The 72,089-nt window shown below is 33.2% G+C and overlaps 2 protein-coding genes across 3 annotated transcripts in view; one reads left to right on the top strand and one right to left on the bottom strand.

Moving 5' to 3' along the window:
- The first annotated feature begins 14,309 nt into the window (after positions 1–14,309).
- Positions 14,310–56,909, top strand: LOC145683464 (uncharacterized). Of its 2 annotated transcripts, XM_081754797.1 has the most exons (9): positions 14,317–14,461; positions 20,399–20,447; positions 35,986–36,027; positions 36,870–36,911; positions 40,684–40,731; positions 41,267–41,314; positions 46,105–46,155; positions 46,910–46,989; positions 56,792–56,909. In XM_081754797.1, the coding sequence occupies exons 1-8, from the start codon at positions 14,420–14,422 to the stop codon at positions 46,984–46,986; spliced, it is 399 nt and encodes a 132-aa protein (XP_081610923.1). In that variant the 5' UTR covers positions 14,317–14,419; the 3' UTR covers positions 46,987–46,989; positions 56,792–56,909. The 2 variants fall into 2 exon arrangements, with proteins under 2 accessions (XP_081610924.1, XP_081610923.1); XM_081754798.1 differs by lacking the exon at positions 35,986–36,027 and having other exon boundaries at positions 14,310–14,461.
- Positions 56,910–64,602: 7,693 nt separating this feature from the next.
- LOC145683074 (WAP four-disulfide core domain protein 8-like) overlaps positions 64,603–72,089 on the bottom strand; it is a 13,149-nt gene continuing 5,662 nt past the window's right edge. The window contains exons 3-4 of the mRNA XM_081754433.1: positions 68,845–69,042; positions 64,603–64,817 (exon numbers count right to left, since the gene is read on the bottom strand). Of these exons, the coding sequence (XP_081610559.1) occupies positions 64,603–64,817; positions 68,845–69,042 (413 nt within the window). The remainder of the gene's footprint in view (positions 64,818–68,844; positions 69,043–72,089) is intronic.

Raw genomic sequence — 72,089 nt, 5'->3', positions numbered from 1 at the left:
TTAGCGGAATCTATGATAATAGAAAAATTTTATTAATATACAAAATACAATTAAATATTTCAAGAACCTAAACAAATATATAAGTTAAACTACTACATTATATAACATACAAAGGATAAAATTAAATTATTATACACAATACTCTATTTACAAGATTTTTTGATAATCACGGCCGTGATTAAAATATATGAATAATTATTTTCAATTAAGTAGTAGTACTTATATTACCTTTCATTATATACAAATATTGACTATTTATAACTTTTCTTATACCATTGTTTCAAATTTTCTCTTCCAGCTTTTCAATTTAACATTTAATTCCTCTGGACCCGATAAATCTTAATCTCGCAGACGTGACTCCGCTTATACGAATCAGGATTATCGTTCTCGTGCGAAATTAGAACAATATTTTGTGTAAAGAACCTCCTGTCTATAAATGGTCCATTCCATTTATCACTGAGTGATTTAGCAACTTTGTCCTTCAAAGAAGATTTCACATACGATCGAATTAGTACTTCGTCGCCTTCCTGGAACGCTACTTCTCTTCTTCTTTGCAACATAAGTCGTTTTCTTCTAATCCAGCTTTTTCCATATTTTTATGGCATCCATCCATAAAGCTTTAGTTGACTTTCCGGCAATATCTGCTTCTGAGATTTCCCATCGATTTTCTATTGGGGTGTAAGTAGGACGTCCTAAAAATATTTCGATTGGGCACATCTTAAGACCGGAATGCTCGCTAATATTGAGCGTATACTGTAAGTCTGGTATTAGAGACGACCAAAGATGTTGCTTGTCTGCAAAATAAGCTCTAATTGAGGATTTTAGATTTTTAATAAAGCGCTCCGCAGTGTTCGCTTTAGGGTCTGGGCAATGTTTCGGCTATACAAACGAACACAAGTAAAGTAGGCACGGAGCCCACTTTAGCTTGTAGATTCGGTTTCGATGACCACCCCCTCTATTCGCGACTGCAATCTTTCCTCTAACAGTCTTTCCAACTGTCTTTACTTAAATTTTCAACAAGATTTCATGATTTTTTCTTCCTTCTTTTCCAACTTTTTTACTTTTTCTATATTTTAAAAAGAAGAAAATACTAAACAAAACCAATGAATCTTACACAACGTATAGTGACTCTTACAATGAAATATGAGTAACTCAATATATTTTATAATGTTTTTATCCTTCATTTGATTGAATTCTTTTTGTGTCGTGTCCATATTCGTCGGCCTCATTCCGCACGAAGTCGACACGGCACACCGTGAAAGAAGAAAAAAAGCAAAGTGCAAATCAATATGAACGCCTCTCGTATATGATCTCGTGAAAAATTCTGAATATCCTACAATCTCTTCCTCAAAGTTAATCGAAAGGACAAGAAAACAAACAAGCATTTGATATTATGTACAGGTACGTTATAGGGTATACGAGCTGTTATATAATAATGTATATATAAGTATTAACTCTACCTGATAACCACAATTATATTATTAGATGAAATTAAAGTATTTTATTTCATCCACCATTTCGATCTCCATTGAGCAATCATGCACACAATGAAGTTACAAAGAAAAATGTTAGTAATCATAGAGCTAAGGTCAAAAAAAGAAACAACAACCTGATTTATGAATGATATACATCGTCTTAGGTATAAATTATCATAGAACATTTTAGAAAGTTGTCCATGTTTCTTAAATGAGTATTTGGTAATAACTTTAGGAGATGGTATGATTTTTATTTGCAAATAGCAACAGTAGCTTAAGTGCGGGAGTCTGCACCTTTTAAACTCATTATCATCATTATTCTTAGTAGGGTTTTTGTAAACTCCTTATTTCCTATACCGGGTACATAAGCACTGTCTGTGTCTGATGAAGCCAATATGTTCACGTAGTTAGTGAAACTGTCACACATTTATTATTTCTAAAATAGCGTTGCTTTGCGCAGCGATTGCGTTTATAGTGTAAAGACTGAAGAAAATCTAAAATAAGAACCGAAATAGTAGCTACAAGGATTTCTCATCCAAAATAGGGTCAATACAAAGAAGACATAAAGATATCAGATGTTACGTTTCTCTTAAAAAGTAAATCCAAATTATCAAGATAATTGAATAGTGATTGTCTGTTTACATGAATTGAGAGATTTTGTTTATACGGCTCGAAGTGAAAGAAGTAAATATTAAAAGTAGTACCTTGATACTTAAATAACTTACAAGACATTAAAAAGAGAATCTCAAAAGTCACGTCGAAAGTAATTTAAAGGAGCAGTTTGACTGAGAAATGCATTTTTTTTACAATTTATTCCCATTTGTAGAGTTGAAAATTCTAAAAGGAATGGTGTTTGTTTGGTCGCGATACGTTCAGTCGTTAGCGAGTAACAGAGGAAGAAAGATTTTGTGATGACGTCATAGGTGGGCAAAGAGAGAGAGCAGGTTTACAATACATACTACACAGTGCCAAGTATTTCGTTCTTTTCCAGAACTGGTTGCAAAGACTTACAAATATCATCTGCATGTAGAAAATATCTGATGATGGGCTGTACAAACATTTTTATAATATTATAAAACGTATCCTATAAAGCATGAGTTCAGCGTTTCAAATAAAATCGAAACCAATATGTAAATAGATGGCGGACGAGATTGCTGCAACACCTAAGTACCTTTTCTTATATCATTCTTCCGATTCCCAAACATAAGTATGTTCATTTTCACGTTTTGTTGCAATTTTTAACGCTGACCCTATAATTTTGTGCTTCAAGGTATGTACAAGAGCGCAACATATGAGGCAAAAATGAAATAACATCTGTAAAGGTTGCCAGAATACGAAAAGCACTTCACCGGTTAAATTTCTTTTATTCTCATAGCTGTCCGTGGAACAACTGTCATCACCCGTTTCATCATCATTGTCACATGATACAGACAATTAAACGATGAATCAATGTCTTGAGGAACAGTCATCGTCACTGATTCCTTCTACAAGCCGGTATATTTCACTCCCTAATTCACATTGTATAGCTTATTTGTAAAGCAGTATATTCAGAGTCATGAGTGACATCGTCTCTATTACCCTCTAATGCCTCGTCTTGACTACAACCGTCAATTGCGTCTTGTACGATATTTGTACGTTCGTAACTGGACATAGATCGGTGCTTGTTCAATGGCTCGGATTTTAAACCTTTCAATAATATACTTGGAACAGCATTCTTCTCAGTTTGCGTGTAAATAATTCTCCTGTCATTAGCCAGAAGTGGATCTAGACGGTAAAACCTCAGAGGGGGGGGGAAGAGTCAGAACCCAGAATATGATATGTATATCATGTTTCCTAAAAACTTTCAAAAATATCTAAGTAATAGATTAAATCAATTTTTTCACTCAAAAACTGGCGGGCCTAGGCCCCCGGCCCCAGTCTAGATCCGCCACTGGCAGTAACTTTTCTTTCAGTAAACTTGAATTCTCGAAGGCAGGCTCTTCAAGATGTTTGGAACACGAGTGATTTTATTTGGTACATTTTTTCCCATTGATTTTCTTGATCCATAATTTATATCGATCTGGTGATTTTTCACGACTTAGAAACGTAAGAAAAGATACTTTACGTCCTCAACTTCAATTGCACAAGACTTACAACTGAAAACACAGCAGGTGTTAGGCATTTCTATTTCACTTCACAGACACAGCACGCGCTGTACTAACACGTGTTTTCTACTTCACACTAGTGTTCTTTTCAGAAAAAAATCCGGGGAGGGAGAAAGGGACACTTAGTATTGGGAGAGGCACATTATTTTTACACAGTAGTATTATATTTATTACATTATAGACGTATTATTTTGGTCTCCTCCGGGGGAATCTATCAGAGCTCCGGGAGACAGTGCCACCATAAAACATATCTGGAAGAAACGCTGTTTCGCACAACTAACGTAATTACTGCTCTATCTCTCTACTCTTTTTTTACTAATGCTATAGGAAAAACAACTTACAAAATCTTCCCTCAAGAATTCAACACAGAGCAACTAACAAATCCAAAACACAATCTATGAAATTCAATGCACTATTAAAGGTTTATCAGCTGCGTACAAGGGAGTGGTTGCTGACTCACATTGAGTCTCTCCCGTATCCACCAATGACGTCAGCATTTACGATTCATCAGAAACAAATGTCTGTAGAAGCTGAACAAGACGGCCTATCATGATATAAAAAAATATGGGTCTCTTATTTTTTGTTACTCTTTCTATTGCACCAAACTTGTTTTTAACTCGAACTGCTCTTTTAAGATCACGATTCACACAGTAAGTATCTTTAGCCCAATAATCCATCACACAAATTACAATCACAAGGATATTATGATATCAATCAATATGTGCAGACATATATCAAACTTCGACAACCTTATTGTTATTTCTCCCTTGTCGATTTCTTTCATTGAGTTTGGGGACCCCGGAGTTGCAGAGTTGACTTGTTTCAAATTCGTTTCCTTCGTTACAGATCCAGTATTTTCTCTTTCTGAAACTCTTACTTTGTTTTCTTTATAAAACATTACTCTTGTATATTGAAAACCCTGAGGAAGTATGTTTTATATAGTCTTAATATAACTACAAAATGCCTAACTTGCCGTAACTGTCCATATGGAATGATAAACAATATGTGAATAAGGAAATATCTTGGACTAACAGCAATATTGTTTTTTCTTATAACTCGTAGGAAATATATTTTGCTGTAATGCTTTTCCCCTGCTACTACAAAAGCCTGAAAATGTCTAATCTAATTTACATCTAGCGTTTCAATAAGCAGGTGACAGTTCGTAAGAGTGGAGGACACTAAAATATGCCTTTGCTCTAAATTATATGTACGAAGGAATTTTCCATTTTGAGATCAATTCCTATTGTTGGATAGTGCTGTTGAATGAGTTCCATATATTAATAACATTAATGTCAATTGTGCGCATAATGTATTATTTCACTACGTTTTGTATGTGGTAAGAAACAAGAAAGCAGGTTCATATATGAGTTAGAAAATGATTAAAAGCAACTGAATATATGAAATATATAACAATTGAAGGAAATAAGTTCTTCTTTAATTTCTCACGTTTACCCGAAGAAGTTGTAATGTCGTGATATCTCAAGAAACTATCAAGTTATAGATCCGTGTTTTAATATCATTGTGTCACCAAATTTTATTAGTTAGGTAATTTTTGTTGTAATTCCATTCCAGCTCTACTATTATTATTATGATTTGTGGTAATAGTAGTAGTATCGGCCATTCTAAACACCCGTTAGTTCATAGATTCCGTTTTACATAAGTTATTGTGAGGTAAAATAAAATGTAATTTCATTGAGAACTACATTTAAACGTTGTAAGATCTGTAAGCCCCATCTTTCAACGCAAGCTCAGTTGCGTCTGTCTGACAAAACCTGTTGTGTAGCAGAAAAGAAGGAAATATAATGGTAACGAAAGAAATCGAAATTAAGTTCAAGGAACGTATTTACAAATTTTATGGTCCTTATATACTGAAAAAGTGATTTTCGTTATCTGTTCGTTCGTCCCAACCCAACGTGTTTACTGGCCAAGAAGTCATACCGTTCAACGAATCTGCATTGAGTTTTAAACTTAAGGATCTCGTAAAGAGTTTCAGACCACCTGGCAATATGTCATAAGAATTTTTTTTCTAGCAAAATATTTTGTGATGACCTTTACAAACGATTTCCCTCATTGTAACTGAGGCAATTGTCTTCATATGTTATTAATTGCCACTTACAGTTGAACAAAAGTATTTCACATGAGACTATACCCATTATTAGTAGTTTAATCTTGGGGTTGATTGTTTTGTTTTCTCACAGTTTCCTCAAACAGTGCTCATACAATTTTGTTGATATTACGAATAGAAATTGTTTCTTAATAAACATAACAAAATCTCTCCCTACAACAACATCCATCTAACATCTTAATAACAGTAACCCTGGTATACGTTTTACGATTATGCAATTTAAACTAGGAAAGACGGATGGTTAAGGCAAGGAATGATGATGTAAGAATTGGTCAATTGAGAATGTAGAAGGAATCTAAATGTCCCCAGACAACCCACCTACATGATGTTGTACACCACAAATTTACTTCTTCGGAAGTGAAACTAGTGATCTCACGCATTACAGGAAGTGGCGCACCATTTAGCAACCGTGTTCTCTGAAATTCTAAAAAAGGCATAAGTCATCTCGTATTTTAGAAAAGCAAATGAAGTCATTTCATTTAAGGATGATTTTCTTTGCACAAAGTTTTCCAAAACATGTCCTATAATCTAGAATATTATTTGTCAAGAAAATGTTGGAACAATAAATGTTGTATTACATGATTTAGACTAAGGAAAAGTTACTGCTCTGACCCATACATTTTGTTTATTTTTCTTGAAATTGTGTACAAATTCTACTTAGTTTCAGTACGTTTCTCTAAACTTCATTGGTGGTATTTGAAAAGCTAGAATCCATTTATCCGTTATTGAAAACATTTTACTATTCAGAAGACAATGAAATTCTGAATTGTATTTGCTGAAGGCTTGCATCGCAGTACAAAAGGGAAAGGACAACGCTGATGCTGCTGTTATAAAATGTTTACAAACTGCTTCTCCAGGTGGCCTTAATCACGTCAGGTGGTTGACGCTCGCAAATCGAACCCTTCGTATGTTCATGAGCACAAGAAATCCATCCAAAAACCTATTGCAGCTTGTAACCTACATTGTTAGAGTGTATGCTTCAAGTTGGTTAGAGATAAAAACCCATTGCAACTGCATTGATGTATCACGTAATTTCTATTTTATTTTGGAGAAAGTTAGAAATTTACCCGATAGTGAGATGAAGGAAGCTGCAATAAGATCTCTAAAGTTAAATTGTTATTTGCCCACAGTGAAAATATTCTTTTTGCAGCTCTTGCAGATCCAGACATTGAAGTAAGAAAAGATGCAGTAAACATGATTGTTGTTGTAAGAACGACCAATCAAGCTGGAGTGAGAAAATTTTGCAAATCAAATATTATGATTCATCTCGAAGCAAAAGCTATACAAGATAATTGATTCGGATGCTTCCGTCACAACGCCACTTCCACTTGTAAACTCAATGTCAGAGGAAGAATTGCTAGCAAAGATTGAAATAGGACCACTGGAATTTACAGGAATTCAATGTCATTCACAAGAAGTTGAACGAGTCGTAAAAGGAGTTTGCAGGGTTTCCACAAAAGTTTTTGGTCATAAAGCCAGACATGGAATGATTGCTTCATTCGAGAAATCAAGAAGGAAATTTGGAAATTTGGATACTAAGCATGCGTTTCTGAAAGCAGATAATTAAGTAATACTTTTAAAAAAAATAATGCTTGTTTTAGAACAATAAACCTACTGAACAAAAAAAAGCACTTTTTATCATATGCCAATAATAGCTTCATTGTTAACTCAAAGTTGGGACCCTTAAATAAAAAGATAACAATCTATAATGTTGCATACGAAATTATCTTTACCTGTATCAACTTTTAGACCTATAGACAAAAGCTTCTGTTTACATTTCTTGAAGTTCGCCCCGCCCCAGTGCACAGCGTCTCCCTAGTGAAAAGAAGACGTCCGTACAATTCCTTTTACAAAAAAGCTTTCTTTCTTTCTTTCTTTTCAGATCAATGATTCTGCATGAATTTTCCTCATTCTTAAAAGACAAGTATCGGAATGATACCAACATTAGTACACTAATAAAAATTCTATCATCTTTAACTGTATTAAATGAACACAATACCCATTTTGTTTAAAAAAAATCATTATATTAGTTTTATTATTAAATGCATTAAATTTATTACTAGACTACTCAGTATAAATTTCAAAAATATCATTTTCTTCTTCTTTACGAACAGAAGTATATCTCATCGATATCCTCCAAAGGTTGAGTATCGATTTACTCTCACCATGGCTGTGTTTGTGCATTGTGAAATACTTCATCCTTAACTGAATCTATGAGTATTTTGCAAATACGTTCATTTAAAATTTTAGTCTTTCACCATCAATGTTCGGATCACTGTTGTTATTATTATAAAGATAAACATTTGGGAAACTGATGCTCATTCCATTAGTGACACTCTGTTCATCCCCACCTGTTTGAATTCCGTCAAGACCTATACATGTAAAACATTGTGATTGTACATACATGATTGCGAATAGTATCTGTACACAAGTCATAATATTCATGTAGTACAACACTACAAGCTTTACTGTTTTCACAGCATGTTCAATACATGTTAACATTTCTAAGCAATAAAGCCAATCACTTGAATTTGAGTACACAATTTTCCAAGGAGCATGAAGTGTTCAGTTCTTCTCTAAAATCACTAATTTTTCACCCATTAGTTTTCACGCCACCAGTTCGTTATTCCGCCCAAGGGAATTTATAAATGTATTTTCCACTTGACAATTCAAGTAGTCCGAAACAAACGGTGTCAAATGTACAAGTTTCTCTCATTCTGCCAAATTTAACTTCACTAAAAACAAAGTACTTTACCAATAAGAATCACTGGTTCAAATGTATCACTATCCAGTCCAATACAAGTTAATTTGGTTTTCATTGAATTAAGACCATATTCAACATCTCTAAATATTCTTTCTTAGTAGCCATACTTCATGTACAAACACTCCTGGGCATGTTACACCAATATCTGATCAACACAGAATAACAACACTATATATACAGATGTCTGTGCACGCATGAAGGGATGGAAGAGGAAGAAGAAGAAAAATCATGTTCCATCTTGTTTCTGCGTGTTCTATACACTTCCGACGAAGATACGAATTCAGTAAATTTAAGATCGTGCATGTTACGTCCAGATAAATTAATCTTCATTCCTTTATATGTTAAACATACATTTGCACTTTGCAAATACGATAATCATAAACCATTATTAAGAAAAATCTTGAATGATATACATTATAGTGCATACATGAATTATTTGTATACAAAGTTCCATACCTTTGGAATATGCACAAGTACTTTTTGCAGTTATATACAAAGAAAAATGTATATTCTGGAACTTTATTGAAATTCCAATTTGAAATGGAAAACATGAGAGATTGTATTAACCCTTTCCGGATTCCGGCTTTGTGGGCTATTTTTTAGACTTTCAGTCAACTAGCTACTGCATCGTCACTATTTATCCTAGGATCATGGGTCATACCGCATTCCCTTCAGAATAGAGCTGGCTTTCAAATGGTATTACTTATATGCTCATACCATATACCAGGAGCAGGAAAAATGATGTCAAAAGGAAAATTTTGGAGATACAATTTTTTTCTCGCACTTTGCCTCCCCTCTGGAGCGGCCCTGTGTGAACGTAGGCATCTAAAAAAACTCTAGTAAATAGTACTTCGTATACTGAATGAGTGTGCCAAATTTCAAATTTCTATATTGAATAGTAAGGGCGGGAAAAATTTTATCAAGAATTCCCACAATGCCTCAAGTTACCTCAAAACACTATGATCTCAGGGAAAAAAATTCCTGAGGCACCCCGAATTACCCTAGGGTCATGTTTCGCCCATCATTCTCTTCAGAATAGAACTAACTTTCAGACGGTACCATTCACATGTCTCCATCATGTATCTAAGGCGGGAAAATCCCGAAGAAAGGGATTTTTGTTCTAAATATGCCGTTTTTCAACTTTTAGCCCCTCTGGACCTCCAGTTTTAACGCAGAAATCTGAAAAAATCTGGTAAATACTACTATAGAGGCTGAATTTTTGTACACAATTTCAATCTTCTAGGTACAAAAGTAAGCCCGCCAAAAAATATATATACCGACAATGTACCATATTCAAGTATACAGACGGATGATTTTAAAAATTCCCTGAGACATCCCTAATTACGCTAGAGTCATGTTTTGCACATCATTCTCTTCAGAATAAAATTGCCTTTCAGACGGTATCACTCACGTGTCTCCATCATGTATATAAGGCGGAAAAATCCCGATCAAAGGGATTTTGGGAGTAAAAATATCCCTTTTTTCAACCTTTTGACCTCTGGTTCCCCCTTGTTTCAACTCACAAATCTGAAAAAAATCTGGTAAATATTACTCTTAGGACTGAATGATTGTGCAAAATTTCAATCTTCTATGTGCAATAAGCGCGCAAAAAATATTGAACATAGGCTTAATAAATGTGGGCCGCTGTGGCTCAGTGGTAGAGCGCTCACCTCTGGTGCTAGGGGTCCCGGGTTCTATCCCAGCCCCCGCCAAGTGAACTTTGTGGTGGACAAACACCTTGAGCTGTGGGTTTTCTCGGGGTTCTCCCGTTTCCTCCCACTTTCTTCATTCCACCATTTCATTCATTGCTCATCATCACCGTCTCCTTTAGCCTAACCGGCATAACCGTGGGAGGTAAAACTCAAAGATTTCATTTCATTTCATAGGCTTAATAAATGAAAAAATATATTTTAGACTTATGACGTCATCACCTCCTATGTCTGGACGCAGGAAGGTACGAAACCATACGTAATGTCTTCTACAATGCCTCTGGACTTGAAAAACCCGGACGAAAAAGCTCAAATAGGAGAAGTATATCGCAATGTACCATGAACCACCCGTATGGTACAAAATTGTACCATAGAATCCCCAAAGGGTTAAAAGTCACTTTATTATTAGAACTCTTACTTATACTATATATATATATATATATATATATATATATATATATATATATATATATATATATATATATATATATATATATATATAATATATATATATATATATATGTGTGTGTGTGTGTGTGTGTGTGTGTGTGTGTGTGTGATCATTCTGAACTATAAGAAATACTTGCATATCACAGTAATTTTCTTATGTTTTTACTAAACGCATCTACTTTCTTGAAGTGAAGAAATTGACATTTAAGGAACCATTTCGCATGTTCTATCCATGGATCATCGCTATCAATCCAATCTTTTAATCCGCCACCACAGTAGAAGCATGTAGTCTGGTCTGTTTTGTTCTTGTAAAAAATATACAGCATCAGTTAAATGTTTCAGACGTAGTTTAATTGAAAGATGCCAATGTCCGAATGTTCTTGAACATAATTCCTCTGTATAATACGTTTTATATTGGGGACCCAGACAACTATATGCATATTGGAACGGTACTCTTTCAGATGCAGAATTCGATCTCAGTTCCATTGTTAATCTTCCATAAATCTTATTTTCCTAATCGTTTGCTTAAACGAAATCTTGCTTACGATTCTATGTTGAATTATATCCCAAATCTATATGTATATACATATATAAAAAAACAAGTAGTTTCAGCTAAAAGGAGTTTGCCAATATTATATTGTAACACATAATTTTTATACTCATGTTAGCTGATCAACAGAGACTAATGTCACTATGCATACATATATCTGTGTACGTATGAATTGGGGAGAAAAAGGAAAATCATGTTTCATCTTGTTTATACATATTCCATACACTTACGGAAAAGATACCAATTCTATAAATTCAAGATCGTGCATGTTACGTCCAGATAAATTAATCTTCACGCTTTATATGTTAAACATACATTTGCACTTTGCAAATACGATAAAAATGCACAATTATCTGCTTCTAATTTTCAGTGCAGAGTCCTTGTGAAATCACTTTTTCCTTTCCCTAAAAAAACTAAATTTTTCTCGTCCCACAATTACATCAACCCAGAGAGAAACAATGAACACTGTCATTTTTCTAAAGCAGTTATTCCAGGTTATAGGAACATGTATCTATTTTATGTTAACTAAAAGGATTATTTTATCATTGTGTTGTTCATCTTCTACTCACAAATTCAATGGGTTTCAGGATGTATGGTGGCTCAGTGGTAGAACACTCAATTCCAATGCAGGGATGTCTTATTTTTGTTTCTTTTATTATTATTATTATTATTATTATTATTATTATTATTATTATTATTATTATTATTATTATTATTATTATTATTATTATTATTATTATTACTATAACTATTACTATGATTATATCTATTTTCATAAACCTACCTCTGGATGTTTCTAATTACGATAAAGTAAGTTGTCTCTTAAGAGAAAATACTTGGCGGATCTTATCATAGAACTATTTGTTGATTTCTTTACTTCGGCATAAAAAACATGGGCCCTGGTTTGATTCTCGGTAAGAGCTCATTATGATGATTCGGGTTCCATCTTAAAATGTAAATCCATTTCTCGAAAAGTAACAGTTAACTCCAGTACTATTCTGATTATCGCATACGTCTTTGGTACTTACTTACACAGGTCCTGGTTCGTTTCTCGGTGAGAGGGTACTGAATATTTTAAGTTATTGTGTTCATTCGATCACACCCCCACAAACACCCCCCCCCACACCCATATATATAATACTCAAAATTTTGGAAGTCTATCCCTCACATTGGTAATATCTCATCCATACCATTTCTACCTATTCAAACTATAATGTCTAACGTCATAAAGTGACTTTAAACAAACAATTGTCATATTAGCAATATCATTCGATGTTATCTCCCATATTACGACGTAACCCGGGCTATATCCCCTTAGTAACTCACACTATGCCAGTAATTTTTGAACATATGCAACAGAAAGTGACTTCATGGGGACGCAAGGCCAGCATAGATCTAGCAACTAACTATTTTAATCAAATTGCTTCCATGAAATACTATATCACTTGAGCAAATTTGGATGATTTAGTTCCTTAGGTATCAAATTTCACGTGGAACTCAAGGTCTACTTCATTGCCTATCGGGGACCTGAATATACGAATTATCATCCAAATAGCTTCCATGACACACTATATCCCCTTGCGACATCAACTTTTTCTATGGTTACGTGTTTCGAAAAATATCTCATCACGACTTCAGTACATGCATCATCATTTATTATAATATCCTAAGTTTCGATGACGTAGTTCTTCAAATAACAACTTTCAAGTGGAACACAAGGCCATTTGAGACTTGAGTATACGAATTCTGGTCTACTTCGTCAAAACATTATGAAATACTGAGAAGCTTCTATCATTAATTATCTCAGTTTCAATTCATAGACGACATTGGGTGGAGTCCAAACTAACGAATTATTCATTCAAGACCTGGGAAATGACGAATAAGTCTGATTCATTTTGTTTATACAGGCGGCTAAGGGGAACAGGACCAAGGCTAAATTTCAATGCTGCTGCTACTACTGCAGTTCGAACTATTCACATAGCAACGATCAATTTTCACTAGAAGGAGAGGAAAAGCCATGTTTAATCTCGTTTATACAGGCACCTAAGAGCATGACACTATTCAATACACGTCTATATTCCACATACGCCTAGTAACAGCACAATTTTCACATCAAAATTTTTCCACGCAGTGGCCAGCCACGCAAGACCATGCATGCGTACTAACATACTAGTTCAGGCCGGTTTTGGCCAGGGAACGTTCCCAGCCCAGGCCTAAGGGTCAAAGGTCATAATCTGCTATACACCCGGATACCAACTAATGTGAGCACTAGGACCAGAAAGTGTTATCATCATTGTAAACATTAGGATCGTAGAGTCCAGGATAAATTTTATATGCAATTTTAAAGATGTAATGGGAAATGCGCGTTTATTAGTCACACATTTCCTTAACATGGTATTTTAATAAAAAGAGAAAAACTCTAACTGAGGATGCTATTAAGTAAGTTACAAATACTTTGTTGCATAAGCCATATCTAATCGTCTCTTCAAGTTATAAATATTCGAGTAATACACAAATTAAGGTGTAGTTAGAATAACACATTTCTTTGTGATGAGTGAGTAAAATAGTGTATAACATATTCAAACATGTCTTTTGTTAATATTGATGCTACAAAGTTATATAGCGTGTACTAGTACAAAATAATACCCAGCCATTTTATTGTCTATGACTAATTATGGCATATAGGTCACTACTGAAATAACCATCTTTGTATGTAACTCAAAATAGTAGCACATTTAACCAATCAACCGGAAGAAACCATTTACTTGGAATTATATTATTGAATGATTCATTCTTCTACTCAACAGAAACAAATATATAATGGTTCGATTACTTTAATAATAGTACTAACTGTCAATAAAATTAACAGAAGAATAGCAGTATAAACTAACTAGTAATAGAGAGCATTTTCGCAATAATTTTGAATGGTTTTGTCTTCTTTGGAGCGAGGAAAATGGAATTTGTTAGTTTATTTCTCAACTAAGAACGAATTACTTTTAAGGAATGCTTATCCTTCGTCACACAATTTATCAAATATTCTCTTACATTCTGCGAGAAGACGACGTAATTTTTATTTCTCGGAAGAAAGAATTTCTTATCGTTCTCAATAAGCAATTAAGCATGCTTAGATTCTGATACCGCTATAGTGAGATTAAATTTTCATATAAGTTTCATTATTTCTTAGTATTGAGCTTTAAAGAAGATGGAGGCCGGTTTTATGGTTTTGTTCCTTATAGGCATTTTGGTAAGATTAGTAAACGTATCGTTTAATTTGTGCAATAATACAACACTGTAATATAGATGAAATTCAATATAGCTTCATAAGAACTAGGTATGAAGAGACATTATACTTAAACATGCTGAATCCTTAAGAAGCAATTGACATTTTACTGGTATTTTTATGTATGTAGTTCGAAACTTCTATCGAACTTGTGAAATGTGAAGCAATGCTTCTCTGTTTTCACGCCAGTTTGAGAATAATGAATTTCAAGGAAAAAAAGTTAAATGTAATCTTTGAGTTTTACGTCCCACGATTATGCCGGCTAGGCTAAATGAAACGGGGATAATGAGAAATAAGTGCTTTACCTAGAACGACAGGGATACGAACACAGAAACATCGAGGACAGTTAAAATCACGAAGGCTCCTCCTCCGGGAATCGAACACAGGAACCCGTACACCAAAGGCGCACGTGCTAGCCATTAGGCCAGCAGGGAGGACTAATCACTGAGCTACTGCGGTCCCCAATAAATTGCAAAGAAGATAATATTCTTTGAGGACGTATTACCAACGGAAAACCAATTTCTGTTCCCATACAATTTTGATCTGACAAGTAAACCTTACATTTGGGTGAATCGAGTTGCTGACTGAGACACATATGAGAAAGTAGTACTAAGTGTGGTCAGTATTTCAGTGAAGTTGTAGGTGCGAAGCTCCAGGTGTTTAGGAGATACAGTTACCAGAACATCACAGGGAAGTACAGAATAGTCTTCATACAGTTGGAGGTAAAAGCCCTGTAAGACCTCTTGTAACGACAAAAGGTGAATAACCGATATATGGGTACATATTAGGACTAGGGAGAAGTCATAATGTAAGGGTATACCTGACCGCGGCCATCTTGAAATCCGCCATTTTGAATTAAGGTTAAGTTTTTAAAATAGGAATAGGGTCATGTGATACATGATTTAAGGCTCAAATTTAATCAGAAGAACAATAGTGACGTTAATTTTTATTTACGCGCAATTGGTAAAAAGTTACAGGGAAATTAAATATTATTGCAGTATACGTATTAGTCTTTTACCCCACCTTGTAAATTTTGTGTTAATGATAATAATTAAATAAAAAGCAAAGTTATAAAATGTGTCAAGTGTAACTCGATTGCCTTTGTCAGGTGTGCTCACTGTGAGCAGAGCATTTGTACAAGTCATGCACTTTTTTCTGAACTACATACTGATTGTACTAATTGAGGACTTTTCTGGAAGTAAGACCCAATTTCAATTATGACTCAATTCCACTTTGGTCATTTTTCCTTAAATTAGCAACTTGTTTATGCGATAACAAATGCTGATTAATGATAAAGCAAAAATGGTTATAACGTTGGATTTATGGTAAAATTTGCTATTAATAAGATGTGAATGTTATGCGTTTTGTTTAAAACTTTTGTCTGATTCAAATTTGAACATGGAAGCCATCAAGGCAACTCTTACCATAGACTTAGTATTTATCCACCTGCTTTTTATTTAATTATTATCATTAACACAAAATTTACAAGGTGGGGTAAAGGACTAATACATATGCTGCAAGAATATTTAATTACCCTGTAACGATTTTACCAATTGCGCGTAAATCAAAATTAAGGTCACCAGTGTTCTTCTGATTAAATTTGCGCCTTAAATCATATATCACATGACATTATTCATATTTTAAAAACTTAAACTTAATTCAAAATGGCGGATTTCAAGATGGCCGCCGTCAGGTATACCCTTACAGTATGACTTCCCCCTAGTCCTAATATGAACACATTTTTTTGTTATTCACCTTTTGTCTTTACAAGTGGTCTTACAGGGCTTTTACCTCCAACTGTATGAAGACTATTCTGTACTTCCATGTGATGTTCTGGTAGCTGTATCTCCTAAAACCCTGAAGCTTCGCACTTACAACTTCTCTGAAATGCTACCCACATTTAGTACTAATTTCTCATATGTGTCTCACAAGTAAATCTTACGTTTGAGTGAATCGAGTTGCTGACTGAGACACATATGAGAAAGTAGTACTAAATGTGGTCAGTATTTCAGTGAAGTTGTAGGTGCGAAGCTCCAGGGTTTTAGGAGATACAGCTACCAGAACATCACATGGAAGTACAGAATAGTCTTCATACAGTTGGAGATAAAAGCCCTGTAGGACCTCTTATAACGACAAAAGGTGAATAACAAATATATGGGTGGATATTGGGACTAGGGGGAAGTCATATAGTAAGAGTATACCTGACGGCGGATATCTTGAAATCCGCCATTTTGAATTAAGGTTAAGTTTTTAAAATAGGAATAGGGTCATGTGATACGTGATTTAAGGCGCAAATTTAATCAGAAGAACAATGGCGACGTTAGTTTTGATTTACACGCAATTGGTAAAAAGTTACAGGGAATGTTGCAGCATATGTATTAGTCCTTTACCCCACCTTGTAAATTTTGTGTTAATGATAATAATTAAATAAAAGGCAGGTGGATAAATATTAGGTCTATGGTAAGAGTTGCCTTGATGGCGGCCATGTTCAAATCCGCCATTTTGAATCAGACAAAAGTTTTAAACAAAACGCATAAGAGTGACACTTTATTAATAGCAAATTTTACCATAAATCCAACGTTATAACCATTTTTGCTTTATCATTAACCAGCACAAAATTAAATGGGAATAGAGTAATGCAATAGATGACTTCGGGCTAGAAGTTAATCAGAAATACAATGGTGGCGTTACAATGTTAGTTGTTTGATGCTGTACTTGCACACCATTTCGTTGTTTTTCTTGTATCATGTTCACATCTATTTCTCGCTGCAACAATATTTAATTTCCCTGTAACTTTTTACCAATTGCGTGTAAATCAAAATTAACGTCACCATTGTTCTTCTGATTAGATTTTCGCCTTAAATCATATATCACGTGACTCTATTCTTATTTTAAAAACTTAACCTTAATTCAAAATGGCGGATTTCAAGATGGCCGCCGTCAGGTATACCCTTACTATATGACTTCTCCCTAGTCCTAATATGTATCCATATATTTGTTATTCACCTTTTGTTGTTGAAAGAGGTCTTACAGGACTTTTACCTCCAACTGTATGAAGACTATTCTCTACTTTCATTTGATGTTCTGGTAGCTGTATCTCCTAAACCCCTCGAGCTTCGCACCTACAACTTCACTGAAATACTGATCACATTTAGTACTACTTTCTCATATGTGTCTCAGTCAGCAACTCGATTCACCCAAACGTAAGGTTTACTTGTGAGTATTGCATGGTTAACTGCGAAATTAAGTTATCAAGATTGAGCATCGAGATCAATCCTTTCCAACCCTTTTTTGTGATAGCGTCATATTAGTGGGACTCCGGTGGCTCAGTGGTAGAGCATTCCCCTCTGGTTCGATCCCAGCCCCCGCGAAGTGAACTTTGTGGTGGACAAACACCGTGTTCGTTGATTTCTTCGGGATTCTTTCGTTTCCTCCCACTTTTTTCATTCCACCATTTCATTCATTATTCATCAACACAGTCTCCTTTAGCGTAACCGGCATAACCGTGGAACGTAAAACTCAAGGATTTCATTTCATTTTTTTCAACGCCATATTAGTATAAACAATTTCAGAAAACAGATATTCAGTGATGCTAAAATTAAAACATATATTTTATTATAACGAAGATGGTTTAGTTTAAAGAAATGTTCATGCTTATAAGAGATTTAACAAGTGTTATTTAGTAAGCATGTATTCTCACATATAGCCATTTTAATTATACGTAGTCCCATCAGCATCGAAACGTTGTATGTGACGTTTAACTTATTGAGATCAAACAAGCTTCTATTACGATCTTCTCGTTGTGGTTTCAGGGCTCGAAAAGTTAAGACGTGAACTGATAGTGTCAATATACATCATTAAATAAAGGGACAAAATCGTAACATCATTAATGTTACTGACACAAAATTGTAGAAATCAACATCTTTATCACGCAGTTATTATTCATAAAGGAAGGGCGAAATGGTAGTATCGTCTCAATTTCTTCATTTCTTTTTTATTCTGAATAAACTAAAATTCCGAAGATATCTTTCATGCTATACCGCAGCATTTAAGTTGGAAAACTCTGCTTCCGTTGGTGAATTTAATAAGTTCCAATACTAAAAAATGTATCTCTTGAAACGGTAATCAACATTAAATGAACAACAAATGGTTTTCAGTAATTTTTGCTTGTCATGGGCTTTATTTGTACTTATATTGTGTTCTACTCTATGTAAGTAGAGACAAACAGAAACCTGGCAGTATAGTTGATGAAATAACAATGTATTTGAATAAAACTTATAAAAAAGGTTAAAAGATGTTCTGTTATAAAAACGTCTTCGGAGAACTATGAATTCCAAAGAGTGGACATGTAGAGATGCCATTTCTTTAAAGAACCAGTATAGTTTTGTAGTAAGATACAAACGGAAAAAAGTATAGCAAAGTTTCGGGGAATTCAAAAGAATATAATAGGTTTGACGTCGAAACATCACAAAATAAATACCGGTAAGTACTAATGAGGAAGTAGGAAAACCCTTTGCTTTTCGGTACCGAACAAGATTAGGTAAATTTTAGAAACAAAAGAGGGTCAGCGTTAAATTATTTGAACCATATATGCAAATTTAAAATGATTTAAAATTGATAACCGGAAATATATTTTCATTGCAAGAGAACATAATTATAGATAAAAGAAACGTAAAGATGTACATATATATATATATATATATATATATATATATATATATATATATATATATATATGTGTGTGTGTGTGTGTGTGTGTGTGTGTATAAAACGATGAAAACGATGTATACAGAATCAAGTGGTAAGGAAAATTGGTGGAAGATAATAATAATAATAACTTGGGAGGTAAAATTGACGTCTTAAGCGATGTGCTAAAACATAATAATAAAATTAAGAGGAAAGTAATGAAGATTAGGCAAGACAAGTAATAAAGACACTCAAACACATGATATTATGTCTATCATTTCCTCTTGACACTAACAACGAATAACTAAAAACGTAAATTTTTACTAATGTTTTAAACAAAGAGCAGATATATATTTTTTGGGGTTATTACGTAAATGTAAAAAATAATCCTCGAAAATAGAGTATCTGAAGTAAAAACAAAATTGACAATTTTCCTTGAATAAGTTTCACAGAAATATTCTACTAGGAGAAAAACAAACTAGTTAATTATTGGATACATGGAATTTATAGAAAACAAAGTCTCAATACATCATTCTTATTCTCACCCATAAGAAAAGGTAATATTGGTGAGTAACAGTGGTATATCTTACTATCGATGTTAATAGATTTAGCTAGATCTACCAGCAAGAGAACTTCATTAAATGCTATTAGGAGAAACAAAATAGTCCGGTCCGGTAATATTACAATACCAATTGATTGATAAAGTGAAAAAATTGGAACGTCTATAACAGAAACATTCAGAAAATAATTATAATTCTTTATCTTAAGTCCGACAATTTCTTTTACTTAATGAATAAACAATGTGAAAATTAATCTGTTGTATATTTCCACGTTTAGGACGTAAGATCTTAATCGTACTTTTAATGCGATTATTAACGATATCCATGGTATCCGATCTCAGCCTAGATAAGAAGACGACAATAATGTTTAAGAATAATTAATAAGCATTTTTTATTTGCCTAAAACGATTTTAACAAGATCCAATTTATGATGTGAAGTTTCTTGCAAGTTTTCATCATCGGGCAGCAACGGCATTGGTCTTCAAATATTTGAAACTACTATAATGCACTATATCATTAACCTTCTGCCCCTTATGAAACAGTATGTATGTATTGAACACCATATAAATTATAATATTGATAATAATATTAATACGAAACTCACCTTGGTGTACGCAGAAATACATTTTTCATTTGCTTTGTCTTTATTTTCCAGAGTTCACCATTAAAAGGAGTTATTATTCCAGGTCTATGGGAAACCATAAGTAAGTTACCTCCTTAGTCAACTGTCTATGGTGCAAAAGAAAGTAATTAATCAATTACTGAAACATAATTTTCATAAATTAGCTTGAATTGAAAAGGACATATATTTGCTACGATAATCTACCTACGACTTCAGTTTCAAATGTTTCAATAATGCTAATGGTTTACTAGTAATATTATTTGTTTTAGATAAGTCGATATACGGAAACAACAAGTTTTCTACTTTAAAATACTTACCCATGCTGTATGTAAAATGTGACTTTTTTTTACTCCTATTCCCAACATAAACCTTCAGTTATAGACTTTCAAGTTTAAAAATATATCTAAACACATATAAGAATTAGGTGTAACAGTCATAACTTTATTACATTGATCTGTCTTATTGAGAAAAAAATGAAATGAAATCTTTGAGTTTTACGTCCCACGGTTATGCCGGTTAGGCTAAAGGAGACGGAGTCTTATTGAGAGATGTAACAGGTTTTTGTATACTATAAATTTATTTGAACATTTTTTTAATTTTGTATTTGTTGATATAAAAAAAATGTTGGGATTCCAAACGATAACGTAATGAGAACTGACAGATTATTACCCATTCATACAATAATTTTATCTTAATATGTGATCCAAAAGAAACACATTACCGAGTAATATCAAAATACAAAGATAATAAAGGTTGAACTTAAATTTAAAAAAAAAAAAATAATAAATTGCTACCCTGTAATAAATAGATATGTTAATTAAACTTTCTTTTTTATTTTCAACTGCAAAACTGCACAATTGAAGGACATTATGAATATTCGCTCTGTTGTTTAACACACATGACGAAACCACAGTAGTTCGAATTAAATCGCTATATGGCAAAGCAATATTTTCATATCGAGCAGTGTATACAAACCTTTTCTACGACAAAAGGTAATTTGGTAAAGCTTAGAAATGTTCTAGTAGTGAAGAGGTACGGTTTTTCACGAATGTAGAAATCAGTTTTGCTGGGGTGACCTTTTCTATTAATAACAAAGGGTAGAATTAGGAATGTTTTGTTTTAATAATAGCTAATATTAGGCGTTTTGAATTAGCGGCAGAATTTAATATAAAAAAAAACATTATAACACAAGACTCAGAATGTATATCTATAAATTATTCAAAAAACTATATTATTTTAAATGTTAGTATTTTGTGTAATAGGGATTGAATGGGAAAAGTGTCATTTCTTTCTTTTTTCACTATTTGCCTCCTTTCATTATCATTAGTTTATGTAATGTATCATTAGTAGATTTGAGTTATGCTGTGATTATCATGCCAAACCTGTTGAGTTGTGTTGATTTTAGTTTAGCGTTCCTTTCAGCAGCGAGGCTATATGAGACGTGTTCCTACTGATTAACGCGGAATCCGAACCCCATGAGCTCCCGCCGGGAATCGCCACGCTAAAGGCGCGTATGCTAACTGCTTAGCCACGAGGGAGCTCCGTTACAAACCAGATAGCTCCAATACACTATAGAGGGTGTTACAAAAATGTGTCACAATATTTTTGAACAAACTCTCTCATAATAAAATAAGAAAAGGCTCATATGGGTTTGTGCTCAAAAGTGGATAGTTTCGGAGTTACAGGCTGCCAAAAACTTGACATTAGTAAACTTTAAAATTTCATGGCACCACTACTATGGGACATATCGCAATCGGCTCAAAACATCACTGAGGAACTGGTATGTGAAGTACCCAAATAAGAATATTTACGAATGATGTAGTACTTGCACACCAATTTTTACAGAGGTAGTTGGAGAGTGATCAAGTACTCCCAAACATCTTCTCTAAAATGATTTTGCAAGTATTGAAGCTCCTGAAATTTGAATATTTGGATAACTCCCACACTAGGATCCGACTACGATCTGTCCTATAGTAGGGAACTAGGGACCTCTAAAGTTAATTTTCCACTTTTACGCATTTGAAGTGAATCTTCAACTACAGTTAGTTATTATTACCTCAAGGTTTTTATATCATATTGATTAATGGACTTATCCTATGGTGATAAGGAAGTTCAAAATAGAATATCTCATGAACTTTTAACATTACACTTTCATTGAAATGTGTATCCTAAGGGAGAAAGAAGGTTCTAACGTCTTCCATTAATCGTTCCTCACAGTGCAAAGAATGGATATTTAGCCTGGTAAATGAATAAGTAAATAAACAAATAAATACGTTTTTATTATCAAAGAATTTGACTTAAACTTCACTTGACTTGCAGCAACAAATGACATAATTTGTGGTCCCGAAATTATTTATTCTACATTTTGTTAAATATTCTAAAGGAGCATTCATTATCAAGCATCACTTGTTTCAACTTCATGTCGTCCCTCGATTGATATATGTTCAATGTTTTAGCCATATTGCATTTAAACCAGAATTGAAGTTTAACCTCCTCAGACCTTGGTTATCATGTGTCATACCTTAGATTTTGCGTCTTATTATGAAATGAATTGTTGAGACGGTGCTACCTGATTTGTATGACGCCTGTGAAACTCTGCTGCTGCTTCACGATGAATCGTTCCAGCTGCATGAAGGAGTAACATTTCAGTTTCTTCTTGCATTGAACACACTTAAGGTCCTCAAAACATACGTGTCACAAATGAAATCGCTAACACAGAACTACTCTCATTTCATCCACATTAGACGGTCGCATAAAACATCCCACGAACAAATAGCCGCATGGCACAGGAGCTTCGATTGCTATATACTAATTCTAGCACTGCACTCTGGTGATAACGATCAAATTCACTCAGACAAATGATCCGTATACGTACAGCTTGCGACCTTCCCAATTTTGTTCAAGTGTAACAGACACCACCAGTTAATTGAATTTGCTGACCCATTGTTCCTTCTTCAGTAAACAACATCGATATACTGCCCTGACAGAGCTTAGTGCGTAGAGTCAATAGCAGCAACGCATAAACCAATGGCTATACCCTAATCACAATTTACATAATCATACTACTACTCCTACTACTACTATTACTACTACTACTACTACTACTACTACTACTACTACTACTACTACTACTACTACTACTAATAATAATAATAATAATAATAATAATAATAATAATAATAATAATAATAATAATAACCATATAGAAAAGAAATTTACACAAGCAAACACCAGTGCTAGACAATTATATGGACACAAGGAATGACATGATCCAGTTATCCCGACTGCGGTTTTCCATGGCTTTCTGCAGTCCCACCAAAGGAATGCCCGGATGCCCACTGCCCACGGCTGCTGAATTCCCTACTCCTCATCTTACCTAACTGGTCTGCTGTGACTTCACTGTATGAAGCCCGAACCATTCCATTAGCCCTTTCCTTTCACACATACCTTTATCAATAAATCAAGTGTAGAACCCGGCCATAGAAACATGTAATTTCGGTTCAAATATTGGCTTACGCATGCTTACCTCTCATAGTAAGGCTGTCAAAAAACGACACGACTTATTTTCATTTGTTTTTCTTCCTCGTATTTCTCCTCTCTCAAACCCCTTCCTTTGTGGTGCTGACTCCACTGTCGTGTGCACTGCAAATAGGTCTTCTCCTTTGTTCTTTAATTTGTTCCCTTTCTATTCTCCTTGGCCCGGAGTATTTCACGCTCCGGATTGTTTCATTCCATCTTGTCCTCCACTGACCTGGCAAAGTTGCATTTTTCTTTATTATTGGGTGCTATAACAGCGTCGAGCTTTAACGTTTGGTCCGATTACGAAAATTCCACCATTTTAGATTGACATCCCACACTTGGCAATCAAAATGCTCTCTTATCATTTTTCATATATTCAATAGTACAATTTAATATACCAAGTTGGCCCATGGTAATGGACTTTTGAATCGCTCGGTATATCTGACTACGAGTATTATATATTACGTGTGATAATGATGGAATGATACGAACGTGCGAAATGTGACACCAGATTTTTTCAAAAACTATTAAGAATAAAATGTAGAAAATAAATTAAATGCTGCTAGTCCGTTCTAGGAGTGTGAACTTCTAAATTCAGAGTTCATACAACATAAGTAAAATGTGTATCTCTCAATTTTCAATCATATTTTCAAGTAATACTCCTCCTTTTCTTGATATCCTTCATAAATCATGAATTAGTATTTTATACAAAATTTGGACTGCTGCGTCATGCTCTTTTAAATGTGAAAATGATGTTTATTATTCAGGATGGACAAGATCTTCATTTCCGATTTTTCCAGATGTTTATGACTGTCCACCGATGTAAATATACCGCGTTTTTAATCAGTATAATACATAATTTATTTAAAAAATATTTTCAAAATCAAAGTAGAGGCAATTTCCCTCCTGACCTCCTCAAACGACATTCCAGCTACAAACTTTTATGTGAAAGATATAAACAACACATGTTAGAATCAATTGTTAAATCCGCCAAATAATTAACTAACATAGAAACGGTTGGAAAATTACAATTAAATAAATATTAAAAAGTCCTATAACTGATCTTGAAAATGCAAACCAAATTTGAAATTCCACATACAAAACACCTATTCTTTGGTTTGGATATGTTCATATTGTAGCCGATAGTATAAAATGGTTATAAACACTACTTCCTATGAAAACACTTGTTAACAAGTAACACCTTACGTTAGAGGAAAGCACAAGATAAGATAATTCAAAATTTATGGTAATACTCATGAGATAAATAACTTCTAATAATGTCGAGTACAATCATTGTTTTCAGCATTCGAGGATTTTCTACACCACATCAACACTTGTGATGATATCAATTATATTTGATGTGTTTGTTTTATATATTATGTATAATATAGGTCATATAAAGCATTTATAATTTATGTTGTTTCAGTGGTATATGAGCATAACTATTTAATCCGTACTTTCGGGATCGAATTAGTAAACAAGTAAACAAGTTCTCCTTGTTACTAATCTGTTATGAAATGTTGCGTTCATTAGTTTTGTTGTATCTATACTTTAAAAATTAGTTGCAATTTACAACATTTTAGGGCAATAATGGCGATATAACACTATCCTAGTGGTATTAATGATCAATATGTTCTTTTGTCTTTTTGAAAACTACGTCTAAGTACAAGATTTGTGTTATGTTTCCGGTGCAAATACTCAGCTTTGTTTCCAGGAGTATTCTTACATCTTGATTGGGGTTTATTTTACATAATCTGTCCTCTATCTGCGCAGCTTCTGTCCAACAAGAATCTTAAATCTTAGATAAATTACAAAACAATGAACAAAACATCCGTTAAATACTCGATCGTGGGCTCTCGTGTTTGGAATTTAAGATTTTCGGACAAAAAAATTCACACGTATTCCAAATGCATTTCTTAATTCGTTTATACACAAATTCCAATACTAATAGAAACACGACAAAGCTAAGGTATATTAGTAATGAAATGAATTGTAATACAACAAACACCTATAATCATAACACTGAACTACGCCACTGATCCATGTACTTGTATTTATCTTTCTGGGAAATTTTAGGAAAACTTTCAAGTAGTAACATGAAATGCAGGACTTTTCTAAAAATAGATTTGGAAAATAAAACGGAATTAGTAAGCAAGTAACAAATGTTAATATATCCCAAGATACAATCATACCAGAGAGCTACTAAATACTTCAGTAAAGCTCATAAAGTTTTTAATAGTAGTAAATTTAGTGACATTTCGGGAATCTACTTTGAGATAGTGGTCCTCCCACAAAAGAAAATAAAATAGCTCTTGGTCATATTAACCAAGATAAGGAAGTTACATATTTTTAACATTTTTGTGTCTTATTATACAATTTTACATTTAAATTCCAAAGTTGTCTCCATTTTACCTTGAACATCGCATACTTCAAACCAATGAACAAAGCACGAACATATTCAAACAAATCTTTGTAATACAGTGACCGTAAAATGAGGTACGTATCTTTGGGCGGCAACCTTTTTCACCCGGAATCAAACCACGTGATACAAATAATTTCAATTTGCTATTTTACATATGGCGAGAACTCGCCGAATAAATGTTGTATGATATATGCTTAGTTTATCTCACATTAAATAATCGCTTGTCAGGGACCCGTTTTCACAGTGTTGGTGGAATACTTATTAGAACATGCTATTGGTCGGTAATATTGGAACTTATTTTTTAAATCGTATAACCGCCACAAAATTTCTTCGATCAATAGTATGTGGTGTGTACAACGGATTTCGCTCATCAAACTTTCACTTCAGATGACAGTCATAAACGGTGACGACACTGGCTGAATCGTGATCTATATCTAAAAGTGTTTAAAAATCCATAGACGGCTTCTTGCTTGTAATATGAGGGTGATTTTATCTTATCATTCGCCGTTAAGATAAGATCTTCACTGGGATAGTTAAATTGTGCCGAAGGTCATGTAATGCACCATTAAGTTGTTCTTAAGTACCACCATTGTTTAATAGAAAATGTGGTGTTGTGTTACACTAGAATGAACGCTGTCATGCCACTCAAAATAAAGTGAAGGTTTTTTCATGACTTGCAGTGTGAAACACTTCTTCACCTATTGTATTACCCTAACATATTGCCAGATCCTCGATGCATCGAATAATCCTTGGTACGTTAGAATTTCACTATTTACCTAACAATTCAATGTGCGCTTGAGAGACTCGTGTCGATCCAGACTAGATTTTTCGTATTATGGAATCAAATCGTCGCCTAAATAATGGCAAACTTTAGTGACAGCAGCCACGGGCTACTTTAATTAAACATGTATTAAACATTCTATTCTATGGTCCTTCTGGAAACCACATATCAGTTGCACGTTCCAATCGCACCTACAGTATTTTAAAATAGTGTTAGTTCTTAATGAAGATCACATTATCTTTCACATTGTGTTCAAGAAACAGTAAATTTCAATAACTAATTGTGTTTTTGACAACAATTAATGCTCTTCCTTTTATGTTAAATAAAATGATTGTACTTTCTTGTATAGTATGTAACGTGCCACTATGTGCTCCGTCCTAGGGCCGCTGGTTGTAATAACCAGGACAATTATTAGAATGCGGGATTCGTAATTTCTATGTATAATGGCTATATTTTGCAAGTAATCATTTAAAATTTCCATGAAGAATTATCTGGAGTTATTCTATATTTAGAGTGCATTTCAGACTAGATCTAGCTTAAATATTACCATTAAACTGCTATTATCTTCATAAATTAAAAAAAAATTGTGATATACTAAGGTAATTTGGATAATTAAAAGTAACTGATTTTCTAGCTTGATAAATTTTATAACAAAAATCATGAAAAATTAAATATGCAATACAGAATAATATATAATTAAATATCAACACTTTATAAGCAAAATTGAAAATCCAAAAAATATATATATGAGATGACTGGTAAATATGAAATCTGCACAACTAGTATACAACTTTCGGTAATAAATCTAATATATATAATAAATATAATACCTCCTAATCCTTATAATTCCAATATGAATTCAATATTTGATCTGCTGGAAAATTTTAACAATATATATAGAGTATATTAAATAATCAAGTTTTAACACTCACCGAATTAAATATGCTTTGAACAACCATCAAAAACCTTCAGGAGGACTATTTCGAATAACCTCTGTTAACACGCTTTTCATATTATCACACTAATTATTGATATTTCGGTATAGAAAATAGAACTTTCACATATATAATTGGTTGATTTTTTGGTAGCTTTTAACAAATTCACAAAATTCTTGAAATTTATATCACGATAATTATTCAACTATACCAATTTCTTGAAAAACCGCTAAAGATTCACTTTAAGCAGAGATAAACCTTGCCCAGTTCGACATATCGTTTCGAATGGCTGTTCAAACTTCCTACAGCTCATTCGAACGTATGTGTTTCAAAGATTTCCGCTAGAGGCGCTCTAGTACCCTGAAGTGTAGGTACTGAAAGCACAACCTTCTAGGATATCATTGACATAACTTTTTTTGTTTTTTTTATAATGTGATCTCATCACACGTAACAAATATCGCCCTCCCGGCTATAAAAAGTTGGCACAACTTTTTATTTATATTTTAAACCATAATTTTAAAGTATTCTTATTCCAAATTTAATTATGAATAGATAGATTCTGTTAATCTTGCTAGGTATCTATTACTATTAACTTCTACCAGCTAATTAATCAACTACTGATTCTAACTAACCATCACTCTTACTCTATTCACTACATACCAAACGAAAAAAAAAACTGAACTAAAGAAAAAAAATTCCCCCATAAATTCAATCACACCACCTAACATTCTATTAGCCCCAACTACTCTAGTTAGTTAATAAGTATTAGTTATTACTAATAGTCCCTATCTATTCATAAACTTTTACAGAATTCATTCTCAATATTTTTCTATATATATCTTCAGGAGGTAATCCTACTCTTTCTTTTGAAATTAATTGCAGTAATAATAACAATATTCATAATATTCATCAAACATAGCACCATCATGATTCCACTCAATCTTGCGCCTTGTTACATATGGTTGAGCTTCGTTACATATATTCCATAAAATTTTCCATGGCGGAATTAGGACAGATACAATTTTTTACAAACATTTTTGGGACATAGATACAAGACATCCAGATCTGGAACACTAACAAAAACATATATTAGAAACACATTAAAATATTTTAAAAACAATTTAATATATTATCTCTACTTATATACTGTTTATCTGATTAGATGGTTTGTAAGATTTTTTTTTTATAATTCTGACTAGATTAATTATTTCTACTTTTTTTTAACTTCAGTTGGGAATCATGTTCAGAAATATGCTTAATACATTTAATATTTATGATGCATTTCCTCTCCTTTCTCTATACTTCTTTGTCAAACTAACATGACTCTTACGGATATCTCTGGGATTATCTACATTAACAACTCTTATGGTATTCCTACCCAGAAAACATTCGATCTCGAATGGTCCACACCATTTCGCACACAAAGATTTTGTTCTTTTATCTTTCATTGATGATAATACCTGTGATTTAATTAATACCTTGTCCCCCACATTATAATCATTATCTAGCCGGCGTTGATTGAATATTTTCTTTTTACGTTGCCATGCTCTTTCCATGTTATCTAAAGCTCGATTCCATAACTCGGGATCCCTAGGATTCAAGTCCAACATACTTATTTTCCATTTAATGTCCAGTGGATTACAAACATTATAATTAAATACTAAATCCATAGGACTGCATTTCGTATCCTCATGGATGGCATTATTGACAGAAAATTCTATTTCCCACAATCCTTTATCCCATGAGCTTTGTTTCTTTCCAAAATATATTCTTAATGAATTTTTTATAGTTGAGACGTATTTTTCACTAGGATTTGAAGCCGGGTGATAAGGGGATATACTAATATCCTTAATACCATTTGCATAAAGAAAATCTTTGAATTTAGCCGATGTAAATATTGAATGATTATCATGACATATGCTAAAAATAAATCCATTTCTACACATTAATTTATATAACTTATTAATCACACTTTGTGACGACAAGACCTTAATTGGTTCTAGAAATACTCTTTTAGAAAAGGAATCGACAACTATCAAACAGTAACGTCCTGACTTACTTTCAATTAGTGGTCCTAGTAAATCTACTGCCCAGAGTCCATTAACTACATTCTCATACTTAGATACTAGCTTTCCAGTAGGTTTTCTATTATGGCTCTTATTTAATTGACAATCTGAACAAGTGGATACGTAATCTTTTATTTCCTTTAATATCCCATTCCATGTAAAACGAGCACAGATCTTAGCTATTGTTTTATTTATACTAGCATGAGAACCTGGCAAAATATTTGAATGAAAGAATTCTATTATACTAGGAACTAATTCCTTGGGCAAACATACTTTGTATGGATTTCTTATGGCTCTTGTTTTCTTACATAATATGCCTTGGATTAATTTATATCCTTCTACTTCCCTTTTTGCTTTTAATTCCTTAATAATATTACCTAATTCAGGGTCCTTTAATTGATGTTCTTTAATAGATATATTAGCAAAAGGCATATTCCAAAGGTTAATTAGACAATAATTATTTACCTGTTCGGAATGAGAAAGTTCAGTTTCCATTTCCTCAAAATTATTCTGATCATGTAACCTTGAAATAAAATCTGCTGTTATATTCATATTAGAGGATATAGATTTTACATCAAACGTAAATGCAAATAGTCTGTACAATAATGATCCATAACGTTTAACCCTTTTCATATTCCTCAAGGCATACACAAGTCCAGAATGATCCATTCTTAATTCAAAAGGTTTATGCAAGTAAGTACTAAAACGTTCCATAGTTTCTATAGCTGCTAACATTTCTAGCAAGTAAATCGGCTTATTAAAGTCATGTTTCTTTAGACGTCTACTATAGAATGCTACAGGTACCAAGTTATTATTATCATCATATTGTTGTAGGACTCCCCCTAAACTTTTGAGACTGCTATCCGTATTGACAATAAACTTCTTATTTAAATCGGGTAGTTTTAACATTACATGATTGGCAAATAATTCCTTAATATCTTCCAATGCTTTTTGTTGTTCCGGTCCCCAAACAAATTCAGCAGAAGCCGCCCTTAAACGTTCAATGGGTTCCATAACCTCATGGAACTGCGGGACGAACTTTGCATAGTATTGTAAAAAACATGATAAAGAAATTAATCCTTTTTTTGTCTTTGGAGCAGGTAACTTTCTAATTACTTCTAACCTTGAAGGGTCCATGTACATTTTCCCATTTTCAATAATAAAGCCTAAATATGATATCTTATTTTTAAAAAAAGGTACATTTCTTTGTGGATAAAGTTAAACCTTTTTCTTCCAATAACCTTAAAACTTTTTCCAATAATTGCTTATGGCTTTCTATATCTGAACTTTTGCAAATTAGGTCGTCCATATACCATTGAACCCCTTCATCTTTCAAAGGATACAATAAGTCAGTTAATATTTTAGATAATACATGACTCCCTGCTGCCAAACCAAAAGGTAAGACTTTATATTCATATAAACCCCTATGCGTAAGAAATGCTGTTAGATGACGGCTTTCCTCTGTTAAAGGTATGGTTAAATATGCTTTCCGTATATCAAGATGGCTAAAGATTTTACCATCAGATAATTCAGACAATATGTCTTCTATCCTTGGTGTGAACTGAGTATTTAAATAAAGATGACGATTCAAATCAGAATAATTAACTATTAATCTCTTTGTTCCGTCATTATTATTTACTAAAAAACAAGGGAAAGCATAATCACTGTTACTTGGTTGTATTAAATCAGCCTTTAACATCTCATCAAGAATTTTATCCATCTCTCTTTGAGAACTCCGTGATAACGGGTAAGCCTTCTTACGAATAGGAGTGTAGTTATTTAACTGGATTTTATATTCAAAGTCTTTAATTTTACCAACATGTGATGAAAAAACAGAAGGATATTTACTAAATATCTCGTTAACATACCCTTGTAATTCAGGATTAGCTTCTAATACAACAGGAACCACCCTCAGTGGACTATCCATCTGGTCCGACTGGATGTTGGGACTGCTATCCATAGATGGACTAATAGATGTGGCAACACTGCAAAATCCCTGTGCTTTATCTCCCGGATGTCTACCTCCATCCGTATCAACAGTCTGTACTGTGGACCTTTCCACCAAGTCTGAGTCACGCAGAAATAATTTAGAAGTCTTATGGTCTGGTTCACTGTAAAATAGATCACACGAACGAGTATCTCGATTTAAACAAAGGGGGTGGGTTTTTAATGTATAATGTAACTGTATATCCACTCCTTCCAAAGGGAGAAATAATTTATTATTCACTAAATCAATGTTCGCTTTCAAGAATTTTAGTTCATTTATTCCCAGTATAAATACTGGTTCTAAATTTTCAACTAGGAAAAACTTTAGTCTGTAAACACGATTTTTAAACTTAATGGGTATAACTACGCACTGATCCAGTGTTAACTTTTGTTTATCAACACCTATACCAATGAACTTCTCATTTATTATCTTCACTGGGTAGTTCAACTGCCGATTCCATTGAATAAAGCTTTGTCTATTAATTAACGATGCTGTAGAACAAGTATCTAAACCTCCTCTAATACTTTTACCTAAGACAAATGCATCGACAAAAGCCGCAGTCAATGTTCCCAATGAGAAAGTATTTCTATTTTCACTTTTATTTCCATCAGCACTAATTTTAATCCCATCAATAGTATGTTCGCTTTTATTATTATCTTCTATTTGTTTATAATTACTAAAAGAATGCAAATCCTCTCTATATAATGGTTTGCTATTCTTACTGCTGTTCCCTCTAGAGCCGACATTGCTTTTAAAGTTTCCGTAATATTGCTCACGCATTCCTTTTTCACATTCCCCCACATTCACAGGATTCACATTGAACACCATATTCTTTTCTCCCAAATGTTCACTATTATGTTCCCCTCGGGATCGAGTCCGGAGCCCCTCCATAGGAGTCTTCATCCGATCTTTATATTTCGTATATATGTTGTAACCCGCACTACTATTATTGTTTCCACCTCCTAACAAAGTTCTTTCTAAATCTGTTTCTTCCCTTTCTGGAACTTCGGACCTCTCACTTTTAGTCTTTAACCGTGACCGTCGACTATTCCCTGCAAAGCGTCTTTTATCATTGCCATTATTATATCTAAACTGTTTGTTATTATCACCCACACTACTAGGTAAACCATTAGTTTGAACTCCGGTTCCTATAATCTGAGTCGGACCCCTTAACCGGTCACTAATAGCTGCAGAGCGTCTTTCCGAGTTCACATCTATATTCAATTTAACTAACTGTTTATTTAAAAGGTACTGTTTGTTAGAAGCACAGTTTGCAATGCGATGTTGTCCACCACAAAAATAACACTTAATCTTATTTCTCGTATTTTCACTTTTTTCCGAATTCCTCACCAGTGCGGTATACATTTGTAAATTACGTTGATATTTTTCGTATTCCATAATATTACCCATAAGATCATCTAATGACATTGGATAGCTATATCTATAAATTTCAAATTTAATTTGAGGTTGCATCCCCTCCATAATAATATCCAACAATTCACTAGATCTACTATCATTTATAGCTCCGTAACATATTTCATAAGCATCACAAATATTATTAACATACTCAAGCAAATTTTCTTTAGGTCTTTGTATCACCTTCACATAACGATTTATGAGTTCTCGCCTACCTAAAGGAGTTATTAATCTACGAAACAAATATCCTGATATTTGCAACCAATTATTAGTCATTTCATACAATGCTACTAGCTCCTGATTTAAACGACCTTCAGCTTTACTCAAAGCTGCTATCAAAACAGACTCAACCGGGAATATTTTTAATTTAATTATTCTAAGAACTGTCACTAGAAATTGAAATAACTGTATATCGTCTGTTCCATCTGTTCTTGGGATATACTGTATTTTCTCATTAAACAAATTACTGGAAACACTTCCATTTAATTTATCAGCCCGTATTTGGAATGGCATAAAACTATTAACCAAAGGTTCGTTACCTGCATTCATTTCTTTTGCCACTATCGAGTCTTTATCTACAAAAGGATTTGTACTACGCTTTTCTTCTTTTTCTTTTATGACAGCTGTTTGCCCCAGGTCAATAAACGGGTTTGTGTCTGCACTGACACAACTAGCACTATCTACAGACATAAGCGGTTGGAACTCGTTATGCAACATTCCACCTTCTGCTAAACTCGCAGTGGTGTTGCTAGCTATAGACAATGACTCAACCATTTCGCGGGGTTTATCTACCGCAGAAATATGTACTGACCTTGACTCCCTTCCGGAATCTAAATACGATAAATCCCATCGTTGACCTACAGTCTGCGGTACAACAACTCCAGAATTTCCATTTTCAAATCCATTCAAAAATAAACGTGGTTGATTTCTTTCTTCCTTAAATTCCATCTTAATTACCAAGCAAACAAAAAGAGCTATTCTAATGCAATTTAAATTTCGAAAATATTTACTATACCTTACGGTAAGCGACAACCCCTTAACAATCATTGACAGTTTTATTGCTATAGGCTATATATATTTTACGTACTCTGAAAATACTGACATTTAATCAATCCTAACTGAACTAATTGTAATATCCTCCTTAACATAATTCAAAATAGATAGATATATACAGATTGATCCTGAAAAATGTCCATATATTTAATAGCTTACTTAACAAGTTTCCCACCTTAGTCAGATTTTGCCAAACAAAACCCCGCAATCTTAACTTGTATTTTACTTCGTTTTTTGAAGTTAAGATTCGAAACGATATGTTTGTAACGTGCCACTATGTGCTCCGTCCTAGGGCCGCTGGTTGTAATAACCAGGACAATTATTAGAATGCGGGATTCGTAATTTCTATGTATAATGGCTATATTTTGCAAGTAATCATTTAAAATTTCCATGAAGAATTATCTGGAGTTATTCTATATTTAGAGTGCATTTCAGACTAGATCTAGCTTAAATATTACCACTAAACTGCTATTATCTTCATAAATTAAAAAAAAAAATTGTGATATACTAAGGTAATTTGGATAATTAAAAGTAACTGATTTTCTAGCTTGATAAATTTTATAACAAAAATCATGAAAAATTAAATATGCAATACAGAATAATATATAATTAAATATCAACACTTTATAAGCAAAATTGAAAATCCAAATAATATATATATGAGATGACTGGTAAATATGAAATCTGCACAACTAGTATACAACTTTCGGTAATAAATCTAATATATATAATAAATATAATACCTCCTAATCCTTATAATTCCAATATGAATTCAATATTTGATCTGCTGGAAAATTTTAACAATATATATAGAGTATATTAAATAATCAAGTTTTAACACTCACCGAATTAAATATGCTTTGAACAACCATCAAAAACCTTCAGGAGGACTATTTCGAATAACCTCTGTTAACACGCTTTTCATATTATCACACTAATTATTGATATTTCGGTATAGAAAATAGAACTTTCACATATATAATTGGTTGATTTTTTGGTAGCTTTTAACAAATTCACAAAATTCTTGAAATTTATATCACGATAATTATTCAACTATACCACTTTCTTGAAAAACCGCTAAAGATTCACTTTAAGCAGAGATAAACCTTGCCCAGTTCGACATATCGTTTCGAATGGCTGTTCAAACTTCCTACAGCTCATTCGAACGTATGTGTTTCAAAGATTTCCGCTAGAGGCGCTCTAGTACCCTGAAGTGTAGGTACTGAAAGCATAACCTTCTAGGATATCATTGACATAACTTTTTTTGTTTTTTTTATAATGTGATCTCATCACACGTAACAAGTATTATAGTTTTAAAGCTATTCTGGAATGTTATCTTTAAATTAGAAGGAGTCTAGAGTTGTCCATTAATTTTTTAGCACGTGATCTCTAATTATGGTAATTTCATTTTTCAATAATTTATAGATTTTTTTCACTTCAGGAGAGTCACAGATTGATGATGACAGCTCCAAGGCAACAGATTGTAAGAATATTGGTATTTCTGTCAATCAAAATTTTAATTTTAAGAATAACTTTAAATGGATCACAATTATTCATAGTACTGCAATGAGTAATGAGTAAATCTTTTATAGTCAATATATTTTCTAGAAAATGTATAAATAAAACATTATTCTTAGACTAGAACGTATTTTAACAATTAACCAGTAGTTGATAAAATAATGATTGGCATTATTACATATGTTCCTACGTATATATGCATCCGTTCATTTAAAAAGTTAACTAAACTAACATAGTTTTAAATTTATTAACTTACTTGTTTGATATTTCCAGAATCATAAGGCACTACTACAGGAAATTATGCATTTACTAATTGAAGATATAACGTAACAATATCTACTAAGACTAATATAACTATCAGAAATTTATTAGAAACCGGCAATAAGCATTAAATCTCTAATCAAATATAGTCTCTCTATCAAAAACCTGTTCATTATAGCTTCTCTACTACATATAACATTTAAAAATCTATTTTATATAAATTATGTGTTAAATTTAATTTAACTTTTGCTTTAAATTTCCGAAGAAGTATTATTTTTCACAGACTTCAAACTGCATGAATAAGGTAAAAATACTTACACTTAATTGCTCTAAGCAACAAAAGAGAATACAACTATGTCTAAAGTAGTTATTTAATTTAATTTTTAAAACCGATTTCCTTCCTACTACCTTCTTAATTTTGATTTGTTTCCAAGATGAATCTTTATTATTTATATTAATGCTTATATTGATGAATTGTTTCATTGTATTCTATTGATGTATATTTTATTAACACAAGTATTAATTCTTTATTTCATTTGAATATAGACGAATTCAATGACAAGCATTTGTCCGTAAGTGGTGTATTTGGTAAGTAAATTTATTTATAAATTTAAGAATTGCATTAACAGACTTTCACACAAGTCTTAAGGTCCTACTTAAGTTGGAAACATACACAGTATCTGAGAATTACAAACTGAACTGAGATATAGTTGTAGAGACTTGCCTAGTCTTTTCATGTTTTGTGAAACAGGCGATATTTTGGATATTTATAAGTGAGGGGGAAGGAATGGAAAACTGCTATCTTTACTATTGCTCACGTAAATCAAATCTAGAATCTCCCACTTCTGACATGCCTAAAAACTAATAAATTAGTTTTATTTCATTTGTAAAATACAAGCGTCCTTAATACACTCATTGTTTGCCTTAACGAATAGTGTGAACATCTGCTTGGTGATACATTCTCAGTAAGTATGTAGTCATGTGTGTGTGTGTGTGTGTGTGTGATTGATCTCTTGACAACATAGTGAAAATATGAAGAAGAAGAAAAATAATCACCTGATAAAAAAGAAAGGGGCAAAAGAACCTACCAATTAGACACATACGTAATCAGTTAAGTAAACGAAGGTGAAGATTGAGAAGCCAGCGTCTAGTTTTTGAAACAAACACTCTTGTGTTTTTTTTCCTTCCGTTGAAAGAACTTTCCTACTGAATCGACTGTTTCATATTCTGTTCTTTGTTTTCGATATCCGTTAAAGGAAAGTTCGTAAAACCAACGGATGAGTGTAATACTCTTGAGTGTATTCCTAATCTTGATTTACTTCCTTCTTTGGCACTATTACGAAATCTACTAATACATTAAAAAGTAAACTATTTCTGAATTAAAATGTAACTGTTTACGTATTTTTTTTTAAATTAGGCAGTATATTTAAGTATTTTTGTAAGTAACTTAAAGTGTATGTGTGGTTATTGATGTTATTGTGTTACTGATCATAATACATTCTTAAACACGTAAATTATACTGTGAGATGCACATACTTTAACACATACGCATATTTTTAGATATTTGAAATAAGTAAACAACTGAAGTATAGTCACTTTCACAATTTAACATTTCCATGCACTGAAACAATGATGTGCTGTGAAAAGTGATATTTCTATTACTTAAACTTGACTTGTATAGATATCATCATTATTATATTCACTTATATGAATGAATGAATTCCATATGAGGAAAGTGGATTTTACATATTACGTTATTACATAATGTTACTTTTCCAACTGGTAGGTATAACACTGGAATTTAATACAAAATGGTCCATAAGTACATAAAACATAAATACCTCATTTGAACAAGAATTTTTGGTAATTGTATCGATCATTGCTCAAAAAAAATATTCTCCATTTAAACAACCTGTGGCATACTATCATTTCATAATGCCAGTTTAATTACACCCTAAGGGTGATGACAAAGGAAACATAATCGTTTCTTTTTTCTCTGATCACAATAAACTTAATAATCAGCAATAATACCAAACATCGAACTTAGACCGAAGGATCGTCTTTAAATTTCCAGAAATCTATCTTCAGGTTTTACTGATATATCGTCTCGTGATGAGATAAGGTACACAAAAATTACATATTTACATAGCATTTACCTGTAGTTTTGCATAGCAACCTCTACGGGTACTGTGGTAACTATCTCTATGCTTTACACCAAAGTTTGTGATCATAAATGGTATTCTGGTATTACAGACATAATCTTTTGGAACATTCCATGATAATCTTTTGGAACATTATGTTATTTCAAAAGCGGTTCAAAAGGTTACACACAATAATTAGCTAGCTAGTATAATTTCCATTCCAAAAGAAGGAACTGGAAACTAATAGTATCATATAAAATAATTCTGCTTTATAAAAGAGTTAAGGGCATAATACATTATATCTTTACATGGTTTTCGACTTCACTACACACTAAATAAAACTGATTAAATATTTGTCCGTTTGAAGTTAAAAGAAGATGATAAGGAAATGTTTTGTTAAATAAGAAGAAAAGAATGAATGAGATCTCCATCTCATATGGTGACAATTAAGCAAAAAACACGTGATTTTCTAGAACTATTATGATATAAGTCTTCTTGATATCACATACCATTGCATTAGCTACAAACATTCAACCTGAAAATGGTACCCAATGAATAATATTAAACTGTTTAATCTCAAAAATAAAACATAGCGGAAGGCGTTGTACCTTTGCAACAATGTACCTTTGAACACCTGTGCTTTGCTCGAATTCAGAGCTATCTAGGAGCAGTGAGTAAAATTCGTTTGAAAGATTAAATATAAAAAGCACTACAAACGCGTTTGGCTGTTGGTTACTGAGTGTTGTGCCGAGTAATGTTCCTTTTTCATTTTGTCACCCCTAAAACGATTTTTTTGTAGTTAACTTTTGTGTTTTGTGCTCTTCGGTTTTAGCAACTTGTGATATTTATTTGTCCAAACTTGGGGTAGAGTCACTGGTGAATACAGTAATATTTTTAGTTTTAACATCTGTTCAATATTTAAGCTATCGCAGAACTTTTTCTCATAATGGTGGCCCTCTTGTACCTATGAAAATTAATGCATCGTGTACCTTTGAACGATAAATAATATTGTTTGAAGCTGCACAATGTAAGTAGTTAAAACTATTGATATATTTTATATAGGTTAGGTTAGGATATAAATTTATTAATTATAATTTTAAGTAGTTTCTATATATTCCCTTATTGTTTAATATAATGTTAAGAGTTGTATATCCTCAACTTTATTGATCACAAGTTTTTCTTAGAACTTCTCTTTAATTTTTAATTTAATTAATAACATTTCAATTCTGGGGAATTTTTTATAGCTAAACAATTTATAACTGTTATTGCAATTTATAACTGTTAATATTTATGGCTTCTTTTTATTTTATTGCCTCAGAAACGTTGTAATTATCACTTTGTTCAAAGGTACAAGAGGATCTGTTCAATGGTACACAACCATAATGTACCTGTGAACAAAACGAAAATGCTCTTGGTATAATCTATAAAAGCTGATGTAATTATGCAACACGTTTAAAAATCATCCCATTTGATAGCAAAGAGATGGCACTTCAAGTATACGACAGACATTTGGGAAAAGTGCTGAATATTAGCACCAAAACTTCGAAGATTCTAACAGTGTTCACAAGTACAACGTCTTCCCCTACAATTAAAGAATATTTATGTAATTTATATGTGGTGCTTCCATATACATAATAATGATTTTGATTCAGGTGTACAAATTCAAAATAAACAATACAAAGAGAAGTTATTTATAGAGGTCGAGAAGACGCAAAATATTCTTGTGGTATCATGTGAAAGGAACCTATTATACTTAATTGAAACTTTACTCATCAACTGGTTGTAGAGGATAAGGGCTATTATTATCAACAATCTTTAAGAATAATATTAGTACCATGTTCTTCAGTAATATAGAAAAGTTACTAAAGAACCAATTTTTGTATGAAAACAACATTACACAAGTAAGTGTTATGTAGAAATAAATTAAATATACTAATTACAAACAGCAAATTACTAACTGTTATTTGGGCCGACGATCTGTTAACATTGCAATCTGTATTGTACAGTAGGCTAATTGCTATAAGTCGATGACTAATTACATTTTTCTTAAAAAATCTAGAGATAAAGTATAGGTATGTACGAGTTAATGAGATTTACTCATTAGTTCAATATTATAAATACTTAATTAACATTTAGGTTAAAAGGCAAGTACATGACTAGCTTCCAAATTATAATAATCCAATGGAAATCTACATCTGATAGAAATCTTTTTATTTTAGTTTCATCCAGAAACAACCAAGACAATTATGTCCGTGCGTCATCGATGGGTAAGTCAATTCTAAGTAAAGAATTAGTTAATATCATGATGATCTCTTATACATATAATGATGTAATAACATAAACGATAGTGGAAATTTTGCCAAAGTTTTCCAAACAATAATGTTACTCTTTGTTTTTGTTAAACTATTCTAGACGTATTATGCAGGTACTGTGAATAGCTAACTTCAATTAAGACTAAAATGAAATTAACTGCTTTGATATTTTGTAGAAAGACAAAAAGAATTGAGAAACGCTAGCAATCATTGTGATCAACCATTACGGTCAATCAGCTACTTTCATTCCGCACATAAAAGATTCAGGCTGAAATTCTATGATTAATATACCATCCAAAAGTAATACTACGTACTCGCTTTGTAGAAGCCATTATTTAGATAATATTTATAATACTACAAGGGATCTAGAGACAAGAATAAAGAGTTAATAATATGCTTTTTCTTTCTTATAAATCTATATACAAATAAGTGTAGAGTTGAATTTAAAATTGTGATGAAGAAACAAAACAATAAAGCATTTTCTTTTTAGTGCAAGTAACGAATACAGACGGAGGGAAGCCTGTGAATTTAATAATTCGTAAGTATATTCCTTAGGAAAGTTACTTTTACATTTAATGTTATTTTCAAGTATTCAAAGTTCTGATTCATAATTTTCCAATTTAGTGTTGATTTCACTTTTACATATTTATAATATTCTATGTATACGATTACGACATGTTTCATTTTGATTTCTTTTGTGTTTATCGAGGTGTGCAGCAGCTTATGTATATGAGATGTGGACCTACAGTCTAACGTATTATCCGAACCACATGAGCTCCTGTCGGGAATCGAACTCGGGTCCTCCATATTAAAGGTGAACACTACTAACACAGGTACGAAGGCCTTCCTCCACCAATACAAGAAACAAGAAACGATTTGTATACTCTTCATTATATACTAGCTTAATGACAATAATATTATAATTAAACACTTATTACTTCATAAATTATATTTCTTTAATTTCAGTACTCCACATAATCTATTCGAAGTAATACTGATTACAAAAAAAACTAGCAAATGCAACCTAATTTTATATTCCCTTCAACGTATGTGTGAATTTAAGTAAAATAGTAAGCGACAAGGTAGGATTTGAATTAATTTTAAAACACTCATAATATCGCGGAACATATACATATATTATTTTAATTTTTGCTCATTGTGAACGGGCTATTCCGAAGTGTGTTCGGTGACTTGCATCTCACACTCACAAACACATATATATCATCACCAGTTATGATACAAGTACAAATGTAGGACCTAATTGATTATTGTCAACTATAGCTTCACAAATATATTTGCTGTACTATTTTTGAAAGTAATGAAATCCTAAGAAACCTCTTTTCATACGGTGTGTCTCATTCCCAAGAAATAAAACGATGCGTATACGCGTATTAAATAAGTGAGACATGTTTAGATCACATCATAAATCTTGATTCAGGACTTTTTATTCCCTTTATCTTATCTATATTTTACACTTTACGAAGTTTAACGCTGAACGAGGTAATTCTTAAACTATTTGGTTTTCCTTGAAAGTTTTGTGCCATTTGTTCTCGTGTTTCCGCAAAGCATGACGGATAGTCATTAAGCTCTGATATTCTAAATGATTCAGTACAATTGATTTTGTTTGCAATATTCAATTTGAGGCTAACGCTTTGGTTGATTTTCCTATGGATCTATTTTGAAAATCGCAGACCTCACTTAAGGTCAACCAACCTAACTAACTGATGGACCGAACGCAAAAAAAGTCGTAAGAGATAACTAGGTATACTAGTACCAACTTACTTACGGCTCTATGCATTTTACATAAGCTTTTTAAACAGGCAATTCCAGAAGTTTACTTGGTAGAATGCCTTTACAGAGGTTGTTCAGCCTACGTTTGGCCGATTTAGTTCCTTCCCCCTCCCGGACAGAATTGACTCACCCGACCTAGCCCTTGGTATCTGTGCTGCAGTGTTGTGCAGTGGCTTCCTGAGAATGGAGTTGTTTTTCCGCGCGGACAACAATAACAGGACCATTGTTGTGAGTGTTGTGTTGAATTTGTTTCCAAGTGTGTGAGTTTCAGCTCTCTGACCAAAATGCTGCCCAAACTAAGCCGGTCTTGGGAAGGCTATCTTGCGGATCTTTATGCGTCCACTTTAGTGTTACTGTCATTAGAAAAGAGTACAAGAAGAATGGTTGCAGCATCAGTTTAATAGGAATAAAAATGTTATTAAAAAGTACAAGGGCAACGAAGCTGCACCATTTGTATCACCAACGAAGTTGCCTAGGAAGTGGAAATGCACCAAGACCGCCTCCACCATGCAGAGGAATCTTTGCAAAATGGCAATGCAAGAAAATCCACCAACACAAAGTTGTATGGCTAATCGCCTTGACGTGTCTTTATAAACTGTGAGCCACACGTTACACCATCAACTCAAGATGAAATAAGTCATGAAAACTCGAGGCTATCTTTTCACGGATGCCCACCAAAAGGAACGAAAGTGTAACGTCCGGAAAATGTACGAACTGCATCTGGCAAAACAAAGGTGGATGTACATCGTAACGCTCGAGGAAGCATGGATTTACCTTTCCGACTGCGGCAAACCGAGAGCCATCATGTACCAAGAGAAAGGCGCCAAAAACTTCAGAAAGTTGGTCCGTGTCTGTTAAGAATCCTTCCCAAAAGGGTTCATGGTCGTTAGTGGCTACTGTTACCGAGGTAAACTGAAGATTCGTAGGGTAGCGAAGAACTGCAAAATAAATTCGCAGTATTTTGAGGAGCAGATCATGCGGCTGATCTACGAGCATGTGATTCCAACAATGCACGGAAATCACAGCAATCTGGTGCGCATTCACATGGACAAGGCCTCATCACATACCTCACGATCGTCCCTTGCATTCTACAGGGAGATGGAGGAGGCAAGTGGTATATAAGGAGTGTATCGAAAAGTAGTTAGCAAAATTTCATATGTTAGGAATGTCAGAAAAAAAAGATAAAAAGTTAAGCAAACCCGCATTTTTATTAATAGAGAACCTCTATGTGTCTGCATGACAAAGAAAATACAACGTACATGTCCCGTCGTACATATGAACGTAGTTTCTGTTTAATTCCAGCCATTAACAGTTGCACAGTTTCGACGGTGCATTTCCTCGATGCTGCAGCCCAGTCTCTCTTGAAGCCCGCCTTGTTGCGCACTGGTTTATCATTCTTTCGAAAGTTGCGTTTGACAATTGCCCAACATCTTTCGATTGGACGGAGTTGTGGGCAGTTTGGTGGATTCATGTGGTTTCCTACAAACTCGATGTTCTGTTCATTGAGCCACCGTACTGTCGTCTTAGCAAAGTGTTCTGTTGCTACGTTGGACCAAAACAATGGGAGATTGCATGCCTTTTATACAAGGGCAGCTGTCTTTTTTGTAGACATTCCTTTCGGTACACTTCTGCGTTTATGGTGGATTCTGCATAACAAAAATATCGGCGCGCAAACCACAGGAGGAGATTGCCTGCCATACCAGTACTTTTTCCCCAAATTTTTCCACGTCAACGTACCTCTGTGCAGCACATACATCCCGAGCATTGCGTACAGTATAATATTGGGGTCCCGGAAGTGTTTTTGAGTCCTCTTTTACGTACGTTTCATCGTCCATCAACACACATCGCTCTGGTGACTTTACGATGTTCTCATACTGCTTGCGGGCTCTTCTTTGTGCCGTTTGTCTCTGCTTTCGTGTTTGTTTCACACGTTTTTCCTTCTTATAAGTCTTCAAATTATGTCTGGCCTTGATACGCTGAATCATTCCTATGGATGTTCTTGCTTTGGTAGCCAAATATCGCACAGACAATGATGGATTTTGGTGTATCAACCGCACAACGTCACGGTCGAGTCCAGGATTTCTGGGACCCTTTTCTCGCCTGGAGCTCGGAATATCTTCAAAGCTGTAATGTTCACCGAATTTCTCAATGACCGAGTTCACAGTTATATGATGAACCCCAAACTTTTTTCCTATCTGATTGTATGTTATGCCATTGAAGGTGCACCAATTGTGCAGCATTTCCCACTTCACTTCCCGATTCCCACGCGACGTTTCCCATTCAACTAGGTACATAGCAACAAGCAGGCAACTATCCGTTTACAAGACTTCAACTGACCAGATGCTTCCAGGTTTTGCCGTCTATGCAGCCTCGTAAGTACACACCGACACCCCCAATGTTGCTAACTACTTTTCGATACACTCCTTAGATGATACCTTTCAATGAGGTACCTGTTAAATCTTCAGAGGCAAGTCCTATGGACTATTGTGGATTTGGATTGATGAAGTGGGCTTTGGAAAAACGGCGTGTGACAACTGTGGAAGGACTTCGAAAAGCTGTGCGAAGGGAATGGGACTAGATTCTCCTCCCAGTTCTTCAGAGAATCCTATTACAGTGGAAATTACGCTGTCGGGCTATTGTTAGGAACCAAGGGAAAGAGATCGAGCACTTATGGGCCTGGAGCCATGGATTCTTCTAAGTTATTAGGTTAAATCGAAATTGGCCAAATGTAGACTGAATAACCTCTGTACTACGAGAAGAGAATTTGCAAAGTGAATCATGTGCTTTCTATGATCTGTTTGCTTTACATAAATAAATATAACAGAGCTCTCTCGTGACTATATTGTTATAGAATTTACCTTCTTTGTGGTAGATTTCTGTTCGATTTCCGGTGGTTCGAATACCACGATAAGTTGTAGGTTCAACTTCCATCATAGAATTGCTGGTGAAAGAAACCCTAAACCCTCATTAAATATGCCAAAGTTTTAAAATATGATATGGTTTATTGCAGCAAATGTGTGCTATTGATATATTTATTTTACAATATATCATTTACAGTCGTAATTAACGATATATCTGCTGTTGAGTTTAATATTATCTTTTCAGTAGGTTTTTGTTTTGTGAAAGACATCTTTAAAATTTTAACAAAGGTTGTAATGACATGAAAAGACATAATTTTGAATAGGAGAAATAATTTTGCAAGTAGTTGAAACACGCTTCTTTTTACACGGGGATCCTGGTTGACTTTCATAAGGAGAGTGTTGACATTTGAGGGCATTATTATCGTCCTGATTCCAACTTAAGGTGTAGATCTTCATATCCTTGGTGCTGATATGGAACAATATACTCCAATCAAAAGCAACAATGGAAACGAAGCGAGTTGCGTGAATAATGACGAAGATAGTAACGAAAATTACAATTTTGTTTATTGAGCTCATGTACTCTTTATGAGTGTATATATTTCAGTATAGCATCACTGCGTCTTGTAATCATCAGCACATTTTAAGTTATTTTAATTTAAAATATTTTCTTAACCAGAAAACGTGTGTAACTCAACTGGTTGCAGCGTAGTGGAATATTCCCTTGCAGGTAAATAATGCTTATTATTATTTATTAAGATTTTAATAACGATGTTTATTTCAAATTTGGTTTTTCTTTAATATTTTAAGTAGAACAACTATAAATTGCAAGATATTATTATTGAGAATTTTAGGAAAATATATTTGCCAAGTGAAGCCAAATATTTTAACTTTCTATGTTTTCCGTAATTGGGTTGTAACAGTGACGTTAAAGGTCGGTATGTTTAGCAATATAAAGAGATCATTTCACTCGTATCAAGCCTGAAATTGAATATCTTAAAGAATTTCATTTTGGAAATATTTAGCGTCAAGTACTTGCACTGTTACGGGAAATTTAACTTTAGTTTATATTTCAAACTTCGTTCTCCATGTAAAAATTCAAAGTACTCTTACGCCTAGAATCTAATTGTTCTGTTCTATTCATGCCAGTATAATACCATGATTCTACAATTTGTGAGTATATATGAGGGGGTTAGTGCAACAGTGGTCTACCCACATTTTTAAAAAATGGAGATAAATCAAGTTAATCATGTGTTTTTTTAAACAATATATGTATGTACAATGTATGACACATTCAAGCACTTGTGTTTGCTTTTGGTATATTGTACAATTATCTACATGTGTTTAACATTAACTTGATTTGTCTACATTTTTAAATAATGTGGATTAGACCATTGTTGCAAAAAACCCTCATATGTATTTACTTTGTTATTGCTTAGCGGATATCGGTTATGTTTCAAGTATTAAGGTGTTATCTTTCACAGATGCTAAAGAGCGCAGAAGTGGATCCCCCGTTTTGATTCTCCAAGGGAAAGCGAAAAAATTTATAAGATTAAACTAAATAGTAAGTATACATATACATACGATATTACAATCTATTTTTGTTAATGTTTCCATTTGTATTTAATCTTTCTTAGGTTTATAAGTTATACATACTTTCCCTAATCCTCTTTCACTTGTTTTTCAATTGTTTTTGAGCTACGCATAAACGGTCTCCACTCATCTGGTACGTTTTGTAATGTTCAGGTGTTTCAACTAAACGTTAATGTTACTGTAAACTGCAATGCTATTTTAAGTACTGAAATGCCCCTCAAGTTTCCTCTGACGCTCGCGAGACAGACTCACGTACTGTGTTGGCGAGAAGATCCCATTTGTAAAGACGTGAGGCCAAGTCCAGCCTTACTCTTTCGAACATCTAGGCCCTAATGAGATCACTGACCTCATCCTCTGTGATTTTATGTGGTTCTCTAGATGACGATTTTGGTGTAAATGTAGAGTTAGTGACTCTGTTGAATGATTGCACGCTTTCGGCTGTATATGTCGATTCAGCATCATTTCTATTACTGCGAGGTGGTGGCACAGAAATTGGAAAACCTTCGCTATGAACCACACAGTGAATGACAAATGAGATGTCAGGATATTGAATATTCCTCTTTCACTTGGCACTCTCTCTTTCCCCAAGGGAGGTACCATACAAAAATAGCAATCGGATGCATGATGGTTGGGTTCAAGCCAAATAGCAAACAAGCAAACTTCATGGAGCCTTTTTAACGTGCATCCAAGCATTCAATGTAGAAAAGCACCGGATGCAATACACATGTGGAACCCATGCTTGTTTCACTACTTTAATCAATGTCGCCCTCCAGAATGACAAATAACATGTGCACAAATGTAACAGAAGTTAATAGATTTTTTTACTGTAGGTCGGGGATTTATTGAAAGCCTACAGGTCTCAAAAGAACACAATGTTCAATTCGAATATTTCAGCTTATATACATTCAACGCCAACCTCCAAGAGACTCATTCCAGTAACAACTAAAATAACGCTGCACAAGGGCATGCAACCCTGACTGACGGCAATTAAAACCCCATCTTCTTTCCACATTCGACAATGCTCACGTGACTGGATAGCAGTCTAACTTTAACATACATGTCAAATGGGCTTGTTTCGGGAGAATATCATGTTCTTTTTTCAGGATATTCCCATTTTTTCACATTATTATTGTGCTAATTCTTTAGAAACCATTAAATGTCTAAAATATTTGTCTTCTTTAGCTCACAGAGTACGATCGTGAGACTTTAAACTGAGGATTTTGTTTAGCTTTGTCAACTATAATCGCTCCTTTCTGTAGTTATACAACCACGCACAACATACCAAAACACATTCTCTATCTTAATTTTGATCAAGATACCGATGTTCTGTATACGAATGGTCCTTACTTCGTGGGACGTCGTTCGATACGTCATAAATAAGACCAGCTATTCTAATGGAATATCTAGCAATCTCTTACTTCCCTTCGGGAAATCCCTTGCACCGCCCTACATGGGTCCGGATCTTGGATTTTTGGATAGAGCACATCAGAAGTCTAAGATGATGACACAACCGTTTCAACTGGGTATCAAGTACTTTTGGAGATATTGTCCAATGGGATTAATTTTTCCACATTTTTGGTAGCTTGTAGCTCAGAAACTAAGAGATTCCGAAAAGGTATTACATCTTTTTTTGTTTCTGTGAGTAGAGTTTGAAAATGTGAACGTGATTTGGATTTAGCTCGAAATAATAGTGAGTTTGAGGGTAAAAAACTCTCAATTCATTCTATTGTTATTTTCAAAAATATTGAAATCAGTCATTTATACGTTTGCGTTTGTTTGATTTTCGAGAAGAAACTTGAAGTTCTAATAATGTCATTAGACCCTTGATGCAAGTTTATGGAGGACGGTTTTACAAATTACTCAAGACGACAGTAAGCATACTTATATTGTCGTCAGAATAACCAAATGGTGTAGCTTAAAATTCGCATTGTGACGTTAACGTTGATTCTTTATCTGGCTTTTGGTGATATAGCGATGACTGTAAGAAACATTGGCTATGATGGCCTCATTCTTCATTCCTGAGACACTGACTTGGTAAGAAGTAGCTGCGATCGACCTCATTTTCAACCATAGGAAACGCTTCGTATTAAAAAACCAGATAAATTATATATAAGTTTCCTTACGTTGAGCGTAGCTCAACTATATTCAGCATTGCATGAGCACGCTCTTTTAAAAACTTGAGTTTGAGTTCGAGAGTGAGTTTACTCAATTTATGCACTCTGGGTTTTAGCTCAGCTAAGCTCGTTTCAAAAGTGAGCTTTTACACCCATATATATATATATATATATATATATATATATATATATATATATATATATATATATATATATATATATATATATATATAACCTTGTAACGGGACAAGAAAGGTGACATTATGCAGAATGCAGATATTGCCATAGACACAATGGAACGAACTTCTAAACAAGAACGGAGAAAATAAAGCAAAGCAAGGCATCGTATCGCACGTTATTTTTAAACAAGGAATCTTGAAACCAGCATTCACTAACATTGCCAACTTCTCGTTGATGTATCCCGTATTAAATGATATTAAAAATTACCTTTAACCTCTTTGAACCCAGGTTCAATTCAGACCAGATCTCAGAATTTTGTTGTTAGTACATCTGGGAATTACTTCTACACAGACTTCCTTACGCATACATTGCACATCATTTAGATATGTACTTTTGGATGATATATGTGACTTCAGTTGGGAATTACCTTCCACAGACTTCCTTACGCATACATTGCACATCATTTAGATATGTACTTTTGGATGATATATGTGACTTCAGTTGGGAATTACCTTCCACAGACTTCCTTACCAATACATTGCACACAAAATTTAAACATATACTTTTGGGTGATATATGTGACTTCTGTTGGGAATTACGTTCTACGGAGACTTCCTTACGCACACATTTTACATCATTTAAATATGTACTTTTGGATGATATTAGTGACTTCTCTTGCAATGAACTTCTTCTTCATATTTTCATCTGTTTAAAATAATGCGTGTTGCAGTGCAGTATTTACACAATTTTGGTCATTTCTAGCAGTGAAACGTAGCATATTTCTGTTTAAATACGTGTGATTGCTTTTTACCTTTTGTCAGGATCCACCTCACAAACCTTATCGGTTTTATTTTTCCATATATATACTGGATGTAATTTAATTTAAGTAACAAACGTAGGGAGATTATTACTGGCACAAGCCGAGATAATATTGGGATTTTGAAAGAGTACGAGAGATCTGAAAACCTGGGAACAGTAAGTTCGCAGAAGTAGATATCGACATCAACAGCGACACAAATGTATGTTCGTCTGGCACATCACAGGAAATTGTGGAATCTCCGCCATTGACAGCAATGCATGCATAGTGGTACAGGATTATGAATTGGAAAATCCGTTCTAGTTATCTGGTACAAGCGTTATGGATGAGCCGTTTCAAGTCATTGACATCATTAGCATATACCACAATTTAATGACTCACCACGGATAAAAATAAGTTGATTCAAGTTAAGAGACCAAACATGCCAACACCCCTTTGCTTAACATATTGGAAAGTTGTTTGTCAAACACCAGGAGATATTTACATTAAAGAGCGAGGAACCTTACAACGATATTGTATATCTGACATATTGTATATCTGACATCTATGAATTACTTTCATTTTTAATTGTAACTATTTTAGGCAACGGTGCCTAAAAATGCACAATATGTTATGAAGAAGGAGAAGAAAAGATGTAGAATATATGTTAAAGTAGATTGATATTCATGTAATGGTAGTGGTTATAACTAGAGAACATTGCTTGTTTCGTGTTGCTAAGACAACAGAAAAAATATTATTCACGGAGTTTTAAGAATAAAAGTTAGTTGTTCTATATATTTGATGAGCCTAATTTCCAAGGTATGCAATTGTTAGTTTTCGCAAATAACTGTAAAAATAAAGGTACTGGATCGTCTTGACTTATCTAGTGATTCGAATTCTGGGTAAATATATGTAACAAAAGGGATTCTTAAATAACGTTACATCATATTTTTAGATGGAGTTTTCCGCCAAGGAACCTTCAGATTTGTGTGAAGCAAAGTAAACAATCTAATAAATAACCGTTAACACGGAGTACACTTTATTAAGAAGTGAAAGTAAAATTTATAGGAATATTAAAATGAATTTACCCAGAGTCGAAAGTAATAATGACGAAGTTGGTAATGTTGAAACACTAGGATCGGATATATCAACGAATGTCACTGACCTTATAAAACAGCTAGGTCAATCCTTGTCACAGCAAATGAATACTAAATTTGAGCAACTGACACACTAATCACAGCAAATGAATACTAAATTTAAGCAACTGACACAGCAAACAATACAGATGGATACTAGGTTTCAGCAAATGGATAGTAAATTTCAACAAATTACTTAGCAAATGAATACTAAATTTGAGCAACTGGCACAGCAAACACAACAGATAGACGCTAGGTTTCATCAAACGAAGAACAAATTTGAACAAATTACAAAGCAAATAAACACTCAACTAGAACGAACAGATTGTAGGGTGGAACAAATTTTGCCTAGATTTACAATTGTACAAAGTGGAAGTGGTTGAAACCCAAGTTAGTGTGCATCGCAACCAAATTAAAGTATTACAGGAAGAAATAAACACTATCAAGGAAAGGATCATTACCATAAATGATAATCCTGATCAGATCACCAATAGCGACCGTAGGCCAAACGAACCCAGATTAGCTTTGGAAGGAAGTTATATACCGGAAAGCTATACTGAGAGGGATGATGGTGCTTCTAGCAACAGGAAAGAAGAAAGAAGACCGTTGTCATCACATCGCCGGAAAACCAGATACGTAAAGTCTAATCATTTGAATCAGTCTTATAATCATCATCATTTCTGATTTAGTGAAATAAGGTATTTTACGAAATTTAGTGGAAGGTCAGAAGACATACCTGCAAGTGTATTTTTTAGAAAAGTTCGAAGAAGAATGCCATTTAATTTTGGTAGACACATTCAAATTTCTTACAATTTTACCACACATATTGCTACCAACGAGCTCTTTTTATTTCAAAGCGATCTGGGGGAGTTTACGAAATTATTTAGATTTTAAAATACATTGTTTTCCAAATTTGAGAATGATTTTATGTTGTCAAACCGAGATGCTTTGGTTCGAAACGGACGGTATGATCCCAAAATTGATAAGAATCGTACTGATTTTGTGAATTCCGTATATAAAAGTAACACTAATCGAAACCAAACTAATAACAACCGAAGCAGAGCCAATCATATTCCAATTCGAAATATCAATGTGCGTGAAGAATGTCGTCCTATGTAAGAAATAATGATAGACTCAATTATACCGGTATCAGAACCGAACCTAATTTCAGAAGAAAGAGAATTAGTAATTGTACTACATTTAGAAATCAGGTAAACAGTACATCTAATTTTTGTCGAAATGGATATCGTAACAATTTCATAGGTAGCAGAAATTCCCAAAATAGAAACCAAGGTACCGTGGAAGCAAATAATAGGCAAAACTGTATACAAGATTGTAGGTCGCAATATAACTTAACCGAATTCTTGGCAATATAACTTAAGCTAATGTAGTGCCGTCTGAGAAAACATATTCAATTGATTTCTGTGTTATTTCACTTTAATTATCGTAATACCTTCATTTGTCATTCGTACTTTGTTTGAATTCTATACAGATAATATAAATAATGTTCTTAATGTAAACGAATACGAATATTTCTTATCAAATTTAGGCTAACTATGCCTTAATAAATAAAACAAGTTATACTGTAAGATAACCAACAAAAACGTTGCTAGTTCTTAATATAATAATTTCTTTATTTGCATTATTCTTGGTTAATGATATAATTCAAGTTTAGTTTTGTTTCATTTTGAGTATTTTTGTGATTTCTTTGTAATTCGTTTCACTTATCAATATTGTGTTTTCAAAATCTCTTATAATTATCTTAATTATGTCTACATGGGAGAAGTACCTTATGTAACATTTCAATATAATTTAATTTAATTTGTCTATGAGCTCCGACAACATTGAATTAAAGAATCTATTTTAGGACCTAAATAATCAGCAAAAGGATCGTATTTTGAAAGTCCTCTTCGTCGATAATTTTATGCAATTAAAATAGAATTATTTATTAAATGAATGTAAGACAAAATGAAATTAATAAATATAAATATATTATCTGTTATACATGTGAGGGCTATTTGGAAAGTAAGATAACCACGTATGTAAGATATTTAACGGTCCAGGATTCTTTCTTCAATTGTAATCAATTTAAAAAGTGCTCATTGGGAGCCATATATATACAACGATATTGTATATCTGACATATTGTATGTCTGACATCTGTAAATTACTTTCATTTTTAATTGTAGCTATTATGGGCAACGGTGATTAAAAGTGCACAATATGTTATGAGGAAGAAAACTGTAGAATATATGTTGTGATAGATTTATATTCATTTAATGGCAGTGGCTATAACTAGAGATAATTGCTTGTTTCGTGTTGCTATGACAACAGAAAAATTATTATTCATGGAATTTTGAGAACAAAAGTTAGTTGTTCTATATATTTGACGAGCTTAATTTCCAAGGTATGCAATTGTTAGTTTTTGGAATTAATTCTAAAAATTAAGGTACTGAATCGTTTTGACTTATCTAGTGATTCGAATTGTGTGCAAATAAATGTAACATAAGAGATCTTAAATAACATTACAAGCTCTTTCATACATGTAGCGCAAGCTGCCGCAAATCGCTCGCGAACATTTTCCAGTAATGTGAGCAGTCAGCAGTGAACATTTTTCAGTAGTGCAGAGTGATCTAATATTGTGCACTATTCAGTTTTTGAAAATGTTTTAGTTGCTCTCTCATCTTTATGACCCAGAATGAAATGTTAAGGTAATTGTTCACTATCAAGCAGCGTTAAGCATTTATTTATTGCCAGTACCCTAAAAATTTATTGAAGAAGTTTACAGAACAGTAGTGTTAACTAGTCCGCTTGACACGCTACCCCTTGGACCTGTTTGGCGTTGTACTCACAATCACAATTTATACATGTGCCAGCCCTTTGGGACGTAGAAATCTGCAAGATTTACGAATCGTCCATGTACAAAAAAACTCTCGTAAAGTCAGTATAGACAGTTAGGCTAAAGTTACATAAGTATCTACCCTGGTAGTTTATGGAGTCAGTATTTCAAAGATTGGATATGGAGCTCAAGAGTCACTATTAATGTCAGGGTTACTCATGAAGATATTCAGAAATTTATTCCACTAAAGAACTCCAATAAACTTGTCCGGCGTTAAAGTCATCGTTATGCATAAAACCATTGACTGCTCGATTATATTAACGAACTTGGACAAGATAATCCTTTTAAGCTACCTATAAGAGGAGAGTAGAATTCAATATCAGTATTCCATGCGAGAGATGTGGGATATGAATAGGGACCCTAAATGTCACGATTACTCGTAAATATGTTAAAGAACTTATTCAATTTACAAAACATGCCGACATAATTGCTCTAATCGTTTAATGACAGAAAAAAAACGAAAGAGTCGCTTTGGTTAAAATTTACAGAGAGAAATAACGGATGGACAGACCCATTAACATTTCGATCCCACTAGCGTGATTCTTATCAACAACTCGTTCATGCACAATAAAATAAGCTCCCTGGACAAAATATTATGAAGTGTGACCATTCAAAGGATTTTTGTACAAAGTGGCTTGGCATAGCAACATATTTGTAGATACCGTAAATTTGAGTATGATTTGCATGCGGTATAATTTCATTACAGGTTGAACGATATGATGAAGAGGTAACTAACCGAGTGACAAAAAGGTACCAATATCCTCGTGCATGAACATGGGTATTTCCTCTGCGAGGTGGCACAGTTCGTTGGTGTGTCCGTATGCAGGGTCACTATTGTCCATCCAAAATGGAGGAGGTCCGGTAGAAATAACTCCTCTCGGAGTAACAGTGACAGAGAACCCATCATATCCGAGCGCAACTGTAGATTTTTGGGGAGATTAGCGACCTCTAAACGGTTCCAACCCTGCTGGAGCTACTGCAGGAGTACAGTACAGGACAAAGGTGTCAAGTTTCTGAGCGAGCCCTGCGACAAGAACTGCATGTTGTAGGCATATTCACTCGCGTTGGTTACGCTCTTGGCTAAATGACATGCAGAAGAAAAATCGCCTCTCGTGGGCGAGGTATCAATTGGGACGCATCCTCTGGTCAGACAAACCCTGATTCTTATTCTATTCCAAAGATGGCCGCTTCAAAGTAATGAGTTGGGCCGGAGAAGCCTACAAAGCTGTGTGAGTTCAAGGGCTCTACAGAATGGGATGGCAGTTTCATGTTGTGGAGGTGTATTTCGAATGTTGGGGTTGGGCCATTGATCGAGGTGCCCACCGTAGTGAAGGATGTGAATTACGTGTTCACTTGTCCACTGTGAGAGATGATCAGTTCCCAGAGTACCAGAATCAAGACGGCAACTGCATCGTTCACTGAGTCAGGATTGTGTGGGAATCATTATCTGAACATACAGTGGTAATTCCACATCTTATCTGACCTACAACTTCGTTTCATCTCAACTTTATAGAGAAAATTTGGAACGTGTTGGAAAGGATAGTGCAGAGGAGATATGAATATCTCCTCATGTTTGCCGCTCTGTGGGAGGAATCACTTAAATTGGACTCGGACCCATCCTCTTCTACATTGACAGCATGACACAGAAAATCAACGCTGTAGTCCGCCCAAGGGTGATGTAACGCCTCATTTAGCAATAAAGTACACACCTCATAAATTTTTGTTCAGGATGCTTATGGCAATTGTTAATTGCACAAAATAGCATACTTTTATCATCGTCAAAATTCATTCTTTCCTTATTACTCCTAAGAATTTACTCAGAAACATTTATTTTTGTTTATCTCGATATCATTTTTCGATTAATATATGTATGTGTCTTGTCTTTGTATAAAATTATACGTAAACAAACGTTAGTTTAATAAGGAAAAGTAATTTTACAAATTTTTCCATTAATCATAGAGGATGCTCTGACATTGCTGGTGTCGTCATGATAAGATTAATGAGTATATACTTCATTATCAATCAATCTTGAGAGGGTCGTCGTCCTCATATATCATTAACTTTTATTGTCTTTTGAATTTATTTATTTTTAATCATTCTTTTTCATTTTCTGGAAACCTAATCTTTAGAATTTCCATTCTCCAACAATTTTGTCCAACTGAGAAACCACTAGTGAACGTTTAATTTTTGGATATATAGATTCCACATTTTGTTGAATTTATTAGGAATGAAATGCATGTTTATTAAAATTCATCCATTTGAATCTTTATTGTTTGTCTTAAGCAAACGCAACGACGTACATTATTAATTATTCTGGTTAACGCTTGATATTTTCTCGCGTAGTAGAATCTTAATTTCGCAAGATTGGTCAATTAGTTTGAATTTATTGAATTAATTTTGGTATTACGAGTTGTATAGTTCTAAAATTTTTGAAAATTTTCTTTCTATTCCTCAGTGTGAATTGTTGACTGATATGGGCTTCTTTAAATGAATAACTATATAATTGCATTCCTTTACTTCAGAAACCGTAAAAGAATTATTAAAAAAACTAAAATATAGTTCCAAGAGGTCATACAGGCATTCTCTTTTCTTTTTATTTTAAGATATTAATATGTAACACGTATTAATTCGTTTTTTCTTTATTTACAGATTACGGAAAAACATCTTAAAGTGCAATAAATGATTACTAATAACTAAACACTATCGTATCAGTTCGACCTCCATTCGTATTAATATAATCGAAATAAAGTTACGTATTTTAAATTAATACTGGCTTTTTATTTATTTATTTATTTAAATTTTTAATCAGGTTTTACAATATTTTGTCTCTGAGGATATATACCCTAATCAGAAAACTACGGTGGAAACTTAATTATGGATACAAAATAATTGTATAGTTATAAAAATGAATATATTTTAGGCAGTTATATATTGCATTTTAATACCATTACAATTTGGCTATTTAAAATACACACTTAAGAGTCATATAATTATCATCTCAAACTTTAAACTTTATGAGTTATTCATTTTAGAAAACGTAACACAATTTTAAAATTACCGGAAATATACTGCATCATTTTTAAATCAACACTATTAAATTTTTTTCCTTCCATAAACTTTTTCATGAAATCTTTCAGTTTGAGAACTGCATATTTAACCTCGTCAGAACTGTGATTGTAGTTAGTCGAACATAACGATGGAACATCTTTCGTGTGTTTCTCTTTTTATGGTTGTGGTTTGAGCATGATAATAGTTTCTTTTTACTGTTATAATAATGAAACCACTGTTTTACATTTGATTCAAACTTTTATTTTCACATATATTTGGTTTCAAACTTTGCATAACTTTCTTGTTTTAGCAATAGTATATTGCGTTCAATATTTGCACGTACTCAAAGGTTTAGCAATATTTGATTGTATCTTCCTCTAACATTACATTGTGTTCTTAGTTTTATTTTCATGCAGATAGTTGTACTTGAAAATTAAACTGTACGTATTTTGGTATATACATAATAAAACCTTGTGATAGTATTAAATCTCATTCTTTTCTCCTTTGTAGAGAGAATAATTTCTTTAAAGTTTTTTTCCTTTATTTATCCTCAATTCTTTTTTTTTTTTTTTTTTTGAAATTTTATGTTTCCACTTTTCATAAGTACTCTATACATTTTACCCGACGATTTGCTCTATCAGCCAGTCAAGTTGGTTCTAATATATGCGATGATCTAAACATTTTCAAATTTAAGGATCTTTTTAATATTATACTTAGTATTAAATCTAAATTTAACTTCTCATCTCCGAAAGAAAGTTTCGTAGAAAGCATATGGATGTGGAGTTCTTTCGAGAACATACTAGTTTCGTAGAAAGCATATTGATTTTCAGTTGTTTCGAGAACATTCTAAAGTAATTTTTAATATTCAACGATTTTCGTGTATTTTTTACACGGAAAGGCAATATAATATTATACTTTTATTTAATTGAATCAATATTCACATTTCATCAAAATTTGTCTTTCTATTGCATAGAATACTGTATAGTTGCTGAGTAATAGATGATGAAGAATTTATTTCTCACCTTCGTTTTTTAGATTAAACCCATAACGTTTTGCTGGAAGTTGACTTATTATTCTTTAATTACATGAAAATACTTTCCTTCTTTTTGAAACATGATATTTATGATGCCCGTAAACATTTATTTGTTTGAATAAACAACACATGTCGTGAGGTGAACGTTTACTTCATATTAGAAACTAGGTCGTACGCCTAAATCAGGACTGCCTAACTAGTGATCAGAGAGTTGATAATTCTGAAATATATATTAAATAAAAGTTATGCGAAGTTATGCGAAGTTATTATAGATTTGTATGTATCCATGTATGAATAGATAGTAAATAAGAAAATGACACTGTAGGGTCTCACTTGAAGATCGAGATCACGTGAACACAATCGTAAGTAAGCGATTTTCCACAACAAACAAGGGTAGCCATTTAAATCTTACAAAAGCAATGCTACGCACTGATGTAACTACATAAATCTAACAAGGTATATTGACGAAATGTGCCCTTGAGTTTTGTATAAAATTGATTCAAATATAAAGTTCTCCGCGTTTATTGTACTAATTTTACCGTCTCATACCGGTAATTTGCACATTTATGGGCCTTCTTATATCCTGAATTCACTCATACACTACGCTAATGCTCGGTCACAAAATTGCTTTTAGTGTCTTTAGACGTAACTGGACACGAATGTGGGCACATGCAAAACAAATTGGATAAAGTACTGCTTCTAAGACACATGTTACTCACACCAGCCGCCATATAAAATCCGTCATATTGAATTCAACTTCCGTTTTCTCAAATGGAATTAGGTACATCAATAGTGATACAACAAATTCATCTACAGTTCACTCTGAAACCGTTTCCAAGGCATTGCATGTAAAATATCAGGCACATAGCGAATATTGAACCAAAATAGAAAGTTGTGCCGGAGTCTCGTGTGTACGAGTATATGTAATCTCTAACGTGATTTATGGTTGACGAAATATTATCCGAACGTATATACATATGGACACGTAGACACCGATACGGAAATGGCATATCTTCACCCAAATCTGGTCGCATCTGGATTTATATTCTTCATTTTGACCCTAATACAGTACTTTATTGTTAAAGTGTAGCATGGAAGTATTAACAATCACATAAATATAATGGGATTTTGACACCGATCTTGCAAAGAGTTTGTTTATAACTACAGTATTTTTGCAGTTAGAAAGTGTTTTGATTTGTCCACATCAGAAACATAAGTGTATCTGATATTATTCTCCAATGTCTATTCACGAAGAGCCTGGAGGGAGTAAGCAAACATGCAATACCTACCTAATGGTAAAAACTATGGTAAAATGCACTACACCAGTGAATTTCCAAGAAAATTGTACATGAATTTGATGTACCATTTCCACCTGTTTCCATTTGAGAATCCGAAAGTTGAATCCGAAATAGCGGATCCAAGATAGTGGTCGGGTGTGGCAACATCTGCCATTCAAGCAGTACTTGATCCAATTTGTCTTGCATATGCCTACATTCATGTCCAGTTAGGTCTAAAGAAACTAAAAGCAATGTTCTTTCTGAGAGTTATAGTATTTTATGATTTAATTCAGGATATATGTATGCCCATAAACATGCAAATTACCACTATAGGACGCTAAAATTAGTATAGTTGTCATTTGGCCACGGAATCAACGAATTAAACTTTGTATTTGAATGAATTTTACACTAATCTCAACGGGACACTTCGAGAATATACATTGTTAGAAAATACGAATAGTTGTTTTAATTACTTTATTATCAAAGTTTACTCTATCCATATCTTGGACAACACTCAAATGAAGAACTTGGGCTTCAGTTCAAGGATTGCTTTTATTGCTTTCATTGCCTTTCTTTCCAGATTTCCAATATATTCCCTTAATCTTGTTAATTGTTCTTTTCGTTAACATTTTAATTTCTAGTTCATAATTTCGTGAAACCTGCTCCCAACGACATAGATTCTTTCTTATCAAGGAAGGATAAAGAGAGAGGGGATTGTCGTGTCAGAATTTTGGAAATGTATTGGATATGCTAGAATATATAATATCTGCCATCTACTTGATTGGATATCATACTTACGTGAACAATTTCTGCAAATAAAGAGTTCGCAAAAATTATTAATCCCTTGCAAATTGTGTCCTTGTTTGAATGAGAAACATTATGTTACGATCATAGCATTCTCCGACACTAACAAGGGACATCACCCAATTGTCCGGCTCCGATTTCAATGATTTTTTTTTCTAGCTGATAGAGGATAAATATGTATTATTTGTGATTATAGAAATTTTTGCCATGGTGCATGTTTTCTATTTTTTAATAATTTATAAGAGTTGTGATGTGGTTATTAGAGATTACTGCAGAAGTCCCTTACTAACCTTTGTAACGTTAATGAAAGAACGTTAATAAAAGAACAACCATGTAGATACATATAAGGCCTAGGGGGAAGTCGTATGGTAGGTATGACCTTGACGGCAGCCATCTTGAAATCCGATATTTTGAATTAAAATCAATTTTTAAAAATTAAAACGATAGCATTTGACACCTTATTTTAATAGCAAATTTTCCCAAAAAGCCAATGGTATGCTTATTTCTGTTCTGTAGTTGACCAGTATAAATTTAGGACTGCTTCTAAAGTGCACGAAACGTCCATTGCCCGATCTTTCAAATTGGCAACACTCCTAATTTTTTACCGCATTTTTTAATATTCCAACTAGCACTTTGCAATTGTTGCTATGGCTCATCTTTTGAAAATTTATTACATTTTTTTAAGTGTTCGTAAATAGTGTTGGGACAAGCACCCAGCAATCTTTCTAAATTTTGAACAGTTGCAATGTAATTATTTATTTTAAGCGAGAATACATAAACAACATATGGACCTATGTGACGTAAAGAAATACAAATGCAATTATAACAAAATAATATACGGACACAAAATTATCAGGAAATGTAGCATACAGGTTGTGCAAACGACAAACAATAAATTATTTTTAATAAATATAACTTTAAAGGAACAGTAGCAATGATAGAAAATATCAAAGAGGCATAATATGACTGTTCCCAAAGCATTGTTTGTACCATGAACAGAATATGGAAACAGATTACTTGTTTATAAAGAGGTGTAACTTAATTGAGTTCCAGATCAATACTGATTATAAATCTTACAAACATGAATCATCGACAACAATCGCTAGGAAACGAATTATTCTTTTTTGTCTTACTAGCTAAAAAAATTCCATAGAAAATAAATAAATATACAATAAAGAAATAAATATAAAACAAAACAAAACACCCTTGATTTACACAACAATCATATTTTGATTTCCTTTTTGAAGTAAATTTTCATTTAATTTTTCGTCTCATCTACTATACAAACTACGTCTTCGGCATTACCTGAATACAAAGTTGGAGATGTTTCGTTGTGCGATGATTCATGTCAGTAAACGAGTTTCTGAAGGGCATATATAGGAAAGAAATAATTACATGGCAAATCTTCAAAATTCAGAAAGATTGCTGGGTGCTTATACCAATACTATTCATGAACTGACAAATCGCAACTCTTAAAAAGTGTAATAAATTTAGAAAACATGAGGCATGGCAACAATTGCAAAGTGCTAGTTGGAATATTAAAACATGCGGTAAAAATTAGGAGTGTTGCCAATTTGAAAGATCGAATAATGGACGTTTGGTGCCCATTAGAACAGTCCTAAATTCATACTGGTTAACTATAGAATAGAAATAAGCAAACCATTGCCTTTTTGGGAAAATTTGATATTAAAATGAGGTGTCACATGCTATTGTTTTCATTTTTCAAAATTGACTTTAATTCAAAATGGCGGATTTCAAGATAACTGCCGTCAAGGATACCCTTACCCTATCACTTCCCTCTAGGCGTAATATGTATTACCGAAGCTTTTATCCACTTATTATCATTAATACACGGGTTAGAAGCGGAGGTAAGGGACTTTCGCATGCAGTAAGTGAGCAATTAAATGTGTGTAACTTTTCCCAAATGGGTATATCTCAAACCTAGCTTCACCATTGTCTTCCTGATTAAATTCTAGCCTGAAATTATGTATGATATTACCCTATTCCCGTTTAAGAAAACTTGATCTTAATTCAAAATATCGGATTTCAAGATGGCTGCCGTCAAGGTCATACCTACCATACGACTTCCCCCTAAGCCTTATATGTATCTACATGGTTGTTCTTTCATTTACGTTACAAAGGTTAGTAAGGGACTTCTGCAGTAATCTCTAATAACCACATCACAACTCTTAAATTATTAAAAAATAGAAAACATGCACCATGGCAAAAATTTCTGTCATCACAATTAATACATATATGTCCTCTATCAGCTAGAAAAATTTCATTGAAATCGGAGCCGGACAATTGGGTGATGTCCCTTGTAAGATATATACTTTGAATGTGCATTGAGCTGTTCTTCTCATTTGCATTTTTTTTTTTTTTTTTTTTTGTAGAGGCATATAAAGACCAAATTATTCTAACACAGTAGTGTACTTAATTTTAGGACTATTTAGAAAACGTAGTACCGTAAACTAAAATAGATAATACGCATTAAAGAATACAGCTTTATATTGCGTTGTTATTGCTGATAATTTTTTGATATTGCAGAGATCGTAAAATAATTTTTCCTTATGATATTTGAGTTGTACTGACTTTCATCAGTAGCCTAATCTTTGTATATTAATTTCTCTAAGAGAATTTGTATACAATGACAGCCTGCAACTACTATTTAGAGTGATAACATAGTATTATGCACCCTTCAATATAAAGGATAACATCTTCAGCAGTCTTTTTATATAACATAAAGATTTTCTACATCTACATGGATTCATTGTTAGATTAGAAGAAAGAACTTGCTTATCAGAATATCACCATGCTCATTTTCAGGCCAATGACAACTATTAGGAAAAAATTTAGGAAAACAAATATTATCTGTAAATCAGATAATACGAAAAGTATTGGGTTCGTTGTGTAGGAGATGATATTAATATCCTAAATCTTAAGATATGCGAATCACAGTGATTCAAACCTAACGTCGTTTAAAAGTTTACAGTTAAATTTAGTATATCTGCTGGAAATGTGGAATTCATATAATCATACGTAAGTCATTGCACTGTGAGTATAAGCAAATGTTCCACAAAACTGTGCTAGATTTTATGACTTTATTTAAGTTAACAATTTTATACAAACGAACAAATGCTGTACAGGCTCGTGAAGGAATTTGTGCTGTTTATTGGCAAGATATGTTCTCAAAAGCAGCAGCCAAAATATATCTTAGTTGCATTTTTTTCGGAAAGTTTTGTACCCAAGGCGGTTTTCGTGGTGGGCAATCAATCACAGAAAAAGTGGATGATATTCTGCAAAAGTCGAGGAAGACTTGGCATGTAAGGTATCGTAATTTCCCCAATGACCCAAACCCCCGTCACCAAACAGTGTTAAACCGTTTAAAGAAAGTAGCAATAAAACGAATCTATCGCACATGATTTCACTTATACACATTTACTCGATTCAATTCATATCTTGAAATTCGCAGCGGAAGCTCATGTGGTTCGCATTTCACGTTAATCAATAGGTTCGTGTCTCAAAGCTTTGCTGCTATAGCTTCGCTGCTCAAAGGGAAGGTAAACTCAACTCGCCACTCTTTCTGTGGATCTTTACTGAACTGTACTGTGGAATTCCACTGTTTCAATTTCCGCAGAATTTCCTGAGTGGTGTTTGGTTAGTTTGGAAAGAGGCCTGTGAAAATCATGTACCACAATCTTTTGAGAATATTTAAAACATTGGAATTATTATGTTGACAGGAAAATGGCAGTAGGTCATCTATCAAAATATTTTATATGCTGTTGCTAATGTTATTTTCTAATCATAATAAAATATTTTCAATTTTGACCTCCAAAGGATAATTGTTTTGAGAGAACCTGATATAACAATCTGAAGGATGTAAATCCAAGCAAAGTAAAAATGAAATCAAACTAAATATAATAAACGAAACCAAAATAATAAAATGTGGCATAATTTCTCGAAATACTGGTAAACTCAGGTGTGCCATTTGTATTATTGTGTTGTCTTTATATTTCAATGATGTTCTTGCTAATCATTTGCTCTAAATTTATGGAAAGATAGAAATTTTACTATCCCTACATTTCCAGGAGAATCGTAAAACAGGAAAGTAAGATTTCATATTTCGGAGTTTTCACAAATAAAATACCATTTTTATCACATTAGTACAAATTAAACATTAATAAGATAGATAAAATGAAGAAAAGTATTTCCAGTGGTAACATGCGTACATATTTGCTTTCACAATAAACATAATTATTTTTAAATATTATTTACAAATACGAACTGCGATATTTTACTTAATCAAAATTAATTCTAATTTGATGACCAACTTTCTTGGAAATTTTAACTTTCTTCATGCGTTTTCTGAAGTCAATCGCTGGTGTACATTTGTAACCACATCCAGTGTTACAACACTTGTCAGGATATTCACAATCAACATCAGTCTTACATTCTGTTATACAAGGTCCTTTCTGTTTGATTAAATCAATTGCAGGGCACAATCCTGGATGACCTAAAACGAATACAGTATGATATTGTAATACTTCTGTTATGGTAAACTGTGGTTGAATGCATTCCCTTATTAACTATAATATATCTAAAGCTAAAATACTCGTGTACAGTGATATATTTCTTCAGTAGAAATCACAATTGTAATGTAGAATCATTGTATCTTAAGTAGTTATCCGCTTATGTTTTGTCAAAACCTGAGCAGCTTATGTTTTACTGAATTATATCAGATACATATTTTTATATTTAATTTATGTGTATTTATTGGATATTATTCGTATGTAGCAGCCAATTTTCCTCTATCTAGAATATTCTTCCTCTAGACAATAACATTTAAAAATTGTAACACCGTATTATGTGAGACTGTACACTTCACTATGGTCTCGTGGATAAAATTAGCAACAGAAGAAGAATATATGAAAGCAGAAACAAGACAACATAGTGTTTGACGAATATAAATATTGAATCTTCTCCTAACAATACACAGTAGTAAACACTGCATTCACGTACTAACCATATAACAAAATAAAGTATATTGCTGAAAATACATGCAGAGTTTTGTATCAAGGAGCAGCATCTTTGAATTTACTTCTTTCTATTATATATAAAAGAAAGCTTGAAATTATATTTTCAAATTAATTATTATTGTTGTTTCAATTTGATTAGATTCTGGATAAACTACAAGAAAACAATTTCTCAGGAAAAATTACTAATGTTGTTGTCGATAATATACTTATTCTTTATACGCTCCCTGATAAGGAAAAGTTAAGCACCTGAAAGGGAAGGCCTGATGCCGATATAATTTAATACACTTGCATAAATTAGTAGTTACAATGATGTTTGTGCACTCAAACGGCCAAAAGAGTGCAGTAATTTTATCCTCACCTGACTGCGTTATCAGTCCTAATAAGGTATATAAATGTATAGCTAGCTACAGATAGTTAATGATCACTGTGGAAGACCATAGAAAATGCTGTGTGTTTCTATGAGACAACATTACTAGCACTATATAGATTTTGAAATTCCTCATGGTGGGAAGAATGTGGTCGGTTAGTTGTATCGTACATAGCCAGGCATGTAGTGCATTCTGATGTGATAGTTAACTCATGTTAGACTGAATGGGAACGTAAAGGAAACCACACGCGTTGAGGTTTTGGTTGACCAAATCTGACCACATCATGGGAGGATTGCCGTCCAGAGTTATCAGTATTTCGCCTAGAGTAACCGTACTTCCAGTTTAACTTGCATATTGCTTTTTATGTAAACACGCGCGATCTGTAACTCTATAACACTTAAGTTGTATTAGAGAATTGTATTTAAGGGGCAATGTTGGTACGCTCAATACAGTTAATATTTCTGCTGCATTCGGAATGAAGAATACAACAGTTCTAGTATATAGTTCAAATCTAAAGAGACAAGGTAACCCGAAATATATTCATTGTTGGTCAAAAGTAATAGTTTACCGTTTATTTGTGCGGGATTATTAAATTCTAGTTGAGTCACATGATTCAGTCCACTAAAACAAGCAAAAGCATCCATTCTGTCATTTCATTTTATACACCTACACAGACACACAAACATAGGCTACATATTCTGTGTAGGTAGCAACAACAATTTCCAATTTCCTAGGATTTTCTTAAAGATTAGGAAATGCCTTTTTCGCTAAATATAATAGGGCAGTATCGTGTCCTGTTTCATGGCAGTAGCGCCGAATTAAGGATTGTATAAGTCATTAGAGACATAAGCTTTTAATTTAATAAGAACACCACCACTTCTAGCTGTTGTTGTACAAATCCAACTACAGCAAAATTCTCCAGTCCATGTCATTGCATGTATTTGAATTACAACATAAAACTCTTCAATATTTATTAAGAACAATTTAATAACAACATCGATTAGATCTCGATAGCTTGCGTTTTTTAGAATTTTTTCGAATGCTGCAAAAGAATATTTAACTTAGCATTACATTTGTAAAGCAAATGGAATAGCTTAGAACAACATACAGATAGAGAGTGATAGAGATATAGAAGAGAGATTATTATTTGTTTAGAAAGTATATCTTCGAAGATCTGTTACCATTGAATGTTCTGCAAGAAATGCAGTTTGCACTGAAGTTCATTACAGTGCTATTTAGGAACGAGCTTTTTGTTCACTGAAAGAAAAATCAGTTGTTTTACATGTTCTGCACTAAGTGAACTACGAGCCTCAGTTACGATGTTGCCTCCAGAACTACTCTTTCCGATGAAACACTGGTACCCTGAAAACACAAATCGTACAAACATAAGAGGTGATTTTGGAAAGTCACTCTTATGAATTTTCCAAACATGAAGGTTTATTTTCATATCTGTTGGTTCCAGTGTAAAATATACATCTACATCGACTTGTAGTAAGGCATGAAATGAGTTTTCTTCTGTTGGTATTGACGTTTCCAATTTCCTGATAGAAATATTGCACGAAGACCATTGACGGACTTTCTTTTCTTAACTGGTACTTCAGCCTCTTGTTCAAAGGCATGTTTCTCACTTGCTTCCGATGCATTTTGAGGAACACTGAAGCTTTTAGGCGAATGTAAATTTTTCAACTCTACAACCACTGTGACCAAATCTTTTTTCAGCTATTTTCGGATCTAGTCTTCAAATATATCTCGAATAAAACATGGATAAAAAAATTAAAATTGGTAAGTCAACATGCCTTTCCCCTCTGTACATTTGTTCTAGAGAAACCTATACATGATTGAAGATATCTGATTTAAGTTCGTAAGTGTAGTCCTCTTCGACTGCTTCTTTACTATACCCATCACCTTCAGATAGTTCATAAAAAATTCCTAATGCTGCATATAATTCCTAATATGAGTGACAATATTACACTTTCAGTTACATAATTTTCAACTGACATGTGCTCACACATCTACTCCAGAGGTTTAAGAACAGAAATTAAACATTTGATCTTTATTGGACCCTGATAGGGAGGTCAAAATGTCTATATTTCTACCAATTACTTTCACACATTAAAAGAGAATAAACTGGAAATTCCAGTTCAAGGATAATTTCCAGAAGATGAGAAGTTTACTACCATCTTGTTAGACATGCAGTCGGAATTACGCGAAATTTGTTCCTTCTTTTACAATTTTTCGACATATCTTCAGTGGGATTTTTGTAGATATCGACTAAGTCATTCTATATAACTTGCCTTTCTGAATATATCTCGAACACTATTATATTTGGAGTGTGTTTCGACACACCTAGAGGAAGACTGTGGGCAAAGCATCTAATATCTTGATTTTTAAACGCATTTTAACACGCAATTATGTTAGAAGCGTTGTCTGTGGTCACGGTAGTAATATTGGTTTTGGGAATATTCCATTAATTTATGACCATATTTATAGCAGATCGTCGTGCACAAAGCAATCGAGCACACGCTTTCTAGTGTTCGTTCGTTTTGAGACCTCTATTTTCTATATCAATTTGAATATTCAAGACCAATCAATATGTTGGTTATCTATATTCGATATCATCTATATTGATATTCGATAATGTCGACATTGATGTCGGAATCGATACTGGATATTGTAGATATTCGATACCGATTTTAATAATGTTGATATTCTATATCGATATTCCTACCGATATTCGATATTGCCGTTATCGATAAGATTCCGATATCAGAAAATATCGAACTTCGATATCAAAATTTTGGTATCGTATAGCTCTAGGACACAGTGTCTTCTGTTTGGAAAATTCAGAAAAATCAATAATTTGTTCAGACTTTTGAAAACGACTATATCTCCGGTTGAGACAATTATAATCATGTAATTTATCTGCTATTACTATTTAAATTTTTATGATATTGAGAAGAAAATTATTTTTGTACTGTAGAGAGAAATTTTGAACAACGGTTAAGTCGTGCCACTGAACTCGGCTATTATCCAGGTAAGAATTTGTGTAAGTGATACTAGTTCAGGGACATAAAATGCACGAAGATTATAAAGTTAGTGAAACATTCAATGTGTGTGTCTTGTTCAATCTACTTACGCCAACCAAGAATATTGAAGCATGTTTCCTCAGGAACACAGGGTCCGTCTTCATATTCCCGGTAAAATCCCTCTACACATCGACATTCCCAGTCGCAAGGAGCTAAGCAAACTCTGTGTTCTACAAATCGGTCTCTGCATGTTACATCACAGAAATCTTCACATTTTTTGTTAAATAATTCATATGGTCCAGAGCACTCTGAAATAAATATAATAATTTTATTCATATCTATATACGTTGTTAGTGCTCCAGAACATCAAGAAATACGTATGTGAATACAATACTAACTCACTTTTACAATGTATTTAGTGCAATATATTTATATGTTGTACATAGTAGTAATCGTATACAGCACAAAGTTTAGGAGTAGTCTCTCAAAGAAATAATTGAGTCCAATTCTTTTATGTTACCTAAATATTACAATCAGTTAAAATAAGTTCATTTGATGAAATTATTTTCGTAAGGAAGTTCAGAATTGAAATACATTTTCAATACACTTTTTAGTAAATTAAAGAGAATGCTATTTTCTGTACGTTCAAGCCTTACCACAGTTACTCCTCAAATAAATGTTACCAGACGAAACGAACTTTGTCTCTGACTGTGCAAACACTTTAAATATTTGAATATAGCTAAATTTGAATGTTATTTTCTTCCCATTCTATTTGTTTTTTTTTTTAAATTTATATATATTATCGCAACCTCAATATTGATGATTGGAAATGTCTCCATAAATACAGGCTATGATCACACTTTATAAAGTATTCTACAGAGACAACAGTAAAAATTCTGTGTGTATGAAACAAAATCGAAGATGAATAAAATTTACCTTCTTTAATAAATCTTTCCATAATAGCTTTCTGCTAGTGAATTAATTACCAACTCATTCAGTGACAAATACAGGTCCTTTAAGATCGTAATTTTCTACGTTTCGTTTTTCTTCAAAACAACTGAGTATAAATAACGAGCTCTATTATCTCTATCCCCCTTCTCTAGCGAGATTGATTTGCGCTTAGTAAAATTGTTATCAGTTTTGTTCGTCTTAGTTATTCTATTCACCAGGTTTAACGAGTTTAATACCAAGCTGCAGACTGAAGACCGAAAGGTACGTTGGACAGCTTGCACCGAAAGGTAGTCACCAGTCACCAGAGAAGAGGGGATGACAGCTATCGCAAAAGAATAAATTCTATAAGAAAGTTTATACTAGAATGTAAATTTCAATTTTTTTATTCTACAATCACACTACCTTCTAGAACATATAAAATTACATTTATTTTGTTGAATTACTTTAATTATCATGATGATGATGATGGCATTTCGGTAGGAGGTATAATGATTACATGCATAAGATTTGCAGACGATATGGCGCTTGTTGCAGAATCTGAAAAGAAAATCAATAAAATGTTAGAAAAATGAGAAAGAGCTTTGAAGAATATGGGATGGAAATAAATGTTAGAAAGAGAAAAGCCATGGTGATTGGAACGAAGGGGTCTTCGTCAAATATAAAAGTAGGAGGGGAGAAAATAGAACAAGTGAATAGTGTTCGATATCTGAGTAGTATTCTTAGTAATAGCATGAAGTGCGAACGTAAAATAAAAGCAAGGATAAGAATGGCAAAAGAAGCCTTTAGGAGCAAAAAAAGTCTGTTTTGTGAGACCTTGAATAATGAGTTGAGAAAAAGACTTATAAAGTGCTTCGTGTGCAGGTTGTACTGTATGGAGCGGAAAAGTGGACATTACGTAAAGGTGATGAAAATCGAATGGAAGCCTTCGAAATGTGGGTGTGGAGAAGAATGGAAAGAATCAGTTGGGTCGAGCGAAAAACGATTGAGAGAGCGTTAGTAATGGTGGGTGAGAAAAGAACAATTTTAGATATTATTAGGAAGAGGAAGAGAAACTGGTTGGGACATTGCCTAAGAAGAGATTATATCATACGGGACGTCCTAGAGGGTATGGTGGCGGGAAAGAGAGGGAGGGGTGGAGGGAGACTACAATTAACGGATGATATAAAAACAGAAAGATCATACGCGAAGACGAAGAAGTTAGCGGAGGACCGTGGAGCATGGAAGCTTCTCAGCTGCGGCAAGTGACCTGCCAATAAAGGCAGAACACCTATGACGATGATGACTTTTATTATTCTCGTTTGGTCATCACACTATCCAGAAAACAATTCACAACGCGTAAATAAGGCCTGGCGTTTCCGTAAGTTCACGTTCTATCAATAAATTATATCTATAATTTTAATATTCTAATATTTTTTATCAATTTTCCGATATACTCTCTAATTATTCCGTGAAAAGCAAAAACTACAAATTAGTTGTTCAAAGCTCATAATCACTAAATAGTTCACAACGGAAGATTCAACACATTGAGTACACTGATATAATATCTTTGTATTAGTTAATGAAATGAATTTTAGTTTTTTACATTTTGGTTGCATCTGTTGAACTTCACTAACAATCAAACAATTTAAAACTTTTTTCAAATATTAATCCGGAATTCTATGTATAGAAAATAATTTTAATAACTAGCAATACTATAAACTTATGAATGAGATACCTTTCAGTTACAAATTGTTTAAAACATGCATTAATTTTCCAAATTAGAAAAAAAAACTTTTTTTTAAAAAATGAACTAAATTGTCAAAGTATATTAATTCTCTTTAAGTTCGAAAATGAAACTATTAATTACACAAACTTTTATTTCTTACTTTACATGGCATTTAGAATATTACATAATACGGTAAATACATTTTGGAGAAAATAAAACATGATAGTATACCAACAGTTTAGGCTCTTACAAGGGCCAGAATGGCAAACGTAGCACCCACCCTACTGAACTTAAATGAAGGGGTATTAATATGTTAAAATATATTTGACGTCATTTGTATACTTTATTAAATAACAGTCTGTTGTATAATCAATTAATATTTCCATATATATGAATAGAAAAGGAAAATGTAAATTATAAACCTTTCAAAAAAGTTTGATAAGAAGTATTTTTTGTGCTAACACATACAGTGTCCAATTGGCATTATCATTTTTAATTGTAAACACACTATACTGAAAACGGTGCTTTTAGACATTTACGTGTATGTGACGGACTTAACACCTCTTTTTTACAACAAAAGACTGTCACATTTTAAGAAGTCTAAAGATTAGTCTGAATTAATACACATTTTATCTGAGTAAAATCTTATTTAATTAACTTTGAAACAGGAATGAATCATTCTAAGACAGAATAATAGTT

Source organism: Thermobia domestica, chromosome 4 (genome assembly GCF_964235325.1).
Source record: "Thermobia domestica chromosome 4, izTheDome1.hap1.1, whole genome shotgun sequence".
Classification (NCBI taxonomy): domain Eukaryota; kingdom Metazoa; phylum Arthropoda; class Insecta; order Zygentoma; family Lepismatidae; genus Thermobia; species Thermobia domestica.
Note: the sequence above shows the minus strand (reverse complement) of the source record. Positions and strands in the feature narration are given on the sequence as shown.

Bases quoted from the DNA above. Each gene is read 5' to 3' on its own strand.
- LOC145683464 (XM_081754797.1), top strand. From the start codon at position 14,420: ATGGAGGCCGGTTTTATGGTTTTGTTCCTTATAGGCATTTTG. The intron at 36,028-36,869 runs GTAAGAATATTG...ATTTGAATATAG, and splicing joins CAGCTCCAAGGCAACAGATT to ACGAATTCAATGACAAGCAT. The intron at 41,315-46,104 runs GTAAGTATATTC...TTTCTTAACCAG, and splicing joins GCCTGTGAATTTAATAATTC to AAAACGTGTGTAACTCAACT.